Raw genomic sequence first — 72,089 nt, 5'->3', positions numbered from 1 at the left:
AAAGAAGTCACGGTTTTGGGGAGGGTGTTAACTTATATGCTTAGCCATAACATGCAACTCTTTTTAGCACAACTGATGAATGCTTGCTCTTTAACGTGCAACATTTTTATAATTGCAGACAGAACTAACTACTCCCCATCACCACCAGGAGGACTTGAAGTTCCAACGAGGTGAGGGCTCCCGAGTCCCGCACAGTTACTTCTGACTGAGGTATGTGGAAAGTCGAACTGCACCTATCATCAACAATGTCCTATTTCTCTTGTCCATACTTATGTATGTGCAGAATAGTCCTTAAAACACTAGCGGAATGGTATGTGCTACTATCAATTCAAAAAGACAACTACTAGTTTATTCTCGGTGGACAATGACATTTTGTTGTTGGAAATTGTCAAAGCACTAACATTAAGAAAACTGGAATAGACAGCAAGGGAAACCCAGCGGACTGCACTGAGTGCCTCTAGAGTAAGCATGGGCTGAAAATTCGTTCCGCTCATGGAATTTGCGGATTTTCCGCGATTTCGCGATCCGCGAATCTCACGAAATCGCGGTAAAATCCGCAAATCAGGGGGGACGAATTTTCAGCCGAGCACTTACAGGATTACAGCAGCAGGTGCAAAAGTTGAAGCTAATTTTTTGTAACCTTTTACAAAAGGGTTACAAAGAAATTAACTTCAACTTGGGCACCTGCTGCTGTAAGCCTGTAAGTGCTGCCTGGCGCCTCGTTGCCTACTTGAAACTATTCTCTGACCCTGCTCTGATCCTTGAAGCAGGGTCAGAGAATAGTTACAAGTAGGCAATGAGGCGTCTGTCACGAAAATTAAACCTCAACAGGAAGCACTGACAGATATAAAAACAAGCATTTGCAATGCAATAGGTCTCGCATTAGGAAAGTTTGAGCTATTGGTCTTGTAAATGACAATTTTTTTTATTTATGTGTTGGTTTTGAAAATAGCTAAATTAATAGCTTTGTCATTTATAATGCCAATAGTTATAACTTTCGCAAATGTGACACCTATAGCATTTGTAATGCAACATGTTTTGTGTTTACGTGACTTAGCTGTATTGATATTACAAATTACAGTAGCTTTTAATTTTTTTAAATAATTAATACTTAAATAAAAGTAATTTTAATTTATAATGGCAATAGCTTAAACTTCTGTAAATAACTTTCGTGAAGATTATGTTCACTGTATTTTATTGTGACGAAAATCCAAGAACAGAAGTGAAATATTAACATCTTTTTGTGACATTTATAATAAAGTTTGAAGCATTTAGAGAACATATTTGAACCAGTTGTTGTTGAATGGTTGCGCAGATTGATGCTGGAGTGGCGCTGAGTGGTGCTGTGGTGGTGCTGAGTGGTGCTGTGGTGATGCTGAGTGATACTGGGATGGTGCTGAGTGATGCTGGGGTGGTGATGAGTGGTGCTGTGATGGTGCTGAGTGATGCTGTGGTGGTGCTGAGTGGTGCTGTCGTGGTGCTGAGTGATAATGTGGTGGTGCTGAGTGATGCTGTGGTGGTGCTGAGTGATGCTGTGGTGGCGCTGAGTGGTGCTGTGGTGGTGCTGATTGGTGCTGGGGTGGTGTTGAGTGATGCCGTGGTGGTGCTGAGTGATGCTGTGGTGGCGCTGAGTGGTGCTGTGGTGGCGCTGAGTGATGCTGTGGTGGCGCTGAGTGGTGCTTTGGTGGTGCTGAGTGATAATGTGGTGGTGCTGAGTGATAATGTGGTGGTGCTGAGTGATGCTGGGGTAGCGCTGAGTGATGATGTGGTGATGCTGAGGGCAGAAAGGCACAAAAAAAAGTCTAACAAAGGGCAGAAGGGCAGAAAAACAAGGGAAAACAAGTCTAACAGAGGGCAGAAGGGCACAAAAAAACAGTCTAACAGAGTACAGAAGGGCACAAAAAACTAGTCTAACGGGGAAGAAAGACACAAAAGCGAGTCTAACAGAGGGCAGAAGGGCACAAAAAACGAGTCTAACTGAGGGCAGAAGGGCACAAAACAAGGGAATAACAGAGGGCAGAAGAGCACAAAAAACGAGTCTAACAGAGGGCAGAAGGGCACAAAAACAAGGGAAAAATGAGTCTAACAGAGGGCTGAAGGGCACAAAAACGAGTCTAACAGGGGGCAGAAGGGCAGAAAAAAAGGGAAAAACGAGTCTAACAGAAGGCAGAAGGGCAGAAAAGCAAGGGAAAAACGAGCCTAACAGAGGGCAGATGGGCACAAAAAACGAGTCTAACAGGGTGCAGAAGGGCAGAAAAATAAGGGAGAAACGAGTCTAACAGAGGGCAGAAGGACAGAAAAACAAGGGAAAAAAGAGTCTAACAGAGGGCAGAAGGGCACAAAAAACGAGTCTAACAGGAGGCAGAATGAATGCCGCCCTGCGTGTTTGTCCACGAAGATGCCACCTTTTTGTGCAATACCTCTACTCAACTGGAGTACTTTCTACTGTCTTATCAGTAAGTGCTCCCTCGTTGGCTAAATGTATAGGGGCAGATTTAAAATAACTGGCGCATCCCCAGGGATGCACCAGTTATTGTGCGGCACAGCTCCGCCACCCATGGTGCGCCGCATTGTAAATGCTTCGCACCATGTGGCAAAAACGGCACAGATGCGTCACGCATCTGTGCTGTAAAAGTAGCACATTGCTGGAGCTGCTTCGCAAACGCAACGCAGTTCCAGCAATGCTCTGGGGGGCCCTATCTCCCCAATGCTGCATCAAGTCTTGCGCCTGCTTCAAGCAGGCACAGGATTTTGACGCAGCATTGGCCTTAAAGTGACTGAGTGAATTCTTGTAGATTTCACTCAGCCACTTTTAGGAGGCGTTCCTGCGCAGGAACGCCCTCCCCTGTGCCGGAACGCTTCCTGATGGCACAGGGCTTTACAACGTGACGCATTTCTCAGATGCGTCACGTTGTTAATACCCAGCACCATGGCGCATCTTTTGTGTTGCTGCTGCGTCACAAAAGGTCTTGGTAGAGGGTGGCAGTGGTGAACCAGAGGGTGGCAGTGATGAACCAGAGGGTGACAGTGATGAACCAGAGGGTGGCAGGGGTGAACCAGAGGGTGACGGCGCTGAACCAGAGGGTGGCAGTCCTGAACCAAAGGGTGGCAGGGGTCAACCAGAGGGTGGCAGTGATGAGCCAGATGGTGGCAGGGGTGAACTAGAGGGTGGCAGTGGTGAACCAGAGGGTGGCATGGGTGAACCAGAGGGTGGCAGTGGTGAACCAGAGAGTGGCAGTGGTGAACCAGAGGGTGGCAGTGCTAAACCAGAGGGTGACAGTGGTTAACCAAAGGGTGGCAGTGGTGAACCAGAGGTGCTGTGATGAACCAGAGGGTGGCAGTTGAGAACCAGAGGGTGGCAGTGGTGAACCAGAGGGTGACCGTGCTGTACCAGAGGGTGGCAGGGGTGAACCAGAGGGTGCTGTGATGAACCAGAGGGTGGCAGTGGTGAACGAGAGGGTGGCAGGGGTGAACCAGAGGGTGGCAGTGGTGAACCAGAGGGTGGCAGTGCTGAACCAGAGGGTGACAGTGGTTAACCAGAGGGTGGCAGTGGTGAACCAGAGGGTGGCAGGGGTGAACCAGAGAGTGGCAGTGCGGAACTAGAGGGTGGCAGTGGTGAACCAGAGGGTGGCAGGGGTGAACTAGAGGGTGGCAGGGGTGAACCAGAGGGGGTGGCAGTGGTGAACCAGAGGGTGGCAGCGATGAACCAGAGGGTGGCAGTGGTGAACCAGAGGGTGCTGTGCCCATACACGACCGCATGGGTAACTTCGCCATGCAAGCGGCCCGCGAACACGCAAAAAGCCCTGCGAACACGCAAATAAACATAAATCCACAAATTCGCACAAATTCGCGGATTTTGAAATTACAAACTCGCAAATTTGGCACATACTTAACCTAAATGTCTAAAGTCCTCAGACCACGTATATAAAATAATCGTTTTCTAAATGAGCATTTCAGAGAATCCCCATGTGAAGACAAGCAATGGAGGCTTTAGCACCGAAATAACTCCACACTTAGGTTTTAATTAGACAGTGGGCCCAATATATAAAGGGGAGTTTGCCAACTTGAATGCACAATTGCCCATCATTTTGTAATGCCACTGATGCTCTAATTAGTTCCAAGGTTATGTAAATACGGGGGGGTTTTGTCCTACGTTACCAGGCAGGACACGTTAAACTTATGAAATACAAAGTGCCTGGTCCCGAGTTTAGTGCTGTTTTTTTATTTTATCAGCAGCTTGGAGCTTCCAATTGCTAAGATAGCTCCAAGCTGCTGATAAAATGAAAAAACAGCACTAAGCTCGGGACCAGGCACTTTGTATTTCATAAGACTAATTAGTTCCAAAGCAAAATGAATATTCACAGGAGATCACAAAACCTCCAGCCTGAAGAATGTTAATGAGGCAAGAGACATTTTGAGTCAAAATATCTCCTGCCTCATTAACATTCTTCAGGCAAGTAGAAGAAGAGGATGCCACCATTTTGTGCCATACCTCAACTGAACTGGAGTACTGTCTACTGCCCTCATGCCCCCGAATTCCGTATCACTGCGAATCGTGGTTTTGACATTTTCGTGTTCCGCGCAGAATGCAAAAAGGCTGAAATTGCACAAGTTCCGCAAGCAGAAAATAATTTTCTGCCCACCCCTTATGCCAATACAGCGTAGGAGTGTGCAGAATTTGCCCAGGGCTCTGGCGTGGTTCAGTTCTGGACTCGACAAGGTAGTAACTAATATGTGTGTCTGTGTTTTAGTGTCAGCGCCACCTGGCACACAATCAACAATGTTGCAATGTAGCATCCACCCGGGGAGCGGGCTCGCACAAACGGAAAATGAAGGAGCGCAAGACCGCTCGGGGTCTAGGCTCATACATGCCAAGTGTTGTGTGTATCCTTTCTGTATCCTTTCTGCTCCCACACACCGGCCTCTCTGTCCCAAACAGCGCAGGCAATCCAACGCTGGTGGTCCGTTCGAGGAGCAGCTGGGCAGCTCTGCGGCTGGATTATATATATATATATATGTATATATATATATATATATACTAGCAGCCCGCCCCAGCGTTGCCTGGGGCAGAAGGGGGCTGGGGGCAACATTTCAGGCTTGGGTGCACTCCCCGCCCGCCCCGACATTGCCCAGACCACCTCCCGCCTCCCGCCCGCCTCCTGCCTGCCTCCCACCTGCCTCCCGCACGCCTCCCACCTGCCTCCCTCCTCCCGCCTCCCCTTTGCCTTTGCCTTACCCCACCCGTCCCGACATTGCCCAGACCGCCTCCCGCCTCCCTGCCGCCGGCCGCCGGCCCGCCTCACCTTTGCCTTACCTGAGCCGCCGCTCTTCCCCACGCTCCGGACTTCACCGCCACTCCTCGCTGCTCGTCACCGCTCCTCCCCGCCTGTCGTCATCACGCACGTTGCGGACATCGCTAGGTCGCGGCGAGCGCTACGTCGCGGCCGGCGCTACTTTTAGGGGACTACTTTGTCTTTAAAGTTACATTTTTTAATTTACGTTTTTCTTTTTATTTTATGCAGCCTATGTCCATCTACACACCCTGAGGATTACAACAATGTATTGGATGTGTGGATTGGCGCTGTGGTTCCCGAGTTTACCTTGTCAAAAGGTTTCTGTTCTCTCTTTATAATAGTAGTATATATACAGTTGCCAGTAGGTATTTATAGTTAGGACCTAGTTTTCATAGTGAATCCACAACATTCTATTTGGAATAACTTTGGCATGGGTTGACGAATCCTCGTGACATTCTCTAAGAAGATGGCCTGCTCCGCTTCGCTCCTATCCTGAAAGTTTCGGGGTGATTCGTGAAGCAGGGGCCAAGAAAAAAGGGGGTCCCAAAACGTGTTTTCCCCATGCAATTTTCCATATGGTTCTTTAAGTGAGGCTACAGCCCAAACTGCTGAACGGAATTACACCAAATTTGGCAAAAAGGTAGAGTTTGGTTCGCAGAATACGCTTTTTGTTAAATGGTGTAAATCCATTCAGTAGGTCCTGGGGGCCAACCTCAGGATTGAAGAGGAATTAATTTCCCAACCTAAAACGCGCCACAGGGTGTGTTTGCACACATGTCACCTCAGGCCCCGTGCCCTTGATGGAGCGAGGTGGCAGACACAAAATTTTGTGTACCCCTCTCGAAGTTAATGTCCCATAACAATAATGATTACTAATTGCATGTTTTGTGAAAATAATCAACCATAGAGTAGGATGCACACTTTTTTCTTTATTTTTTACACACGGGAATACTAATTTTGCTTGCATGTTGCAATAAACCTAGCTAATGTGTAATGTTATTGTATTGTGAACTAATGTGCTGTTTAGTTATAAACAAAACGCTATTTAAATGTGATTTTTGTACACATATTGTGAAAAGAGAAGGTCGATTATGTAAGTATAAAAAGCATTTGTGTGGCTTATTTGCTAGGTAACAACTAATGGGAAACATTAGTATGGTGGCAGGTAAACAGAATGAGTTTCAATTCAATAACTAACATGAATATGTGTTTGTTTCTATGATAGTTCCAAAAAGTGGCCTCAGAGGCCTAAACAAAATGAACGTGTGGGTAAATTGTGAGCAAGAGCTGAAAAGCGCAGGCGCACTAAAATCTACAAGTCAGAGTGAACTGCTTGTGTCCGAGAAAAGTTTAAGGCTGAATGTGGCCCGGAACTTAGGATGGGTGCCAAGCATGGACGATGTAATGCTCAAGAGCCTGGGAAAGAGCATGGATGTTGCTAGTCGCAGATGCGCCTAGGCCGCAAACTTAACATAACAAAGACCCTTTATTTTTCTGCTGACACATAGAAAAAAGTGTGTTGTAATGGCTCACCCACCCCGAAACTGTCCAATGAGAATTTGAATGAGGACTGAAAAGTTACTTTTAGATAGATTAAGTTAGGAGAATTAAGGTATAAAAAACCCTGGATTTGACTAGAACGGGTCGCTTTTTCAATTTCTATCGGAGATGCTGCCCGTTTGCTGACCGATTCTTGGATGTAAGACTCTGTTCTATTTTACTTTGTTTGCTTTACAGGACTATAAGGATAAGGTGAGGGTGTTAGACAGGGATGTTAGGAGAGAATGAAGTTGGAACTATCTGTTCTTTGCTAAACTTTACTGAAATCTAAACTAAAGCGATTTTTCCTGAGCTCTGAATAAAAATGATCATTATTGAAATAAAGTTTGAGATTTAACTAAATAAAGATTTGACTAATGCATAAATATTAGACATAATAAAGTTTTGCTTTTAAAAAAATTGGGAAATGGAATTTTAAAAGCTGGTCTTGTGATTTTCCTACGCCTAATTTCTTTCTAGCAGATCCATTGCCAATTTGGTGGTGTGTCTGAATATTCCAAAGTTTAATAAATTATGGTAAATTGTTTGTTTTAAACTGCAGGTGTAAATAATAAATAGTTAGGTTTAGACGCTCCACCAAACGTTACAGCATTTCTTCATTACGATTCACCAAAAGCCTTGAAGCCAAGTGTAAGTGAAAAGAGAAAATGCACAGTGTTATGGGCCCCACTGGTGCATGTTTTGTGTGTTTAAAGGTTTTCAGGGAAATGGTGAGTAAAGATTAGAAATAATTTGTGGAGGTGCACTGTAGCACCCTTCATTGAGCACAATATTCCTCTAAAATCAGCGGAACTACGAATTCCGATTTACTCACCTGTTTTCATGAGAGACGTCAGTGCTGCATCTTTGAGCCCAGTACGGACCCTGAAAAGTAAATCTAAGCGTACTTACCAGTAACTTGTATTTCCTTCCATAGGAATCTATTGTGTGGTTTTCACCAGAAAAGTCTCTAAGTGTGTTTTTTGAAACATACAAATATTCCTCTAAAATCAGTTGAACTGCGAATTCCGATTTACTTACCTGTTATCAGGAGAGACCTCAGTGATGCATCTTTCAGCTCACTACTGATCCTGAAAAGTAATTCTAACCATACTTACAGTAACTTAAATTCACTTCCATAGACTAACATTGACTGGTTTCACTTGGAAATTCTCTTAAGTGTGGAGTTTTGGAACTTTAAAAAATTCCTCAAAAAACAGCGGAACTATGAATTCCGATTTACTCACCTGTTATCAGGAGAGACCTCAGTGCTGCATCTTTCAGCCCACTACTGATCCTGAAAACTAATTCTAATCGTAGTTATAGTAACTTGAATTTCCTTCCATAGGCTAACATTGACTGGTTTCACTTGGAAATACTTCAAAGTGTGGAATTTTGGAACTTTAAAAAATTCCTCTAAAATCAGCCGAACTACGAATTTCGATTTACTCACCTGTTATCAGGAGATACATCAGTGCTGCCTCTTTCAGCTCATTACTGATCCTGAAAAGTAATTTTAACTGTACTTACCAGTAAATTGAATTTCCTTCCATAGGATATCATTGCCTGCTATACAAAATATATATAAATTAAAAAAATATAACATTAAAAAAAATTACAATTTCAATATTTTTAAAAACATTTTTTTTCGATTTATATTAAAAATATGTAATGTAATCAAAAAAATAACATATCTAAAAATAAATACTTTAAAACAATGTAGTAAATCAGTATAAAAAACATAACAATTAATACATTTAAAAATTATCATTTACACAACCTTTGAAATTTACTGAATAAACCATAGGTTTCAGCCACGTTATAGTTAGGAATTAGCATTTAAAAAACCTTAGAAATTCACTGAGAAAACCATAGGTTTCACACATGTTATAGTTAGCTGGACATTTCACTCATACAAAACCATTGAAATTCCCCTGTTATAGTTAGTTCAGCTAACTATAACTCGCGCACCCGCAATGCACTGCTGATGACGTCACATATTACATCACTCATGACATGGTCAGTGACATCACTCATGACATCACTGATGACATCTCAAATGACATCACTGATTACATCAATGATGACATCATCCAGTGAATGTGTGTTTCTGAAAAAAATATATTTTTATATTTGTATATCTAAAGGTCGATGGAAGAATAAATGGGTAAATAAGTTTCCTATGTAGTCATGTAAATCCCCAGATATTAACCCTGTAGTCATGCAATCACCAAGGTGATAGCTACTACTTCTTTAATTTACTGGACAGTACCCCTGTTCGCATGCAATCACCAGCACATTAGGTATACAGTGCTTCAATCAGCCAGCCACTATCTTTCCACTCTTTCAATCACACAGGCACTACTCTTGTACTTATGTAATCACTCAGACAGTACTCAGGTAGTCTTAAAATCACCCAAATAATAGCTCTGCACTCCTGTAACCACTCAGGTAGTATCTTAGTAGTTTAGTAATCACCGAGACAGTTCTTATATATCTTTTCGTTTGTAAGTTGCACTATATTTCAGAAATATTGTATACATATTTCTTAGAGACATATGTATGCATGCTTCTAACAATATGGAGAGACTTGTATATCAGTGATGTAACCGTCTGCTGCTATATATAGTATTATTATATTTAATAATATTATTAATATTCTAAAAACAGCCAAGTAGAACCCATGCACTCTTCTAATGATCCAGACAATACATATGCACTGTTGTAATCACTCAGGCATTAGTGCTACATTCGTGCAATCACCCACGCAATACCTAAACACTCATATATTCACAATGGTAATACCCATGAACTCATTTAATCATGTAGCCGCTACTCATGCACTTATATATTCACCCAGCCACTACTGTTGCACTATTTCAATCATGGACGTACTACCCTTGTACTTATGTAATCACACAGCCAGTAGTCATGCTGTTAAGGAATCACTCAGGCACTACCTTTGTACTCCTTTATTCATTCAGGCACTATCTGAGTAGTGCTGCAATCACCCAAGAAGTACCCATGCACTTATAAAGTCACCCAGACACTTCCTATGTGGTCATGTAAATCCTCAGATATTACCCCTGTAGTCATGAAATCACCCAGGCGTTACCTATGTACTTCTTTAATCCCCTAGACGTGACCTCTGTACGCATGCAATCACCAATGCATTTACTATACAATGCTTCATTCAGCCCGCCACTATCTTTCCACTATTTCAATCATGCAGGCACACTCTTGTACTTAATTAATCACTCAGCCAGTACTTGTGCACTTATAAATCACACAGACACTAACTTTGCACTCATGTAATCCCCCAGGTAGTACCTTAGTACTTTTGTAATCACTCAGGTATTACCCATGCACTCTTCCAATCACCCATACATTACCTCTGCACTCATGCAATCACCCAGGCATTAACCAAGAACTTACAAAATCACCTAGGCACTAGCAATGCACATCTCCAATCACCCAGGCACTACTCATCCACTCATGCAATAACCCAGGCACTGCTCATGAACTGCTTCAATCACTTATGCACTACCCATGGACTCCTCTAATTACCCAGAACTACTTATCACACCTTTGATTACCCAGTCAGTAGCCATGCAGTCTTCCTATCAACCAGTCACTACCGTTGCACTTATAAAATCCCCATACACTATCCTTGCACTCCTCCAATCACGAAGGCAGTACCCATAAACTCAAGCAATCACTCAGGCACTACACTTGTACTCATACAATCATCCAGGCATTATCCATGAACTCATGCAATCACTCAGGTAGAACCTATGCACTTACAAAATCATCCAAACAATACCAATCAACTTACAAAATCATGCAGGCACTAATGATGCACTCCTGCAATCACCCTGGCACTACTCATCCACTCATGCAATAACCTAGGCACTAACCATGCACTGCTCCAATCACCTATGCACTGTCCATGCACTCTTTTAATCACCCAGACAATACTTATTTATTCCTTTGATTACCCAGCCAGTAACCATACATTCCTCCAATCACCCAGTCACTACCCATGCCCTTAGAAAATCAGAATGCACTATCCTTGCACTCCTCCAATCACGCAGGCAGTACATATGCACTCATGCAATCATCTAGACACTACCCTTGCACTCATGCAATCTTCCAGGTATTACCCATAAACTCATGCAAAACCAATGCACTTACAAAATCATCCAAACAATACCTATCCACTTACAGAATCACCCAGACACTACCAATGCACTCCTGCAATCACCCTGGCACTACTGATAGACTAATGCATTAACCCAAGCACTACTCATGCACTGCTCCAATCACCTGTTCACTACCCATGCACTGCTCCAATCACCCAGCAAATACCTATGCAATTATCCATTCTCTCCACCAATACCCAAACATCTATTAAAATTACCATGCACTATCCTTGCACTCTTACAATCACCTAGGTACTACTGATGCACTCATGAAATCATCCAGGCATTACCCATACACTACGGTAATCAATAAAGCATTACCCATGCACTCTTCAATCATCCATACATTAACTGTGCACTCATGCAATCACCCAGGTAGTAACCAAGCACTTACAAAATCAGCCAGGCACTACCCATGCACTCCTACAATCACCCAGACACTACCATTGCAGTTATATAATCACTCTGCCATTATGCATTCACTCCTTCAATATGTCACGCACCATAGGTTTCAGAGAAGTTACACTTAGAAATTAGCATTTAAAAAAACCTTAGAAATTCCTTGAAACAACCATAGGTTTCAGGGACGTTATAGTTAGAAATTAGCATTTACAGAACCTTAGAAATTCACTGAAAGAAACACAGGCTTCAGGGACGTTATAGTTAGAAATTAGCATTTAAAAACCTTTGAACTTCACAGAAAAAAACACAGTTTTCAGGGACGTTATAGGTAAAAATTAGCATTTTAAAAAGAGGCAATGCTCTGGGGATGGGGTCCCCAGGGCCATTATTGGCCTCAGGAGGGGGACCATGCAGCTCGCCTCCCCCAAACAAAAAATGCTGGACAGGCCCTGGGGGATGGGGTCCGTGGGGCCAATAGTGCCCCAGAGAAGGGGTGCCACGTGGCCCCTGTCCGATTATTTTTTATACTTCATATTAGAGGTAATGCCCTTTATTATTATTTTTAAAAATTAAATGGTCCAGGGGTTGAACATCGAATACTGGAAGTAGAGCATTTTTATTCTTTCTATTTTGGAGTCCACACCCCAATGCGGCTCTCAGAATGCCCCCCCGTGTAAGGTTGCATTGGATAAATAATTTACTAGTGTACACATTTAGAAGGCAGTGTTGTATTTGTGAAGTTGTTTTAAAGAGATAGTGTGATTGAAGTTAATGATAAAATTATAATTGATAGAGTTAGTAAAAATATATCAAATGAATAGTTAAACCTGTAGAGTGTATTCTGTTGACAATTATACCAGTTTTTACAAAAGGGCCAGAGAGGAGATCGATGGTGTTAAAGACCAATATCATTGATCGATTCTGCAGTCAAAATATTAGACAAAGTGATCCTTGCTAGAGTCAAGGACTTGGTGAATGACAATGATGTTTTATCCAATCTACATGAGGTTTTATCCGTTCTACAATACTGTTTTAAACAAGGTAGAAGCACTATGGATCAGTGCCTTAATCTATATTTAATAATTGGCAAATATACCATAGCCAAAGAAGGTTCATTGCACATGGCTTTTATGGACCTTTCCCTCGCATTCGATCTGCTCAACAGATCGAAGCTGTGGACTATTTTGCTTGATTTGGGCATTGATCACTGCCTAGTTCACTTTTTGGCAGATCTACACCGGGATCTCTCAGCAACAGTCAGGGTCACACAGGATGGTAAATGCCCAAGGCACTGTAAATCAGGTAGAGGCATCCATCAGGGGTGAGGCGCCACTACTTTTTATCCTCTATATTAATGTGCTAGATAAAACCTTAGATCAGGCAAGCTTGGACATTCCGTGTGTAGGAGAAAGATCCATTCCAGTTTTTCTATACGCTGACAGCACTGTGTTATTAGCTCGTACAGCTATAGGCCTCCAGAGGCTTTTGGATGCCTTTGGGGTCTATATGAAGTACCTGGACTTGATAGTGAATATCTCAAAATCACATGTCATGTCAATGGACCAAAGAAACAGAAAAGCAACATCGTTTTTCTATAATGGAGCAGAAGTGTCCAGAGTGACCTCCTTCACATATTTGGGGGTCTTATTTGATGATAGATGTTCCTGGTTCCCCCAACGGAAAGCTACAAAAAACGCTAGATCAACAACAGCTTTAGTAGGGTTTGGACAGCGTTTGGGGACTAGGCATCTTTAAGCCATGCTTAACATATACAGATCCAAATACCTGGCTATTACTATGTATGACTCAGGCATTAGGAGTTATAAATAACTGGAAGGGGTGCAGACAGCAGAAAATAGATTTTTACCTCCTCTTCTGTCCTTACCTCAATCAACCCCAACTTTTGTTATCCATCATGAACTGGGGCTGGGTTATGTGTCTGATCCGTTGAGAGTAGCCCCACTAGTCTGCTGGCTTAAAACCTGGCTTAACCCAGATTTTACTTTGAAACATCAGATCTTGCGGGACTGCGCAACCTTGGATAAAGCCAGTATTATTCCGTGGTTATCCTACGTTGTCTTTTAAAAAAAAACATTATTACGACTGGCAGTATTAAAAAGAGAAACACACAATAAATACATAATTATAAATTTACAAGTGCTTCCATAATCGGGGAATAATATAAAACTATTATATAAATACTTAAATTGCACAAATAAATAATAATTTATTGCTGCACCCGTGTATCTCTCCAGCTTTTCAGGGGTGCCCATATTTTTAACCCCAGCTCCCGTGTTTTTCTGCCCTTGAACCTATATAAGGTGGCCTCTATATTATGTATACCCAAGAGTCTTGTGAACCACATCTGGAAGGACGGGGTGACTGTATCCTTCCATGCAGCTGAAATAAGAACGCGGAGAACTGCCACAGATATAAAGACTAAAGCTCCTGTCTCTACCTTTAGGACCAGCTTGCTTTTGCTTCCAAAGATCATTAAGGTTGGGGATAGGCTGATCTTAATGCCTAGCAACCCCTCCCAGAATGTCTCAATCTCACTTTTGATTATGCTTAACTTATGGCACTGATGGAACATGTGCAGGAGATCGGCCGGGCCTTCCGAGCATCTGGGGCACCTGTTATCTTCACACTTCCCCCTTTCAAACCGTTTAGAGGGTGTGTAGTATAGATTAAAAAGCGTTTTGAAGTGTTGTGCTTTTAAGTTGGAGGAAGGTAAGAACCTTTTATCCAGATGTAGAGCTTTATCCAGATCCACATCTGGACCTTCTAATTTTGTAGCCCAAGAAACTTCGTTTTTTTCAAGATCATCTTGGCTCTCAGACATTAAGGTCTTATAAATGAATTTAATCCTGCGACCTCCTTTTAACAAGTATTCCAGTATACTACAACTTTTACCAGAGTCGATCCAGGGTTTCTTAGATTTAAGTGTCTGGAAGACCTGGGCGTACTTAAAGCCTTGATTTCTGGAAATATTATACCTCTGCTGTAAATCCTCGAGGCTTTTAACCTCTTCCCTCTCCATAATGTCTCCCACTGTCAGAATTCCCTGCCGCTCCCAATATTTCCACATACCATCAATACATAGATTTGGAAAAAGCCCAGAATTCCACAGAGGTGTATGATAGTTGATCTTTGGGATTCCTAATAGGTTTTGAAATAATTTCCATAGCCCCCAGACGCTGTCTATTGTCTTATACCTCATTTTCTTAAAATACCTCCCCTTTGTCCTTCTCAGTATGGGTGTGGGGTCGCTCCCAATTTGCATTTTCACTTCTCAGTAAGACCCCTATCGCCTCGCTCCCTAATATTAATAGATATATTGATGGGGGACTTTGATTCCTGTGTGGAACATATGGTTCATTTACAGCAGGATCAAATATAGTTTCCATTTGAGTTAGCAGGCAGGCCCAGTAATAATACCTTACATTTGGGATTCCCAGATCTCCCATTACCTGCAGAAGAGACATAAATTTTAGCGAGCGTCTAAACTTGCCATACTGTCATATGAAATTCCTGAATATGGCTTCAATTGATTTGATAAGTTTTTCATCTATTAAGAAAGGAATAGCCCGAAACAAACATAGGATTTTAGGAAACATTGTGATTTTCAGGACATTAGATCTCCCTACTAATGATAGATGTAATGTGTCTATTCTTTTGAGTTCTACCTCCATTGATTTTAACACTGGGGTAAAATTATCCCTGATAATAAGTTTGGGTGCCGCATTAATCGTTATACCTAGATATACTGATGAGTTTGCAAATCTCGGGTCTGATTTATTAATATTCTGGGAACAGATCACTTGGGTTTTCCCCTCATTTAACCGATATCCTGAGTACATCCCGAATACCTTGGTGATTCCGACAAGTGCCCGTAAAGCTGCATGTGGTTCCGCAGAAATAACTGCCAAGTCATCAGCGTATGCCGATATTTTAGTCTCAAATCCATTTGTGATGACAGGTTTTATCTCTGCATTACCGAGTATCTGCTTTATCAATGGATCTATATAAAGCGCAAACAGGATGGGTGAACAGGGACATCCCCTCCGTGTTCCCCTTGTTATGTGGATTTTATCTGAGCTTTCACCCTGCAGCTGGACCTTAGCAACTGGATCAGAGTACATGGCTTTGATAGCAGTCTGAATTCTTGGTCCGAACCCCCTTCTTTCCAATACCCTCCACAGGGGATTTCCAATTGACGCGATCTATCGCTTTTTCCGCATCGAGGAGAATCATTGCCATCATCCCCTCCCCAGCAGCATGGAAATCAAACAGGGATATTGCTTGTCTTATATGGTCAGTAGTTCTCGACCTGGAATGAAACCATGCTGCCAAGGAGAGGCGAGACCCCCAATGATCCTCCCCAATCGGTTTACCAGGTAGTTTGCATCAAATATCCCCGGGACCAATTCTTCATATGTTCCACATGTGACATATGTACTGTCTGCTATTAACTTCCTATCAAAGGACCAAGGCCTCTACTTTCTAGCTGGCATTATAGAATCATGGGTCAAAATTAGCAGATTATGGTCTGATAAGATTTTTGGTAACTTTGGAATCTTCACCTTACTTAGCTCTGTGGATGAAATCAGAAAATAATCCAGTTTTGTGTACTTCTGAAATGGGCAGGAGAAGTAAGTAAACCCGGGATTGCTGGGCTCCTTATTCACCCACACGTCTATTAATCAGTGTGATTGCATCACAGAACAAAGAGTGCGGAATAACCCAGGCTTCTGGCCTGATTACACAGTTTCCTTCACAAGTTAAGCTGAGATATTCAGATCCCAACATACCACAATAGGGGTAGGCCATCCAATCAGTTCCTTTTCTAAAAATTCGGAGGCCTCAGGGTGGTCGAATTAGAACCATATATCCCACAGATGGTGATACCTATACTCATTTCAATCAGTGTCCATCTCCCTAATGTATCAGCCCTGACGCGCTTTATACCCCCTAGTCCCACCTTCCCAAGAATAGCTACCCCCTTAATATAGAGGTCTGAGAGGAACAGGACAAAATCTCATAACCTATTAAATTTAGCAGCTGTTTTTTTCCCAGGGCAGATGAGTTTCTTGTAAACACAAGACATCTATCTGTTCTACTTTAACAAACTCGGCCAATCTTCCTTCTTGTTTACCAGCAGAGACTGAGTAACAAAACCATATTCAGCCCGTAATACACAATTCACATCCAAGAATAAAGCTGCATTTGTGTCAAAAATTCTCTTTTTACATTTTCCCCCACCATACCCCCCACTCCCCTTACCCCCCCTTAAACCCCCTACCACCCCCCACCCCTATGCCCTCCTCCCCTCCCTGGCCCCTGCACCCTCCCTCGTGAAGCGCTCAGACCTTGGTCTGTGCATGTGATGCTTGCAACAATAGAGGTGAGGACCTTCTTATCAAATTCCTTTTAACAGGTCGATACCCCTTTTTCCCACACCCTAAAATACCTACATAAGTGGCCAAAGACAAACCATACTTTTCCCCCTTACTTAAGCAAAAAGAACAATCCACTAACTACCTATAGAGTCTAAAAATTATTGCGCCTTCACTTCCGATGAAAAATACTGTGTCCGCCTTTCATTAATTAGCTTGAGTTGCGCCGGATTTATGAGGTATACTTGAATATTTTTGTCCTGAAAAGGTTTGATCAACTGCCTCAACCTCCAGCGCCTCTCCACCGTTGTATGGCAGTAGTCTGGGCGGACAAAAAACGTAAATCCATCGCTGGACCTTTTTGCGTCTGGTCTTGCTTTTTCGGCTATGGCTTGCCGCAGGATAAAGTTCCCCAAGAAGATTAGGATTGCTCTTGGCTTATCCCCTTCCCTTGCATTGTGATGCATTTTGAAAGGGGTTCGATGTGCCCTCTGAATTTCTCCAGACCAGTTTCAGTCTGAGAGCTCAGGGAAGGCAGACTCAAATAACTTTATCATATAGGCTCTAACATCTCCCCCCTCCGCTCCCTCTGGTACCCTAAGCACCCTAAGATTATTTCTTCTGAGCCTGTTTTCCATGTCCTCCAGCTTCCACTGGATATCAACAACCTGGGCACTTTGAGACTCCACTTTAATGATGGCTGCAGCGGCCTCTGATTCGGTTGAGACAATCCTCTCTTCGATATTTGAAACTCTGTCCTGTCCTGTGCCTAGTTTATCTGGCCACCACTTTGGAGTCCAGAAGGTCCAATTGTTTCCAAATAGGATGACCTCATTTTTCCCCGAATTGAGCTTCAGACAGTTTTGTGACATCCACCTCTTGACGGCTTCCATACAGTCATGGAACCATTGGCCTATTCCCAATTACTGTCCGGGCAGCAGAGAAACAAAATTGTGTGTGTCATTTTCATACGAGGTAAGGCGAAAGCCAAAGGCGTTCATCAGGGGGCAAAAGACGATACATACACATTAAAAAGTGTCGGGCTCAGAGTGACCCCTGTGGAATTCCACAGGGCAGGGTGAATGGTTTGGAGTAGAATTCACCCAATGACACAATTTGTAGTCTGTCAGTTAGGAAAGACTTCAAGAGCTTCCACGCTTTGACCTGTCCCCACATGCCATCAAACAATCCATCAACATATCATGGTGGACCATGTCAAAGGCCACGGCTGGGTTCAGCATAATAAGAGTGGCCTTGCCTCCCCAATCCAAGGCTACCCTAATCTCTTCGGTAGATTTTATGAGAGTGAACTCTGTGCTGTGTCCCTCCCTGAAAACACATTGAGTGGGGTCCAGTGCTTGAATTTCGCGTAAAAAGGCAGTGAGTTGCGCATTTATTGTTTTCTCCACATGTTTCGTGGGGAGAGGGAGGCATGAGATTGGTCGAAAATGATTACGATCCTTGGGATCCAAAGTGGGCTTCTTTAGCAATGGCAATATTAAAGGCTATCTTCCAAAGTTTAGGGAAGTGCCCTGCTTCAAACATTGCATTGAATAGGGAGGTGAGTGAGAGGGCAACAGGTCCTGGGGCAAGTTTGACCCCAGAGACTGGACAGAGATCATAGGGAGAGCCTGATCTTTCTGACATGAGGAGCCTCTAAGTATCAGTTATGGATAATTGTGCAAACTTATCAAAAGTATGGAGGAAGCTAAATTCTGTCTTGTTCCTCTTGGTTAGTACAACCATCCCTACTGCACTTGGACAGTTAAATGCCAAGAAGATGTCCTCTACTTTATTCAGATAGAACCTGACGATGTCCTCGCATAATTCCTGGCTCGTTTGAATTTTAGCTGGGCAGGGGGATGCCAAGCTAGATTCAGTTCTGAAGAACTCTTTAGCAGAATGTTTTGCTAAGTTAATTTAATTAGCAAAGAACATTAGCTTTGCATCGAATAAGAGTTGTTTATAGATCACAAGGCTCTGTTTGTATATATATTTCTCTGCTTCCTTGTATTCTTTCCTCCAATTCTGCTCCAAACGTTTGCAGATGAGTTTTTGATTCCAAAGTTCCTCTGTGTACCATGGGGTGGAGGGTTGTGATCTTTTAGGAAACAACCTTTTGAATTGGGGCAATTGTTTTACCGGCTGACTCCACCAAGTCAGTATATTGGGTGGTAGCTTCCTCCACTCCGGTTGTGGTTGTGGTAAGCATTTCTTCTAAATCTGTCCCCTCAATTTTGTCCAGGCTCTAATTTCCTACTGCCTCCTAGGGCCCCCTCCAACTGTGCGATGATCTGAAAATGCCAGCTCAAATTGTACAGCTCGATGGTCAGTCCAGACGAGAGGCAGTAAGCCCGTGAATGAAAGATGTGTGTGGTTAACATAATGTTGACATGGAATAAGGTATATCACTATATTATATACTTTAAATGTTTTTTTTAACTAAATGATAAACAGAACTGAAACAAACCCCAGGCAATACTTACCAGAGGATGCAAAACATTAGATGTTTGTCCTACTCTGAATGATCTGTGCCAAGACCATGGCTGAAATACATGGCTCTACCTCTAATCAAACCCCTGAGTTAATATTGTGAAGAAGACTAAGACAGAAGAGGAAAGATTAAAGGTACCTCCTCCTAATGAATGCTTCACATGTCATTCTGAGGTATCACCATTTTCGGTGATATCGGAAAGTGGGCGGTTTCCTAAATATGTATGCACTGTCTAAATTGTAAATGCAACAATTGTTCTTTGTCGACATCTTTCCCTACCTCACATATTCTAGCACTTTCAGTGAACTAGGGCCTTCCCCATGTGCTAAGGGGACTCAACCTACATATTCACCTGACCTATTTTACCACTGTATACAAGAAAAATGGAGAGGGCCATTTAGAGTCCAAGTCGATTCTTAAACAATTGAGTTTGCACTGCTGCTTGTGGAGCTCTCTCGCAATGGTTTTACTACGCTGATTGCTCTCTGTGCCCAGTACTGTGAACATTCCTTGAGTTAGGCATACTGTGCTACATCATATTTGCAACACAGACCATGCTGCACAAAATCAATTGTACCTTCCTGTGTAGCAATGCTTTACAGAAGATGATTTGAAAAATGTTGTCCAGGACTTAATTTCATTCAGGCTTGGGGAGATCCTTTTTTTAACCCCTTCGCTGCGGGGCATTTTCACCTCCTGTGCTGGGGGTGAGGAGGGGCCGTGTGCAGCGCTCCCGTGCTTGTGACAAGCTCAGCTCGTCACGGTGCACGGCGGCGCTGTGCTCATGACGAGCGGAGATCGGCATGACCACACCCGTTTTCGAACGTTCAGCACAGCGGGAAAATTATCCCCGCGTGCAAACGTTCCAACGGTCTTGACGAGCTCAACCGTAACTCGTGACGAGCTGAGCTCGTCATGAGCACGGAAGGAGTTAATGGAGGTTTATTGAGCATCACTTTCTCTCCTTAAGGCTGTATTTTACTTTGATAGATGGATGGTTGCAGCAAGTGGGTTTCCTCATCAATTGCTCAAAGGCTTGGAGTGCATTGAAATTGGCTGTAAAGTCTACAAATAAATTCATTAACTATATCAGACTTCATGTTATGAATCCAAGTGGACTCAAGGTCCCTCCAAACCAAATCTATTTTAAGCCTTTAGGTGTACAGAGTGTATTGCAATTTGCTAGGTGACTTAATATCTCTTTGTTGTGTTTTTTTAATTTTATTAACCTACATTTTTACTTAGTATTTCCATTCAATTTGAGAAAAATCTCTATTCAGAATAAATGTTCTTTTTTACTATGTATTATGTATTTTTACATATATGTGTGCAATGGTGCACCAATGCCACTATTCTTGCTAAATAAATGTTTCAGATACAACTTAAAAATGGGAGGTATTCAGAAGATACATCATTGGGATCTGCTTCCTTGTTCAGATAAGGATATTAAACATTTGAAGTAAGATTGGAATTTATATTGCTGTAAAAAACTATTGTTTATCGAACTACCAGAGGTTACAGAAGAGCAGTTAATTGAATACGAGGGATGTGTGAAATGTGTGTACTTTGTTTTCAAGTAACTGTAGATATTATGATAATTGCAAATCTGGCTTTTAGCAATATATTTTAGGGTGAAACGCCTCCTTGCATGTATTTTGAACATGACGATTAATTTTCTGTGAAAAAAATAGAATAAAATCCCAAGTACGTGTAACATACATTTCCCAAACGTATGCAATGTACGTCAGGATCAAATCCAATACGGCTGTATATTGTGAATGTTGTGTGAATCCTTACGGGCCCTTCGCCAATAAGTCGCAGCCCGGCACTGCCCACAGTCAGGGGAACTGTGTCAGTCCCATTTTGGGAAGCAGGGAATTGCACTAATCCATTTCTGTTGGTCTCCAAGGGTCATATTATCAAGAAAGGGCGATACATTATCGCCGCTTTTATCGGCAGGAATCTGCCGCTAAAGCCGCAATCATGGGCTTGATAATATGCCCTTGTGAATTCTCATGGAAGCCCATGTTCTGGTGTTAACCTGGGCTTCTATGAGAATTCAAGAGGGCATATTATCAAGCCCATTATTGCCGCTTTAGTGGCCTTTTCCTGTGATAAAAGTGGCGATAATGTATCGCCCTTTCTTGATAATATAACCCTGAGTTCGCAAGTGCACAACATTCACGACCATCAGCTGTTCTGGATTTGATCCTGGAAATTGTTTGGTATACAACTTTGAGACTGGGCATTTGGGAATAAATAGAGATGACCACCAGAAACCTTATGGAGGATGAATTTACAGTACATGGACGCAATTTGTATTTAACTATTGTTTGGGATGGATTTATCACAAAAGATAAGCATCACAAATAAAGATCGAGCCTTGAAGAAGTTGCTGGATAGAGTGCACACCATGTGATGAAACACGTGTTGACTATGTATTCAACACAATGAAAAAAAAAAGAAATTAAGAAAAGACAAACCAAAGAAGATTGATTGATTGTTTACTTGGGTTTTAACATATATCTGGGCTATAAATATAGCGTGTTCAGGGGACCGTGATTTTGTCATTTATATCTCACCCAGGCCTCGGGGTGCCAATTGCATCTCTGAGTGACAGGTGACCTTCTCTATCTTAATCAACAATCTAGTTGTCCCTATCATTTATTGTCCATTAAGGTGATATCTTTAGAAGGAGATATTAACATTGTGAAGAAACTAATGGAGATAGATCTCTAGAGTAGACTTTTTTTGAAATAATACATTGATAAAGACCTTTCCATTCTGGGGTCATATTTAGTAAGGATTTTACTTTTAATGACTTGGATTCCTGAAGTAATATGGGTACTAATACATTTTAAAATTTAAAAAAATCAAAATAATTTACTGCAGTGTTCTCTATTTCTAGATAAGAATATCATACGTTGATGTTAAAGAGAACTACTGAGATCAATATACAAAGACACAGGTCAGGGATATACTCAGCTCACTGCAAGGGTCTGCTTTCAAAGATTAGTTGAATGGGGCAATCAATATCTGCTACATGCAATGGAAAGGAAGGCATATTTATAAGGGAAATAAACCTAAACAACGTATTCTCTGTTTATGAGATATCTTTCAGAGCTGATAAATATTCATCTTTTTCAAACTGCTTTACGACTTTGCCTTAATGAAGACATGTGGAAGTTGGAAAACAAGCAGAAACATGTCAACATTCTTCCTACTTATGGCTGGGTAAGTTAGTATCTTGATGGTGATTATCACAGTCAGTGGTTAGAAGATGAAATGGGAAGTCTGAGACTGTATGACATTCGAACTGAAAATAGAGTTGTGTGATGTATGTGTTCATACATTTTCACAATAGTTTCATAAAATGAAAATTAAGAGTAAAATTTAGCTAGCAACAGTTCTTTTTTTAGCTGTATAACACAGAAAAGCCTGGAGAGACATGCTTGTGCCCTAGGCCTGGTATTTGTAAAATTTTTAGGAGGGGTTCTCGAGGGTGATTATGCAGCTGTTGCACATGGAAGTGCCTCATTTTACCTCCATACATCCAATCTAATCTTCTGGTGAGACTAGGCCATCTGTCTTTTCCTCTCCCTCACTGACCTATCCAGTGAAAATCAGTGGGGTGGCATTGGGTGCTACATGTGCCACACAGTCACAGAAGAAACACTTAGGAAATGCAGTGTGGTATGTGATGGAGCCTGGAGAGGAGGAAGAACAAATCAAAAAAAAAAGGTGGAAAGCCACTCACATTAGAAGTAGGCATTTATTGATTAAATCAACTATACTTAATGCAGAAAGAAATGTCATTTTCCTGTTCCATGATAAATATACACATCAAGAGTAACAACCATCAAATCAATTCAACTAATACAATAACTTTACAAATGTTAGTTGACTGAAAAGACACAAAGTGCAGGTTGAGGGAATCAGTTTGGAAATCATGTTATATGATTTTACACAAGAAGGATGAGCCATCAAGAGCATGTGCAAAGGGAGGTGCTGAGCGGTGCCTCTGTTCCAAGGAGTCCTTGACTTCTTCTTGGCCTCTGATTGAAAGCTTCAATAGCAAGAATAAAAGCTAAACCTGCATCATCCTGAGTGCTGTTGTAGGTTCTCAATAGGTCCTCTCAGGAGAGAGTGGAGGCAATGAAAGAGATGCTCTTTTTCCAACTGATGAGAGAAGAATGTCCATGAAATATAATGGGTGAGTTGTCAAAGTAATGAATAGCGATCCAGGACGCATTTCTATTGCAAGTGGAAGTAGGATTCTGTCATAAGAGAAGGTAATGAGGTAGATCCTTGTATCACAGTCCTAGCAGAGAATCAGCAGAATAAAACTCCCATCAAGTCCATATCCAAAGAGAGCAGGAGGTCTGAAGGCATGATATGAGGTATGTGAGGAATTAGCAAGACACAGGACTCCTGTCCTACTGTCAGCAGGACTGTTGGAGGTGGAATAACCCTTCCAATGGTAGGAACAAGGAAATTGATTGGACAATAGTGGAAAAATCACTGGTATTCCTCATGTTGTAGGTGTTGTCCTCGCCTGCTAACCCTCTTGTTAAAATGTCCTGTTGCAGTCAGACCTACCCCTGTTTATTGCTAGATTTGTCCTATGTCTCTCTTGCACTGTTAAACAGCCGCTACCTCCTCCGGGGATGCGCGCCTGGTTCTTGTTTTCACATTTGTGTTTGAATAGTAACTAGCAGGATCATAATCAGAATATTTGTATCCAAAGTGTGCTGCTTGTCTCACATAGTCCTTGATCAATACTGGAGGTATGGAGGGCACAATGAAATCATTTTGGCCGTGCCCATATATTTTGTTCTTCGGGTACATTTCACTGGTGGCGTTGTACTTCACGCACCAGCGTTCGAATATTCTGCAGAGAGAGAAGAGGAAGTTGTTAATAGGACAAGAAACATTCAATCATTGGAAGACATACCATTGAAATGAAGGAGGGGAGTTCCAGGTTAATGACTCTGACTGGGGGTAATTAATATCTTAGAACATGTGACGTGCAGGTGAGAGAGGAAGTATTTGATAGAGGTGGATGTGGTAATAGTCCAGTTTCCGCTGCTCGGATACCTGAGATGAGTAAACAGGGGAACATGCTGTGGCGATGATTTGGAAATGAGGCTAGCTCTGGCGGGTAGAATTGACCAAATATCAGGGAAAGTGAATGTGGTGTGGAGAGATGGGACATCTGGCTAGCCCCAGTTGAACACATTGAGGGGCACATTTATCAGGGTTTTGAATTAACCTTGTGCCACGCAAAGATGACACAAAACCTAAATGTATTAATCGAGCCACGGCCACAGTGACTTGATAAATCTAGAGTAAAGCAAGGCAGCACAAACTGCTCCCTTGTGTTACACTGCATCAGGAAGGCGTACCGGGGGGCGTTTCAAGAATGAAGCATGGGCGTACCCATGCATCCACCCATAGATTCTGACACAATACCTGATTTACCTACATTGGTAGACCGGGAAATGCATCCGAATTGTACACCTCTCAACCAGAGATGCATTGACGGGAAACATCTTTATTTATCTTTTTTCCCTCACTCTGTAGCACACTCATAAAGAGGAAAATACCACTGAGTGTTGAAACAATCCTGCCTTTGATGATGGTGCCCCTGAAATAATGCAAGGGTACCTGCATTGACGCTAGAAAGGCAAAAGTGCCAGTGCCAGGAACGGAAAGGAGTGCGCCATCTAATCGTAAATACAACCTATTCCTGCCTTTTCTCCCATAAGCAGCACAGTAACCCACCTTGCTGCGCAAAAGGGAAAGGGCAGGAATGTGCCCTATTTACCAATATATGGCACGCTTCTGTCATTTCCGAGTGATGGCGTGCCTTTGTCTGCCGATGCAAATACCCTTGGTCATGCGCAAGGGTGCCTGTGTTGTAGCCAGGATTGTTTTGTGCAGGAAGGGTATAGTCAGAGGCAGAAGGACTATAAGACTTTTAGAACATTCCACCCACTAAGGGTTGAATATTCTAAATTAAAAAGAAGGATCACAATGAAAAACATTGCTGGAGCTACTCCATTATCTTCAATGGAGCTCTCAACATTCCAACTTTCTAATGGCCAGTGTAGCTTGCTATGGTGGGCGTGGTGCTTCTTAAAACATTGTACCTTATGTGGTCAGAATTTCCTAATGCTGTTGGCTGTTGAACCTTCTTAACGATAGCTGTGAAAGGAAGCAGAAGCAGCCCCCCAGCTCTCCCTAGGCTTGGATAAACCGACTTCTTAGTACAGCCGATCCAGGGAGACCCAGAATCTGAGCATAATTTCCACCACAATCAATCAATCCATCAGGGATTTGTGAAGCGCACTACTCACCCACGAGGGTCTCAAGAGCTGAACTCCAATGATACTGTAAGACAGGGGAGAGGGGGAAAGTTCCTGTCTTTCCTTCTGCTCATGCTTTGCCTTTTACTTTCCCTGCCCAAACTATATATGTTGGGGAGGAAGAGGCTGTGTATTAGGACATTGTAGTGTTGAGAGCAGCGGCCCTATACTATTTCATATAGGCCGATGCTGCTCCATTGCCTTAAATAGAGCACTCAAAATTCCAATGTTCTAATATATAACATAGACTTTGAGTTACATGCGTCAGCAGTCAATGGGATCTTTTGCTATCTCTAGCTGACAGAATGTGCAACACACTCCAGTAGACGTGATGGGGTGTCAGTGAATTAGACATGCACAGGCCAGCTGTCAGAATGCATACCTTGCATCTTGAGGGTGATAAACTGGACTTTTCACAATCAATATTTATTAGAATGTATGACATAAACTTGGAGGATGAAAATAGAGGTAAGGGACTGGATTTGTTGCTAAGACTATATCTTAGAATATATAAAATACCTTTTGAGAGGGTATGAGCCAGCAGTCGAGTGGCCATGATGGCTGTTTATGTGTGGATGCGATTACTGAGTCGACACTGAACCCTGGGAACTCGCTATACCTGGGTCTCTCAGAATACCCAATGAGAAGACTCAAGGGGGCTTGCCTGCTTGAATTTAACCAACCTTATGCATTTCGTGGTGTTGGCTATTGGGCACCATGAAGCTCCCATTCCTGGACATTTCCACTGTCCACAATCCCCAGTACTATGTCAGTTATCAGTTTCTGAAATCTAAGGATATACCCTAAAGGTCTGTGTGTACACTGTGGACAGAAGCACATTATCTTTATAAATCTTCTTGCTTTACAAGCTAGAGACGGGTGGTTGAACTGTGTCCATGTGGTCCCTACACTTTGATGACTCTCTCTCTCTCTCCTAATTGTCTGAGGTTTTTAATGTAGTAGCTGTCACATCTGTTTTTTCTTATAGATCATTCAGACATTTTTCAACCACAGATTGAACCTTACTTGTCAATGAACGCATGGTGCAAAAGGAAGATGGGGTCATTGCCGGAGAGAGAGACCAGGCTCATTGTTCCGCCCATGTACATGTGGAACAAGTTGTGCAGACTCCGCCTCATTATCTGGCCATTGGATGGATCAACGAAGCCTGTGAATGGAAAATTTGATGGACTTTTTAGTATGAGATGTTGAGGAACATATTAGAACACACTGACTCATGAGGAGAAAGAAGGAGCAAAAAAAACACTAACATTTTTAACTAATTTGCTATTCCATAGAGGCTCAGCAAAAGCATTCCACTTAATTGAGATGTATTCATTTATACCACGTATAAAGGCTGCCGGTGAAGAATCTTGCCTCTGCTGAACACAGTTTTTCAATGCAAGATTTGGTAAGTGCATGGTATGGTTACTTGGGAGTGGCTGGTAGAGTGGGGCCAATAGTGTGGGTCATCAGTCGAGATCTTTGTCAGTCCTTGCAATTGATTGTTTACTTGTGCTTCAAATTATTGTACAAGTTGGAGTATAAGATATATTTTATAGCAGAAGGCCTGATATAATCGCTATTTCTAACATGGGTGATTGAGTTCAAGGACAAAAATCTAGGTCTTGTTTATTATTTCTGCATCCTGAATCCCAACTCAGTACTAAATCAGGGATTGTCCCCTCAACTTCTCATCTATTGCTTCAGTAGTAGCCTTTAGGTAGAGCAGTGAAGCATGGCTTCAATCTCTACAGCCAATCATGCTCCAGAGTGTGCTCTGGTGCAGCAAGAATTATGTCATGCTGGTTGTAGCACTGGAAATAGGGGCGTGTGATACTCACGTAATTTGACTCTGCAGAAATATGCAGACTTACATATCACCTCCGTGAGGTTCTGTGGAGTCCCGCCAATGACCAGAAATAGGCACCTTGTGCTGCCAGAGCTATGATTTAGTGCCGGGAATGCATTCTATGTTACACACAATAGAGCCACCCAATAATCCCAAAGGGACTGGGTATCGTAAATAACAAAAGCATAAATTTCCCCCCAAGGAATCATTTGAGAATAATTACAATTTAAAAGATGCCACATTAGTGATCATAAATCCATGGATGCAGAGTAATAATTTGCACAAATGCCACAGAAATATTTAATTACACTTCTCTGCGATTTTCTTATTATCGCAGCATGGCAACATCTATACTACCAAGGTTTTAAACACAGTTGGTAGTAGTATATAAAACACCTTTTGCTTCAGGTATGGATTAGTGAAGTACCATACAAAACATAATCTTCACATTACAAATTATTAGATTCAGAATCACATAAAATAAGCAAAACTATGTTGGGCGTCGACGTTTTGGTCCCCCGTTGGTCTATTAGATCCTCAGGACCATCATCAGGACGAAAAAGTTGTACATATATATCTAATAAAAAGAAATATATATATCTAATTTAAAAAGTAAATATCCTTAATGTGTGAATGCATTCTATGCTGAAAAATCAGCACAAACAGCACCAGTGGTGCACCAGAGGGGAAGGCTACTTGAGAAGATTTTGGTGCCGCTCCGAGTAGATTTTCTTCTTGAGCAGTGGCCTTCTGGCCATGAACCACAAATAGTGGGGACTTACTGCATTAGAAAAAACTCGCAGGACCAGAAATCCCAGTAGGGACACAAAATCTTGCTCTACAATTTACCATTCTGGAGCTCTGCATGAGAAAAAATTCTGCCATCCGGTGATTGCCAGAATTTGTCCGGAACTCAGCATTGCAAGAGTAATATGGAGTCACCAAAATTCCACCAATTTCATCGGCGAAACAGAATATTTTGCCCATCCCAACCTGGGAATTGTCTCCCAATTTATAGGTTCCAGTGTCAGCTGTTGACTGACACCATGAGATCTGATGCACTTTTCATCCTTTCACTGTATTCACTCTGTAGAAATCAGTAAATACTTAAACATGCAGCTTCAAGTCACCTCCTCCATCCGTCCATCCTTTGATGAGGTATGTGAAAGAAGAAGAGAGAATTCACACACAACCAAGATATTCGTGAAAGACTGAATTGCACCTACCTTCCAGAGAGTTGCGGAAGCTGCGCTTGGAAGTGAAGTTGTATGGAGGCGTATCATAGTCCTTCCACTGTAGCACGTCCTCCACTTGCCGAGCGGAGGGCAGCTGCCTGTTGTTGGGGTCTGCACCAGGGTTCCTAAAAATTGGCTCCAATCTGCACTTATCTTCTGCGACTGTGCAATATTTATCAGGGTAGTTAAACCCGCTGCATATACTCTGGAAATGGTATGGAAGGAAGAGAAGTTAGAAGCTGGAAAGTCAGAAGAAGAGAGAGCTGTATTATGTGAGGCAGTACATGTTAGAATAGTTTTTTTTTCTCTACTTCATACATCATAGACACCTCCTCCACCAAAAGACTGATCCCTGTAGATCTCCTGGTAATCTTATGGAAAGCAGGGCCACAAAGTCTATAATTTCCTAATCAATGGTCCTCATGGGCCTATTAAAATCATTGAGCAAGGACATGTGCTTGCATGATCTTTGAATGAACTTTAGTTGTGGTGTCAGTAGTGCCCCTAAGATAGCCTCAGTTGCATAGCAGAGGTCTGTTGCTACTCTTTGGGCCCTATTACAGCTACAGGGCTCATTCCATTTCCAATGCAAACTCCCTTGTGTCCTCCAAAGAAGAAGTCAGAGTTGGTGATATTTGTCCTGTGGTAATCCCACATGTGCTATGCCCAGGTATAACTTTTGTATCCCAAGCCAACCTTGTAAAATAAGGTGAGAAATAAGTTTGCAAATATCCTGAGTCTGTGGTAGCCTGGCCGAGCATTTAAAAACGAGCTCATCAAATATGGTTGGAACATTTAGAAGAGATATTTTTTACCATTGCAATAAAGATAGAAAAGTTGGTATTTATATGAAACAACAATTACATTACGCATAAAAAAATTAAACATGCACAGTAAAATCATCAACCAACCAAGATAAATCACACCTTTCAAACAAAGCAGCAAAATAACACACATGTAATATAGTGGCAACACTGTGGACCTGTGTGATATTCAGTTCATGAAGTTCCTAGCTACTAATCTATCCTAAATGGTATACTGTTTGTAAATTAAACAAGAAAATGGGGCATATTATCAACAACTAGCGATATTTATCGCTAAATAAGCTTAGCGAAATTTTTTCTATCACCATGCATCACCGCATTTTATCACAGAGATAACGTGCTATTAGCAACGTTTATCTCAAATGCGATAAAATATCCGGCAATAGCGGCGAAGTGCGTGAATATTTCTGGAAATCCAGCGATATTCAGGCCTTAACGCCAATAGTGCTTAACCTGAATATCCACCTCCCATTGGATATACAGGTTAAGAAGTGGTCAGAGCAGGCATTAGGTTTTGGCGATATTCGCGCTTAGCGCAAATTTTTTTATCGCTAAGCCTGCATTGATAATAGGCGATAGCGATGTTAGCGACTGCTTTCAGTCGCTAACAGGTTGGGTACTCCCACTTTGCATGTCATTAGCGATAAATATCGCTGACATGCAAAGCGGGCCTCAAACCGCTGGCTACAGCCTACAAGCTCTCGCTCACTGATGTTATCATATCGCCCACCTTGATAATATGCCCCCTTAGAATTGCAATCCATAAGGCAAGACTGGAGTGTTCCCATAAACTGTCAGAGCTCCTGTCGCACCAAACTCATGGGTCCTTCATCCCATTCAAAGAAGGGGGGACTGTAGAACTGGTGACAGTAGAGCGTCAGCTGACTGGGCTGCCACACCCTGGGTTGGATAGCCAGTTAGGCCCTGGGCCACCAGTGACTTAGGGCAGGGCGACCATTGCTTGTATTTACTGCCAGGGCCCGTCTTGTGAGGCATGGTGGCCCAGGCCGGGACAGTTTATAATGCCTTGGTGTTCAGGAACACTGTCTTTTCAAGGCAGGTCATGTTTTTTTTGTTTGGATAAAAGAACTCCTGCTTTCACTAAAACAAACAAGCACTGGCGTAGCTAATAGGTCTCGCCTTTTGAATCTTAAAATTGTTTAGCTATGCAGCACATTATCTTGGAACAAATACAGTACAACGTCAATGTTGGTATAAAAAATAATATACATATATGCAACCTTCTAAGATCTTTCACGTCACCTCTATGAAGTTTAATCCATCTGATTCCCAGTTCCCTCCTTAGCATTAATATCAGCAATCCCAAATACACTTGACTAGTCCTGGGCATGTAAGCAAACCAATGAAGTTAAGCTTTGCCTGAAAAGCTATTTTCCCAAAATATAAGGAAAAAACAATAATGAGCGTGACACACTATTCGAAACCAAAAGGTTGTCCTTTAGGCAAATCTCCACTATCTTCTAAACAAAACGAGGTAAAAACCTTAAGCCTACAGTGCATTAAACAGGACTAATAAAACGTATGCATTCAGTGCCCAAAACAAATAACAACAGCATGATTTTGAGCAAAATTGGAATTTTAAAATGAAAGCGTTAAGAGTAGGGGCAGAGAAACAAAAAACTCTACATTTTTCTGAACGTTGACTTATCGGATAACTTGACGTCCTTCATTATGTTTGCTGATGTGTTACTAAGACACATATCTGTACTGTACACATTTCTGTGCACACAGACACAACCCAGAGCACATTTCAGATAACGGCACATTTCACTCTCCAGGGAGTGAGGCCATTGGAGGCCATCTAGGCATGCAGGTAAAGAGTTTAACATGCCAAACCTTTTGCTCTGAAATGACCGAAATGAACTACTCTAGATATGCATATGTTTGGTAAAGGAATGTCAAACACTGACATCAGCTAGAGGAGAGCAACAACCATGCAAAGTGGTCACACTGCAAAGTATAAAACATGCATTTCCAGCAGAGGTTTGTGTACGAGTTTCAAGTTCTGGCATTCTTAGGTGCACCCACTGCAATGTTGGTACCCATAAGCTAGTGTGCAAGACTGTCACATGCTACATTTGTTTACATTCAGATGAGAGACATGATTGCAATGCTGTAAGGTGATATTAAGTTGCAAGTTGTGACCAACCAAAGTATACAATTGAGTTGTGCTGATTAATTTTCTGAGATAAAGTCCCGGTTGGACCATTACAAGTCACTACAATAAGGCACCAAACACACGCTTTCACATGCACAGTGAAAGAGGAAGAGCAACAGCACAAACGATGCAGAGGAACAACTAATGCAGCACATACAGAAAGAATAAACAAGCACAGTGAAAGAGGATGAAGGACCTGAGTAAGGACTAACGCAGCATGCACAGAAAGAATAAACACGCACACTAACTCTAAAAACAGAGAAAGAATAAATAAGTGAATAAGCTCGAAAAGCAGAAAAGATAATAAAAGAGTTCAGACATGATTTACACGGCCGTTGGATCTCTGAGCTCAAAACAATGGAAACAAGAATTAAAGCCCCGTTTGTAGAAATGGAAATTGAAGGTCAGTGCTCTGGGACATAGGAAAAAGTAGTCCCTTTTGCAGTTGCTAAAATGGGGCAAGTGGACACTTAAAAGTAATCATTTTTAAAGGCCACTGAATTAGAGAAATGAAAAGAAAAGGGTGGGCTTTAAGGCCACAAAGTACTTACAACAGGTCTTAAAAGGACAGCACAAGCAATGTCTCAACTCAACTTGTAGGTAAGCCAGGTGGGATCAAGAAATGTTGGAACTGCTCTGCACACTGCTCCATCTTCTTTGCCTCTGCCGGTGCAGCAGATGCAATGAAGGCAGAGAGATCCCCACCAGGCAATAATAGATTGTCCTCTTGTAGGGGCGTGGAAGTCAGGGACTTTTCTGACTGGGTTGGTGGGACACCTGCTAATGTTTAAATAATCCCATCACTTCTAAAACTCTCGTCCTTGGAAAATGATGTCAAACATAAAACATACATGGTCTTCTGCCACCCAGGATGGGAGGGGCACTGGGAAAGGAAAGACCCACAAAGAACTATCCCCCCCTTGGCAGAAGCAGACAATTTGCTTACCAGACTGTTAACACTCATCTCATCTATACTTGTAGAAGGATGGTTTTGGGTAGTGCTTCAGTTCGTCCTTGGTGTATGGCGGCAACTTGGCACTCTATGCCTGTGTACTGGCGCTACATGGGCTGGATGGGGGCTTCCATGCAGGCAAGGTCTTCAGTACACCAGGCCGGCAGAGTTTCAGTAGACCTTCATGTTTAATTCAGGCTTGCAGGAAAGAGTATGAAGCTCCATCGTCAAGGAGCAGTTCAGCAGGGGCAGCACGTACGATTGGATATAAATATTTCACATGCAGGGTGAGGCTCAGATTGCATTCACAGTCCATGCCAGGTGGAAAGTACCACAGCAACAATTGTTACCATCCCATTCAAACTGTTTAAATTGTAGCCATTCAGATTGGAACAGACTTTTCCAACCAGAGACAACACAAAATGGAGCAAGCCTTGTCCTGCTTGCGAAATGAACTATGGGGAGACCTTGTGTTTAGAGGCCCATCAACATTGGCCAACCAGACAATAATGCACAGTCTCTTCAGTGTCAAACACAGAAATGGTATGGCAGGTCCCCCGACAGTAAAGGCCTTTTATGTTTGCAGCGTGAACTCACCCCCCCTCCCAAGACCTCCATGTTCTCCTTGATCTCTTGGTGCAGTAGAGAGCTGACAAACACTTTTTTCCAGGATTGATTCTATCAGATCACAGGTCAGCCCTCCACCTGTAGTCCATTATTTATAATGGGCTTGCCCTGTGCCCCTCAAAACCTGGGTATATAATATTATGGAGCTACTGATGGAAGACACAGTTCCTTTGGTTAATTAATACACCTATGTATGGACCAACAAAGAGTTTACAATTCTGGGCTGGTGTCAATCAACATTGGGCATGCTCAGAATATGTTAGTGAATTAGACACAACACACCAAAGACTGTGATCCAAGCTGTACACATATTCTCATAAAAAATATACAAAAGTACATAAAAACATGATTTAGTGACAAAGTGACACAATGCAAACACATCAGTCTAACAACAACAAATCATAAATCACATAAAAGATGTGCAAAACAAAAAACTAATTCAGTGGACGAATGTCTGTTTTCCAATTGTAAAAAGCTCAGCTTGTTGCCTGTGAATATGGTTCATCAATGTTATCGCCGACGTTTCGACCCTGTGGGTATGTGTTAATTGTTCGGTATCACAGCAGGTCTTCCTCAGGCGTACATGAACATGAACAACACATATAGAAAGAGGCTTGTAATTGGTCGTAGGGGAAAGCAAAACTCCTCCAGACCTGGATGGAGTCCAAACATGGATCAAAACGTATCCCCAAGATGCAAGTTGTATATCCTAATATAAAGGTGTTTAGGTAACAGCCTGTCTCTTTCTCCTGCTCAAGTTAATGGGTGGCTTCAAACCTTTGTTTGCTAAAGGGCAAGTGAGATATACTGGACCGTATTTACAGGGAGACCTATAAAAATGTATCAGGCAATGAGAGAGAATAAGGAAATAAAATTTGTTCTGGCGGACACCGTTCTATGGTATGCTTACATATGACACTTTTTCATCTTCTAGCCGGTGGGTGATGTGGGCCAAGAATATCATGGATATTTGGTTTGTAAATTAATAAATATGTTGGATACATTTCCTCCAAGTAATGTAGGTCCATATGTAGGTAATTTGTGTTTTGCGATTCTCAAACTGCGATTTTTTGGCAATCGCAATTAGAGAATCGCAAAACGAAATGTAGGTAGAATTAAAAAAAAAATTTGCGAATCCCAATTATTCCTTATTTGCAAATTGCAAATTGAGATTCACAAATAAGGAATATCTTCTCATTCAATGCATTGGAAGACATTCTCAATTTGTGATTCTCAATTAGAGAATCGCAAATTGAGAATGCAATTTCAGGGTTCTAAGGGTGTCAATAGGACACCCTTTTGCACCCCTTAAATTAACATGTGTGCACATGTGGTCCACATACATGCCCTAAGGGCACGTATGTGACCCACTTGGCACTTTGAAAAATGCCAAAAAGTGCAATTTTCATAGAAATCACAAATTACCCCCTACCTGAAGTTGGTGGTATTTTGAGATTCATAAAGCCAAAATTTGCACAACTTGGGTGCTTCTTACATTGCATTTAAGGAATCGCAATTTGCGATTCCTTAAATGCAATTGCAAAATAAGGAATCACAAATTTTGCGATTCCTCATTTTGAATGTGGGTTTTTGGGTGCTACATAGCGCACTGTCCTAATTGCGATGATCGCAAATGCTAAGTTCTGTGAATTTCAGCATTTGCAAGTGCAAATAGGCTTCTGCCCTCCAGATTAAAGGGGCTGCCTATCAATTGTAGAACACAGCAATGGTAAGTGGTGAAGTTATACGGGCACATAATTAACTTATTTTATAATACAATTTCAGTTTAAAGAGATTCTTATGAGCTAAATTATGATTAATTGTGTGGAGGAGCATTGGGCTGATTACCTCACATGAACAACAGTGAAGGAAACCATCCAATTGTTGGTACTTATTGTTTTACTTACTTTGTGCCCCCTTCTACTATACAGGACTTAACTGCTTTTCAGACCAGTGCACACATTCATGGACACACACATACATCATGGCAAGTTTCTAAACAAACAGGTAGAGCTGTGTATTTACCTTCCAGTTGCCGAAGTACGAGGTAGAAGTCAGCAACCCCTGGGAATCGCTCTTGCCCATCATGTCGTCCGTGCAGATGCTGCACGTCTTGCCGTCCATGCTCCAGTCGTAGTACGGAATGGCAAAATCATAGTCATGGGTCAGAATCTGAATTTCTCTCTCCAAAAAGAGGAGGTACCACCGATGCCACGGAAGGAAGCTGGGGCCTTCATGCGCAAGGTTTATGGTTGCATCAAACATATTATTATCTAGGAATGGTGCAAAGGAATAAAAGTGCATCCAGGCAAAGACATCATACACAGTGGCTTCTGCGAAGCGGAAGGTGTTTCTGTCATACCTGTTGCCAGTAACGAGAATTTTATATCTTGCACTTGTTTTCAACTTTGCAAGGCTCAGATAACTGAAAAATGTCAATCTCTCTTGACGAGAGAGCTCACGGATGTCCCTCCTGAAGATGGGTTTCTTCTTCTCAGTGCACTTGTCGCCATATAAGCCAAACTTACATCTTCCACAGTCAAAATCACCGTAGTTCCCATTGCAGACACAAACACTGTCATAGAACTCATGCGGCCAGTCCAAGCGGTCATCGTTGGCCTGAGTAAAGCTCCTCTTCTCTGAATAGGTCTGATGCATGAACCTGCAGCGTCCTCTTCCTGAGTCTACCCCACACATGCTGCCGTCCTTCCACTTAGGGCAGCAGCGCCTGTCCTTCAGGGCCTGGTCAGTAGTGCAGGCAGTAGGGAACTGCCCCAGGACCTCACTAAGGAACACAGGGAGCAGCACAAGAGAGAACAGCATGGTTTCCACAGATATTTGATGATCTAGGGTCTGCCTGCGGAGGAAAATAAACATAATGAATTCCATGTTATCCTGCTTTGAAAGATATGAGTTCAAATAAGGAATATGGGTATGACAGAGGACATTAGTGCAACAGCAGCATCAGCCTTATAAATTGAACTATTGTGCCAACGGTGGGAACCAGCCTCGTAGGAGCCTGGTTCTCCTGCTTTAGCCTGCTTTGACCCGAGTTATTCCTCACAATTGCTTGGTGGCATTAATTACCCATGTCTTTTGATCAGACACCATCTAGTCTTTGTGAATGTACATGGACTTGTGTGCTGAGAAATAAAAACTAGCCGAAGGAAATAGAACAGTGACGTTTGAGGAGTATAAAATGAGTCAAGATTCTGGATGGAGCATCAGGAAGACATCTGAGATAAGAAGACCCTGATGGGAACAAGAAGGAACACCACAGCTTCACCGCATGGAGCCCAGAAGTCGGAAGGATTATGAAGGAAAGTGAGAATCTCTAAATCTACCATCTTCTTCCTATAAGCTTTACAATGACTTCCACTCTTGATCATATTCCATATATTTGCATCTGTTCCCTTGTGTAGACTCCTATATTCTGATTACACCCTCAGTTCTGGAGTCTTCACTCAGAACAGGAATTGGATTCTACAATCTGTTTCTTCAGTATTCGCAGATTGTTGTTCTATGAGGTTTTAATGTTCCAAACTCAGTTCAAACTGTCAAACTCTGTATACTCTGGGTCCCACCCTCAGGCTAATCTCTTTGTTCATATCAGCGGTCACCACATGCTTGAGGCTGTGAGATACCCTCTCCAGTTTGTACCCTCCAATCACCCCTCTGGTATCCCACTCTAAGGCGCATGTGCTGGTCCACAATGAAGATCCACAGTTCTCTATTACTCTGAGACCCTCTGTGGTCTACACTCTCCCTTCCCCCAACACACTGGTAAGTGAAGTTCACCCCTAAGGCTTGTCTCCTACACTCCGTCAGAGATCTCCAACTTCTCCAGAGTTCTGATCATCTTTTCTCAGTCTAATCACTGTCTCCGTAAGTTTCTCTAAATGGTGATGAGACAGAACATCGGGCAAAAAAATTCGAACTACATTAATATTTAGTGAAAAATATTGTGGAATGGAAATATCGAGTGCAAGAATATCGTTGTCAAGAATATCGATTTGAAGGTATGTAATATTGATTTAAAAAATATAGAAGTCATTAATATCTTTGGCAAAAATATAGGGGCTGATTTCGACGGAGGTGATCCCACCACCGACAGGCTATTGGTGGCTGGTTCGCCACCATCATGTGGCCATTTTCCACCCGCCATGTTATAATGGCAGGTGGTACCATCACTCGTACCGGTGCTATGGAGGACCACATATTACCATAAATTGCGGCGGTGAGTACCAGGCATTGTGGGATCACAATGGTCTATCTCTGCCATCCTTACGATGGCGGTTCACCCGCCATGGTAAGGCTGGCAGGAAAGGACTTTGGGGGCACCTGGTGGGCCCCCCTTTCACCGCGGCACTTTGGTTTTGGTGTTGAGGGGCATCAATGGTGCAAGCAGCACCCACGGCAATGTTAAGTGTGGCGCTTGCGGCCTCCTTGGTGGCTGCATCGTAAATCCTGTGGGACAGCTGCCTTGTTGTTTTGCGGCCCCACTCCCTGAGACGATGGCGTACAGACTGAAGTCCTTCCGCCATCTTAATCACTCCCATAGTTGTTTAACCCCTTGCATGCGGGGTTAATTCCCCCCGCTGTGCTAGGGGGCGGGGGGAGCACACAGTGCCCCCATGCTCATGACAAGCTCAGCTCGTCGTGAGGCACAGTGCTTAGGTGCTCATGACGAGCTGAGCTCATTACGGCCACACCCATTCCCATGGAACGCTCAGCACAGCAGGGGAATTATCCCTGTGTGTGAGCGTTCCACGGGCAATGACGAACTCAGCTCGTCATGAGCACCTGAGCACGGTGCCTCATGATGAGCTGAGCTCGTCATGAGCATAGAACGGGTTACAATTTTGTTTTTTGATTGTTATGTTTTTGAGTATATATTTTAAATGTATACATTATTTTTGTGTTTAATTTTTGTTTATGTTTCTTACAATATTAGTTACATTTTTAGTAGTTATGACATTTTATTTTATTTTATGTTTTTAGTACTGTAGTGGGTTGTGGGTTTATAGGGGTTTAAGGTGGGAAGTAATTTATTTTAAATGTATTAATAATTAGTTGCTAATTAATAATAATGAATCAATTGATAATAAATGTTGATGATTGTGTAGTATTTGTGTAATATTTTTGTTTAGCTGTGGGTTGTGGAGTAATGGGGTATTTTTATGTTTCTTACAATATTAGTTACATTTTGTGTGGCGGCAATGGGGGGAACATGGCGGCAGCTAGTTGAGCGGCCGCTGCACTCCGGCTCCGGCTCACGTATTGACGCCTTGCTCCCTGATACGATGCCGAGATTTGCTTTTTTTTGTGATTTCTGAAAATGTTGGCGGTATGGTCTACCTTTAAGGCGGTTTAGTTTGAGAGCTTCTCTTTGCTGTTTGCTGCTCTCGTTGCATGCTGCAGGCTTGCCTTACTCCTGTTTGTTGCTCGGAGCCTGTGAGCAGTGTTTCTTTCATTGCTCTGTGGTGACCACTTTGTGGACTGCTGAGGCTGGGGGCTGGGTGTGTTTTTCCCTTCTGATGTGTCTGTGGGCCGCCGCCTCCCCGTTACCTTGTCTGTCGCGGTGGAGTGCGGCAGCGCTGGAGCTCCGGTGGGGTCGCAGAGTTCGGAGTCTCCTCCTCCGGAGCACTTGAGGCAGCGGCAGCACTTGCGTTTCCGTGGTCTCTGAAGGTGGAGGCGCTCCTGGCGAGGTGAAGGAGGACTGTGCTGGCATTCGTTGGGGCAACGAGGACACAGTGGAGTCGACGCAGTCTCAACTTCAATTAAGGAGAGAGTCTCCTGGGGACATTTCGGCCCAGGTGCTGCCACAAGAGAGACCAGCTGTTTTAGGCTCCCTAGCCTTAAAGAAGGGTAAGAAGCACAATGGGAAGACGCGAACCCCCAAGGGGGATATCAAGTGGGGCAGTTTGCCCCCCGCCTGAGACCAGTAAGGCTTTGAAGAGCCAGGGCCCCTCCACCAGTATCAGTCGAAGCAATAGCTCTACTTTTTTGTATGGTGAAGTTAGGGCAAAACGGGGAAAAAAACGTGATTCTACAAAGGTTGCCTTAGCCCTCAGCACGAAAGTAACGCCCTCATTATAATCATATTTCAAAGTTTTGCCACAGGTTTTGGATTTGGCAAAAGAGGTAAAAAAAGGGGCCTCTTGCAGGTTAGTACCTGGGTGGGTCTCCCCCCTCCCAGACCCCCAGAAATGGAAGAGCTGGCAGAGTCTTCATTAGCAGTTGATTATCTTTATCCCAATAGTGGAGGCTTAGATACCGCCTTTGGTGAAATGAGTCGCATAGTGGTGACTGCTGAGGTGGCACCCGGACTAGATCAGTTACCAGATCAGTTACCAGAGGCAATAGCAGCGCCTCAGGAGGTCACAACTCCAGTGATAGGTAACCTTCAGGGCGAGGTAGGCCCCTCAGTAGCCTCCTTGGAATCCATGCTTACAGCCCTGTTTATGGATATTAAAAGGGGGTTTGAAGTCTCCACAACTAACCAAACGGAAATAAGAAGCTTCTGCAAGTCATTGGAGAGTAAAATTGACGTGTTAAATGCTAGAACAGTGTCCTTGGGGGAAACTGTGGCGGGTCTTTCTGTCAATCTTGGTAAAGTCTAATCAGATATTATCAAACTTAAAAAAGATCTTGTCCTCTCTGAGAAGTGTTGGAGAACAATTCACGGCGTAATAATCTCCGTATTCTCAATGTTCCCGAGGGGAGCGAGGGAACCAACATCAAACAGTACGTGATAACCCTTTTAACACCTTCACTGCAGCGGCTATTCCTCCGCAGTGCTAAGGGGGCCGTGCGGTGGGTCCAGTCTGGTGACAGAACCGCTCCGTCACCAGCCGCGGTTGCGCTGTGCTCATGATGGAGCGGTTCTGTCACGGCCCGCCCGCTCAATGGAACGCTCAGCGCAGGTGCGGAATCCGTGCCGCGCAGGCGGGCTGTGACGGAACCGCTCCGTCATCAGCACAGCGCGACCGCGGCTGATGATGGAGTGGTTCCGTAACCAGCAGGGGAGGGGTTAAAGGAAGCCCTGGTACTTGACCAGTCTACCGAAGACCTGGGGACAGATATTCAAACAATACATAGAGACCCCTTCAGGAGGAATCCACAGAGGTCCAAACCCAGGAAGATCCTGGTTAATTTTCATACCTTCTCTCTGAAATAACAGATTCTTAACCAAGCATTAAAACAGAAGACCCTGAGTGCTAAAGGCTTCCCATTCCAAAGAAGATCAGACCTGTCCAGGGCAACCCTGGACAGGCAGTGGTAGTTGGGTAGAAGGTTGAAGGCCTTCAGGAAACTTGGGGCGGTCACACAAATTAAGTTTTTGGCTGCTTTAAAAATAATGCATAACAATAAAATGTATAATGTTAGATCTGTGCAGGCAGCCGACGAGTTATTGCTAGACTTGGGCAGCCAGGAAGATCTGCTGGGATAGATTCAGGCTTAGTTCCTAGCAACCTTACAGCCTTATTACCTTATTACTTTTCCTCCCAGGTAAACCCTGCTTTGGACTATTCAGTTTTCATGCTTTTTATGCTTAGCTTGGATGCAATTGACACTTAGTATAGGGGTATAGCCCTAATGTTTTTAATGGCTATCTCCCTTTTCTTACTTAACACTAACTTTGAATATTCAAGAGTAGATTTTGGATTGGTATTGAGCAAATTTTAGTGCTACAAGACTTTTATATATAACGCAAGTCGTCATTTTTCTTTTCTCTTCTCTTTTTCTCTTTCTTTTCAGGGTGCGAGGGTCAGTGGGAGCCCGCGGGGTGCAACTCTCTGGACTTCGTCCGGATAGTTAGGGCATGGGTTCCCCAGGACGGTGGGGGTTGGGTAGGTTTGGTCACAGGGTACAGGGGTGGGTGTTGCAGGGTAAAAAATTTAAAAAATCTCCTCATTCTCTCCTTAACAACTCTTTCTATGAATTAACCTATGTTGTAAATATGGCTAGATTAAATAGGTTTAGGGGGATCTAGCATCAAAAATGGGCACGGTGTAGAGGGGTTTACTTTATCTATGAATAGTTTACAGATTCTCTCCTGGAACGTCAATGGCCTGTGCACTAGACCTAGCAGGGACAAGATTTTGCAATATCTTCGGGACTCTAGTGCGCGGGTTATTGTGCTCCAGGAGACACATCTAATAGAATCAGAGATGCTCCTACTTGCTCAGAAAAATAAATGGATAGATTTTTAAGTTTCTACAACCCAGACTATGAATATCAGGGGGGTCTCGATACTTTTTAAGAGATCAGCAAAGGCTCGCCTTATTTCAAAATTAGTGGACCCAGGTGGCAGATGCGTCATTGTGACTGTTAATATTTTGGGGACCCAGATTTCTATCGTAGGATATTATGGCCCGAATCAATATGACCCTTCTGTTCTCAAATCTATCTTTTCTCACCTATTATTGTTTCCAGAGCCAATCATTTTGGCGGGCGACTTTAATATTGTTTTGGACCCGCATCTTGATAAATCACCTAATAGTCGTGCCTCAGTCCCCTCTAAAACTAGGACTTTCTTACTTGACGCCATAAAACAATATTCCTATTCTGATATTTGGAGGTTAAAGTCAGGGCAATATTTAGATTTTTCGTTCTGTAACTATAAACATCGCCATCAGTCTAGGATTGATTTTTTCTTGGTTAGTCAGGCATTGAAAGGTAGAGTTAAGAACATCGCATATCTTACTTCTCACTTATCTGACCACTCTGCAGTCTGGCTGGAATTGGAGGGCTTAGTCCCTGACTTTTCTGGATCGTGGTCTTTTGATTGCTCATCATTGGAAGATGAGGAGATTTCATCTTTGATTATGGAGACAGAGTGGTTTATGAAAACCAACATAGATTTGGCCTCAAGAGGGTGTGTATGGGATGCTTATAAGGCCTTTCTAAGGGGCCAAATTACTAGTAGAGCTGCATATAGAAAAAAAAACATATAGAGAGGAGGTCGGCACTATTGAGGCCGAAATTAAAAAGTTGCAATCTGAATTAGATCAATCCATTTGCACCTCTGTCGAAACATCTCAGGAATTACAAAACAAACTGACAAGATTAAAAGGGCAGTTGGAAGCGGTCTTAAATACACGTTTACTTTGTAGGTGGGAGGCGAGTAAAATCTCTCATTTTTAATATGGCAAAGGTGCAGGCAGGCTCCTCGCCTGGAAAGCTAAGACTGACCAAGTTCGAAATAATATCGGGTCAATTACTCAAGGCAACTTAACGTTTGCATCTGATAAATATATTAGGAGGGTTTTCCATGCGTTTTTCCAAGATATCTACACAGAGGATAAGTGTATTGACCCTTCTTGTATTGAGGCTTGGCTGAACAAGGTCTCGTTGCCTTCTTTAACTATAGAACAACAGGGCCACCTCGATCAAGTGATCACACAGGAAGAGGTTAATGCAGCCACCTTAAGCCATAAAAAGGGGAAGGCAGCAGGTCCCGATGGCCTCCCCTTTGGAAATTTATAGGGTCTTGGGTAAGGAAATTGTTTCTATTTTGACTATCCTCTTTAATCAGATCCTCCAGGAGGGGGCACCCCCTACAGCCGCATGTGATAATGCTTCTATTACCCTGATTTTAAAACCTAGCAAAGTTGCATCCAGTTGTGCGTCTTATAGGCCAATATCTATTCTTAATGCCAAATATAAAATCTTTATCTCTGTTATGGCCAAAAGACTGGGGCTGGTTGTAGGCAATATCTTGCATCAGGACCAGTGGGGCTTTGTTAAGGGTCGACAGCTCTCTGACTTGTCGTATGACTTGATTGGCGCTATCGACATTGCTTCTACAGAATCTCTCCCCCTGGCTGTGTTGACTCTCGACTCTACTAAGGCCTTCGACAGGGTTCATTGGTCATACCTGTCAGGGGTCTTAGGTAAGTTTAATATCGGCAAGTTTTGTCAAGCCGTGAGGTTGTTATATAAGAACCCCTCCGCAAGTGTTTTGGTGAATGGAACTCTTTCAGATCCTTTTAAAATCACAAGATGCACACGGCAGGGCTGCCCCCTCTCCCCTCTTCTTTTTGATCTATATATAGAACCTTTTGCCCAACTGATGAGGGATGACCTTAACATCAAGCCTTTCAGGTACGGGGAGTGGGAAAGGAAGGTAGCCCTGTATGCAGACAACATTTTGATTTTTTCTTCTGAGTTGCATACAGCGCTTCCCTTGGTTGTCAAACTAGCCCCGGACTTTGGAAAAGTCTCTGGGTATGAGATTAACGCTTCTAAAACATAAATTATGGCCTGGAAAATGGAGGAGGTCCAGTTAGGGCAGCAGCTTAGCTCTAAAATGAGGTACCTTTGAATCAGCATCCTTCAGGATTTCTCCAAAATAGTGGAAACTAATCTTTCAGATGTGGCAAAGGAGTGTTGGAAACTTATGCAGGCATGGTCCTTATTACCCCAGCCTGTCTTGGGAAGGGTAAACCTAATAAAAAGTCAATTCTGCCTAGAATTACGTTTCTTTTTAATACTTTTCCCCTTCATTTTGAGACTGTTTCTCTACTTAAGTTGCAGAGCAACATTAATTCATTTATTTGGGCTTACCATACGCCCAGGATCGGCTTGAATAAAACTAAGATAGCGGAGAGAAAAGGGAGGCTTAGCCGCTCCTGATCATCAGTTGTATGCATGGGGTTTTCAACTCTCACAATCTCGTATGTTATTGAAAATGCCTACTAACACTGGGGCGGGCTGCATGTTCCGGGCCATGCTTAGAGGGACTACGCTACCATGTGAGGGCTTTTTGTTTAAATTTGGTGATCCCAAATTAAAAAATATATAAAGCTAAAGGTTTTACAGGGCCTAGCTAAAACATGGGCTAAGGTGAGAAGCTCAGTAACGCTACGATATTTTTCCAGCTTGGCTCCTTTGTGGGATACACCGGGGGGCCCGGGATGGCCTAAAGATAGATTGGTTTTACCTTTGAGAGAAGCTGGTGTGGAGGTGTGGAGAGATCTGTTTGTGGAAGGGACCCTTGTCTCGTGGGAATCTCTTAGGGATAGGGTTGGCTCTGGCCTCTCTAGGTTTAAATACTTGCAGATGGCCTGTTGGGCCCTGTCGCAGACAGCCACCCAGAGCAAATACCCAGTTGGAGGGGGTAACCATCTAGAGTTCCAACTTGTTAACAAAGCCCCAGGAAGGAAGTCTCTTTCTGGTACCACGCAATATTATAGATGGTCAATTTCAACTGGCTAATAAGCTTTGGGGCAGCTCTCTTTCGGGCCACAACAGTGAACATCTGTGGTTAAGACACTGTGGGAGGTAGTCAAACCAGCATGGCTCCGAAGGAATCATCTTTTCACTCTGCACAGGGCTGATTATTCACCTCAGAGACTTTCAAAATTTTCAAAGGGCCCCCCTGTACCCATGTATAGAGTGCAGGACAGTAGCTGCTTCCGACATTCATGTGTTTTTTGATTGTCCAGTCCTGTCCTCCTTTTGGGATTCCATAGGAAAACACTGACAACATCTTTAGGCTGCCCCATTAAAATCAATCTTTCGTTGGTTATATTCGGCTTGTTGGAGGGTGTGACGGGCTCCGCCAAACAACTTCTCTTGTATGCTATCCTGCTGGCCAGAAGAGAAATCTGCAAAAATGGAAGGATTCTTCCTCTCCCTCTTTTCTGGATTTGCAGGCATATGTATTACGGGTTTCCAGACCGGAGCTCATGAGATCCTGCAATCAAAATAAGCAGGTGTCGTATCCTCAGGTTGTAAATATGTTCATTTACTCCTCTGCATCTAGCTGATCAGCCAGTGTGAGTGTTCAGGTTGGTTACAGCATAGAAGTATAGAAGTAATTAGCCCCACCAGGAGCAGCCATCAAGGCGCTAAGCCCTTCTCCAACTGTCTGCTTCATACACCAACATTCTAAGTGACATCAACTCTAGAGTGTTCTACAGATGGAGGAGTGGAAAGCATGTTAAACATAATAACCAGGATATTACAGCGAGCCTTTTAGCATCTTTTGAAATGGGGGTAGTATTGAGACAATGGACAGGGTTTTTCTTTTTTTTCTATCCTATAATTACGCTGCCCTGCTACTTTATAGATACATCTGTAGAAATCAGTTTGCGCCCTGATATGGCTGTGTTGGTGATGCCCGGTAAGACGGCTCCCCATAGGTCTCCATATAAGCCTTTGAGTATCCGTTAACACTGGTAGACGAGGTTCGTAACCTCCAGATGCCTACATATCCAGTATGCTGAGGCAGTGTGTGGATATCTCTAGGGTAGATTGGAGTTAGTTGGGTGTAGAATGAGGACATAAAATATATATTAGTTACATTTTTAGTAGTTCTAAAATGTAATTTAATTTTGTTGTGTTTTTTAGTACTGTAGCAGGTTGTGGTTTGATAGGGGTATTGTGTGGGACATAATCTAGTTTTAATTTATTAATAATTAGTTGTTAGTTAATTATAACAAATGTATTAATTGATCATTAATTATGTTAATTGTGTAATTAACTTTTTTAGGTGTGGGTTGTGGGTTTTTTAGAGGTAAAGTGAGGGAAGTCATTTATTTTTTAATATTTAATAATAAAATATGAAATATTATTAATTACATGTTTGATCATTTTGTTAATTGTTTTGTTAAATGGTTTTAGGTTTGAGTTGTGGGGATTATAGGGGTAAAGGGTGGAGAGTAAACGCTTTTATTTTAATTGTTTATTATTTGTGAAACTATTAATTATTTTCTTGTAAATGCATTAATTTAATTTTGTTATTACCAGTTTTTTTGTTTAATTTTGGATTGGGGTTGTGGAGTTTATATGGGTAAAGGGTATCAAGATAATCAATTTTAATGATTTTAGATTTAGATTTTCATATATAACATTTGTTTAATTGATAAATAATTATGTGAATTGTGCAAGGAAATTTTTTAAAATTTAGATGTGAGCTGTGGGTTTTGTATGGGTGTGGAGTGGGAAGTAAATTAATTCTACATTTTTAATATTAAATATATTTCTATTTTGTATTCAACATAATTTTTGATGTTTTTACAGTTTTTAAATTATTTTCATTTTTTAGATATTTAACTTTTTTATTATGTTGCACTGACTGGGGTGAGGGTAGTAAGTTTCACCCCCTGCAATCCAACACTTTCCCTACTAATGCGCAGACTGGAGTGAAAGGAGAAAATAATACCTCTCCTCAATCCCACACATTCCCTACTGTTGCACTGACTACAGTAGGAATAGTACATTTTACCTCTCCACAATCCAACACTTTCCCTACTATTGCACTGACTGGAGTGGGAATAGTAAATTGTACATCTCCGCAATCTAACAATTTCCCTGCAATTTCCCTACAGTTTCACTGACTGGGGTAAATTTTACCCCTCCGCAATCCAACATTTTTACTACTGTTGCTCTGTATTGGGAATAGTAAATTGTAGTATTTTCCAATCTTATAATTTTACACATTTTATATTTATTGTAGTTAGAGTAGTACATTTTAGTTTTGTGTAGTGTAAGTACTTTTTGATGTAGTGGGAAATGTATATATATATTAATTTTAATATTTTATAATATTTTGTATGTTGTTGGAATTTAGATAATTATGTGTTTGATTCATTATAATAATTTTTAAAAATGTCAATATTTTTTGTTTGTAAATTATGTATAGTTCAAGTTTTTAAAAATATGTTTACTTTCTATTTTTAAATAAATGTGTTTTCTTTTATAATATTTTATGATTTTGGTATATTTAAATATGTATATATATATATTTTTTTTTTTGCTAATATATAATTTACAATTTTTTTATTATATTATTATTAAAATATTAGTTCATATATATATATATATATATATATACATAGGATGGAAAAATGTACAAAAAATCGGCATAGAAAAGTGAAGTTTAGCAAGAAAATGGCTATACTGAAATAGTGGAATCGGGACTCCTGCTCCTGGCCGTTTGCTTACTGAAAAACGAACGCCACAAGGGATTGAATTGCAGAGGTCCACCCGAGGTCTTGTCAGATGCCGCCCCATGATTAAGATGCTTGTCAGCATCGAAACACGTCGGGATACAAAAGAGACTCAGGTGATACCATGCCGCTTTTGAAATAAAGGTTTTGTTGAACTCACCTCGTGGAGTGCTGCCTCAAGCTTTGGGGGTTTGTGAATGATATTATACGCGGCATCTCCTGCCGTAGGAGGCGAGCACCGCTTGTGAAACTGGACTTATTTCTGAAGGGCTGGGAAACGAACTGCAGCCCTTACAGCATGAGGGTGACAGAAAATAAAGCAGATGATATGCACAGAGGCCCACTGGAGGGATGGAAAAATGTACAAAAAATCGGCATAGAAAAGTGAAGTTTGGCAAGAAAATGGCTATACTGAAATAGTGGAATCGGGACTCCTGCTCCTGGCGGTTTGCTTACTGAAAAACGAACGCCACAAGGGATTGAATTGCAGAGGTCCACCCCAGGTCTTGTCAGATGCCGCCCCATGATTAAGATGCTTGTCAGCATCGAAACGCGTCGGGATACAAAAGAGACTCAGGTGATACCATGCCGCTTTTGAAATAAAGGTTTTGTTGAACTCACCTCGTGGAGTGCTGCCTCAAGCTTTGGGGGTTTGTGAATGATATATACATATATATATATATATATATATATATATATATATATATATATATATATATATATATATATATATATATATATATATATATATATATATATATATGAACATACACACATATATATTTGTTTACATTTTAACAGTAAGTTTATTTGTTGTATTTGTTAAAATATAAATTTAAATATATTGCATTTTATTATAAATTAATGTTAGAATTTAAGATATGTTTATTTTATTATTTTAAATTATATATATTTAAAAATCTATATTTAATACAACTATATTTTTGTACTTACCTTTTTAAGTATACGCAGTCGATATTTTTGTACTCTATATTTTTTACCAAATAATTTTTTTCCCTCGATATTCTTTTGGTGACCCTCTCTAAAGTACTGAATATTAGTGAACAAGCTATTGCCCAGGACATTCTGAATGTATTACTGAGTATGTGTATCGGTACAGTAAACAAAACACAGACTCAGCCCTGCTATAGAGTTTCCAAGTCTGTGCAAATAAAGACAATTTGGCACATGCTGGGTGATTTGTGTTCCCTTGGATCAGAGATTGTTGCCATTGGAAGATTGGGACTGCATCTCACCCCTCCTAGTTCCACACTCAGAATTAACAGACAAGATCACCCCTCAATGCAGGTCGGGCCCCTGCCGCTGGCAAAATATTGGTAACCCCATTTACTTTTCAAGACAACTGTTCTTATTCAGCTCAACTGTGCTCCAAATACACAATTTGATAGATTTTTACGTTTCCAGACTGACATGGAATCCTGGCTTGGGGCCCGATTCACAGAACTAACTTAAGACAAAATCCTAAACTTACTACCATTGTGGTATTCACAGAAGGCACTTGCTCATATTCGTATTCACAGAAGGCACTTACTCATTTCGGTATTCACAGAAGTTAAGAGTCCTAACTTTAGGACTCCTAAATGCCTTCTGTGAATAGTGACAGTCTTAAAATTGGGATTTTTCTCAGTTTAGTACTAGTAAAGTTAGGACTCCTAACCTAACTTTAGGACTCCTAAATGCCTTCCGGGAATACCAAAAGTCTTAACATTTGGATTTTTCTCAGTTTATTAGTAGTAAAGTTAACTTTACTACTACTAAAGTGAGAAAAATCCTAATCTTAAGACTTTCGGTATTCACAGACGGCATTTAGGAGTCCTAAATTAATTTTACAACTACTAAACTGAGAAAAATCCTAATTTTAAGACTTTTGCTATTCACAGAAGGCATTTAGGAGTCCTAATGTTAGGGGTCCTAACTTTACTACTTTTAAACTGGGAACAATCCCAATTTTAAGACTTCTGCTATTCACAGAAGTCATTTAGGAGTCCTAAAGTTAGGAGTCATAACTTTACTACTACTAAATTGAGAAAAGTCCCAATTTTAAGAATTCTGCTATTCACAGAAGGCATTTAGGAGTCCTAAAGTTAGGAATCCTAACTTTACTACTACTAAACTGAGAATAATCCCAATTTTAAGACTTTTGGTATTCACAGAAGGCATTTAGGAGTCCTAAAGTTAGGAGTTCTAACTTTACTCCTACTAAACTGAGAAAAATCCCAATTTTAAGACTTTCGGTATTCCCAGAAAGCATTTAGGAGTCCTAAAGTTAGGACTTCTAACTTCTGTGAATACCAAAATCGTAGTAAGTTTAGGATTTTATCTTAAGTTAGTACTGTGAATCGGGCCCTTGGAGTGTATGCGCTTCCAGAGTTACCACTTAAAAGGGGCGTCTCCGTCTTCAGGGCCTTCTCCTGGGTGGAAACGAAGGGGACTCCTCCATGTGTGGAAGCAGAGGTGAATGGCATGCTTCAGTGTATGTGGGGTGCAGCCATGTGGTGCGATGAGGAGACATGAGCATCTCTGCCTTCCACTGTCTCCAGTGAGCACCTGTAAGGGTGGCTTTTCCCTACGCTATTCTGGGAGGGGTGTAAGATGGTAGGGCTATAATTATAACAATGTACACAGCATTACATCACAACACCAAAGGCACAAGAGCAACACATTCATTATGGGTTAATCATAATTTCAGGTTTTAATTTTCTGAGTCAGGGATGAAATCTTTTGCTGGAATACAGGCTGCTAGATTACTGCTGTACACCAACTTCTGTATCTCACTGAGTAACCTTCCCTCAAGCCGTCTATGCAGCTCCTAAGCTAACACCAGACATTACACAGATGTAGCATGATGTGACAGGCACAAACCAAGGAAGAAAAACACAGAGGGACAGCCACACACCAAGGAAGAGACGCTATGAACGACAGACACACACCAAGGAGGAGAGGCACAGAGGGATGGACACACACAACTGAAGAGAAGCACTGAGGGACAGACACACACCAAGGAAGAGAGGCACACACTAAGGAAGAGACGCTCTGAGTGACAGCCACACACCAAGGAAGAGAAGCACTGAGGGACAGCCACACACCAAGGAGAGGCACAGAGAGGTACTGAGGGATGGCCACACACCAAGGAGAGGCACAGAGTGACAGCCACACACCAGAGAGGGTCAGAGGGACAGCCACTCACCAAGGAAGAGAGACAAGGAGGGACAGACACACACCAAGGAATAGAGGCACACACCAAGGAAGAGAGGCACAGAGGGAGAGCCACATACCAAGGAAGAGAGACACAGAGTGACAGCCAAAACAAGGAGAGGCACAGGGTGACAGCCACACACCAGAGAAGGACAGAGGGACAGCCACATACCAAGGAATAGAGGCACAGAGGGACAGCCACACACCAAAGAGGATAGGCACAGAGTGACAGCTACACATGAAGGATGAGAGGCACAGAGTGACAGCCACATATCAGGAGAGGCACACACCAACGAAGTGAAGCACAGAGTGACAGCCAAACACCAAGAAGGAGAGGCACAGAGTGACAGCCACACACAAGAGAGGTACAGAGTGACAGCCACACACCAGAGAAGCACACACACCAAGTAAATGAGGCACAGAGTGAAAGCACACACCAAGGAAGAGAAGCACAGAGTGACAGCCACACACCAAAAAGAGGCACAGAGTGACAGCCACACACCAAGGGTGAGAGGCACAAAGTGACAGCCACACACCAAGAGAGGCACACCCCAAGGAAGAGAAGCACAGAGTGACAGCCACACACCAAGGAGAGGCACAGAGTGACAGCCACACATCAAGGATGAGAGGCACAGAGTGACAGCCACATACCAAGAGATACAAAAGGGGGTGGTGATGGACGGAGCATCTGAACCAATCAAACACTCACACCCGGTCAACATATCTGGGTTTAATCCATCACCGTTCTTAAGCCCACTCTGCCACCCCAGTTCAGACATGGCCATATGCAAATCAGTCTGACCCTGTGCCTCATGGGAACAGTCCAGCCCGAACTGCCAATCCATTACTTCCCTTGACCGGATTCAAGCTTCCTAGGGCCAGTTTCTAGCATTACAGCTGTCTTCAGCCAGGCTTGCTTGAATCCAGTGGCAAAGTGAGCAAGGGACTCACGTCTGAGCATACCCTGCCAACTTATGGCGAACAAAGCGGTACAAAAGTGGGTGGTGATGGCAGGAGCATCTGAACCAATCAAACACTCACACCCAGTCAACAGATCTGAGTTTAATCAATCACCGTTCTTTAGCCCACTCTGCCACCCCAGTTCAGACATGGCCATATGCAAATCAGTCTGACCCTGTGTCTCATGGGAACAGTCCAGCCCGAACTGCCAAGCCATGCCTTCCCTTGACCGGATTCAAGCTTCCTAGGACTGGTTTCTGGCATTACAGCCGTATTCAGCCAGGCTTGCTTGAATCCAGTGGCAAAGTGAGCAAGGGACTCACGTCTGAGCATACCCTGCCAACTTATGGCGAACAAAGTGGTACAAAAGGGGGTGGTGATGGACGGAGCATCTGAACCAATCAAACACTCACACCCAGTCAACAGATCTGGGTTTAATCCATCACCGTTCTTTAGCCCACTCTGCCCCCCCAGTTCAGACATGGCCATATGCAAATCAGTCTGATCCTGTGCCTCATGGAACAGTCCAGCCCGAACTGCCAATCCATCGCTTCCCTTGACCGGATTCAAGCTTCCTAGGACGGGTTTCTAGCATTACAGCAATCTTCAGCCAGGCTTGCTTGAATCCAGTGGCAAAGTGAGCAAGGGACTCACGTCTGAACGGTGATGGATTAAGCCCAGACCTCTTGACTGGGTGTGAGTGTTTGATTAGTTCAGATGCTCCGTCCATCACCACCCCCTTTTGTACTGCTTTGTTCGCCATAAGTTGGCAGGGTATGCTCAGACGTGAGTCCCTTGCTCACTTTGCCACTGGATTCAAGCAAGCCGGGCTGAAGACGGCTGAAATGCCAGAAACCGGTCCTTCGAAGCTTCTTTCCGGTCTAGGGAAGGCATGGCTTGGCAGTTCGGGCTGGACTGTTCCCATGAAGCATAGGGTCAGACTGATTTGCATATGGCCATGTCTGATCTGGGGTAGCAGAGTAGGCTAAAGAACGGTGATGGATTAGGCCCAGACCTCTTGACTGGGTGTGAGTGTTTGATTGGTTCAGATGGTCCGTCCATCACCACCCTCTTTTGTACCGCTTTGTTCGCCATAAGTTGGCAGGGTATGCTCAGACGTGAGCCCCTTGCTCACATTGCCAATGGATTCAAACAAGCCGGGCTGAAGACGGCTGAAATGCCAGAAACCGGTCCTCGGAAGCTTCTTTCCGGTCTAGGGAAGGCATGGCTTGGCAGTTCGGGCAGGACTGTTCCCATGAGGCACAGGGTCAGACTGATTTGCATATGGCCATGTCTGAACTGGGGTGGCAGAGTGGGCTAAAGAACGGTGATGGATTAGGCCCAGACCTCTTGACTGGGTGTGAGTGTTTGATTGGCTCAGATGGTCCGTCCATCACCACCCTCTTTTGTACTGCTTTGTTCGCCATAAGTTGGCAGGGTATGCTCAGACGTGAGCCCCTTGCTCACTTTGCCAATGGATTCAAGCAAGCCGGGCTGAAGACGGCTGAAATGCCAGAAACCGGTCCTCGGAAGCTTGCTTCTGGTCCAGGGAAGTCATGGCTTGGCAGTTCGGGCTGGAGTGTTCCCATGAGGCACAGGGTCAGACTGATTTGTATATGGCCATGTCTGAACTGGGGTGGCAGAGTGGGCTAAGGAACGGTGATGGATTAAGCCCAGACCTCTAGACTGGGTGTGAGTGTTTGATTAGTTCAGATGCTCCGTCCATCACCACCCCCTTTTGTACCGCTTTGTTCGCCATAAGTTGGCAGGGTATGCTCAGACGTGAGTCCCTTGCTCACTTTGCCACTGGATTCAAGCAAGCCTGGCTGAAGACGGCTGTACTGCTAGAAACCAGCCCTAGGAAGCTTGAATCCGGTCAAGGGAAGGCATGGCTTGGCAGTTCGGGCTGGACTGTTCCCATGAGGCACAGGGTCAGACTGATTTGCATATGGCCGTGTCTGATCTGGGGTGGCAGAGTGGGCTAAAGAACGGTGATGGATTAGGCCCAGACCTCTTGACTGGGTGTGAGTGTTTGATTGGTTCAGATGGTCCATCCATCACCACCCTCTTTTGTACCGCTTTGTTCGCCATAAGTTGGCAGGGTATGCTCAGACGTGAGCCCCTTGCTCACTTTGCCAATGGATTCAAACAAGCCGGGCTGAAGACGGCTGAAATGCCAAAAACCGGTCCTCGGAAGCTTCTTTCCGGTCTAGGGAAGGCATGGCTTGGCAGTTCGGGCTGGACTGTTCCCATGAGGCACAGGGTCAGACTGATTTGCATATGGCCATGTCTGAACTGGGGTGGCAGAGTGGGCTAAAGAATGGTGATGGATTAGGCCCTGACCTCTTGACTGGGTGTGAGTGTTTGATTGGCTCAGATGGTCCGTCCATCACCACCCTCTTTTGTACCGCTTTGTTCGCCATAAGTTGGCAGGGTATGCTCAGACGTGAGCCCCTTGCTCACTTTGCCAATGGATTCAAGCAAGCCAGGCTGAAGACGGCTGAAATGCCAGAAACCGGTCCTCGGAAGCTTGCTTCTGGTCCAGGGAAGTCATGGCTTGGCAGTTCGGGCTGGACTGTTCCCATGAGGCACAGGGTCAGACTGATTTGTATATGGCCATGTCTGAACTGGGGTGGCAGAGTGGGCTAAGGAACGGTGATGGATTAAGCCCAGACCTCTAGACTGGGTGTGAGTGTTTGATTGGTTCAGATGTTCCGTCCATCACCACCCCCTTTTGTACCGCTTTGTTCACCATAAGTTGGCAGGGTATGCTCAGACGTGAGTCCCTTGCTCACTTTGCCACTGGATTTAAGCCAGCCGGGCTGAAGACGGCTGAAATGCCCGAAACCGGTTCTTGGAAGCTTGTTTCCGGTCCAGGGAAGTCATGGCTTGGCAGTTCGGGCTGGACTGTTCCCATGAGGCACAGGGTCAGACTGATTTGCATATGGCCATGTCTGAACTGGGGTGGCAGAGTGGGCTAAAGAACGGTGATGGATTAAGCCCAGACCTCTTGACTGGGTGTGAGTGTTTCATTGGTTCAGATGCTCCGTCCATCACCACCCCTTTTTGTGCCACACACCAAGGAGAGGTACAGAGTCACAGCCACACACCAAGGAAGAGAGACAAAGAGTGCCAGCCACACACCAGAGAAGCACAGAGTGACAGCCACATGCCAAGTAAATGAGGCACAGAGTGAAAGTCACTAGCCAAGGAGGAGAGGCACAGAGTGACAGCAACACACTATAGAAGAGAGGCACACAGCAAGAAAGAGAGGCACAAACTGACAGCCACAGACCAAGGAAGAGAGGCACACACCTGGGAAGAGAGGCACAGAGTGACAGCCACTTAACAAGGAGGTGAGGAACAGAGTGACAGCAACACACCAAGGAAAAAAGGCACAGAGAGACAGTCACACACCAAGGACGAGAGACATTGAGGGACAGTCACACACCAAGGAAGAGAGGCACAGAGAGACAGCCACACACCAAGAAAGAGAAGTACAGAGTGACAGCCACACACCAAGAAAGAGAGGCACAGGGTGACAGCCACACACCAAGAAAGAGAGGCACAAACAAAGGAAGAGAGCCACAGAGAGACGGCCACACACCAAGGAAGAGAGGCACAAACCAAGGAAGAGGGCCACAGCGAGACAGCCACTCGCCAAGGAAGAGGGGCACTGAGTGACAGCCACACACCAAGGAGAGGCACAGAGTGAAATCCAAGCACCACGGAAGAGAGGCACAGAGTGACAGACACTCAACAAGGAGAGGCACAGAGTGACAGCCACACATCAGAGAGGGACAGCCACACACCGGAGAGTGACAGAGGGACAGCCACACACACACCAAGGAATGGAGGCACAGAGGGAGAGCCACACACCAGAGAGGGGCAGAGGGACAGCCACACACCAAGGAATAGAGGCACAGAGGGAGAGCCACACACCAAGGAAGAGAGGCACAGAGGAACAGCCACACACCAGAGAGGAAAGGCATACACCAAGAATGAGACACTCTGAGTGACAGCCACACACCAAGTAGAGGCACAGAGTGACAGTTACAAACCAGAGAGGCACAGAGTGACAGCCACACACCAAGAAACAGAGGCACAGAGTGACACCCACACACCAAGGAACAGAGGCACAGAGGGAGAGCCACACACCAAGGAAGAGAGACACAGAGGGAGAGACACAAACCAAGTAGAGGCACAGAGTGACAGCCACACACCAAGGAGAGGCACAAAGTGACAGCCACACACCAGAGAAGGACATCCACATACCAAGGAATAGAGGCACACAGGGACAGCCACACACCAAAGAAAAGAGGCACACACCGAGGATGAGACGCTCTGAGTGACAGTCACACACCAAGGAAGAGAGGCACAGAGGGAGAGCCACACACAAGAGAGGTACAGAGTGACAGCCTCACACCAGTGAAGCACGGAGTGACAGCCACACACCAAAGAGGAGAGGCACAGAGTGACAGCCACACACAAGAGATGTACAGAGTGACAGACACAAACCAGAGAAGCACAGAGTGAAAGCCACACACCAAGAGAGGCACACACCAAGGAAGAGAAGCACAGAGTGACAGCCACACACCAATGAGAGGCACAGAGTGACAGCCACACCCCAAGGATGAGAGGCACAGAGTGACAGCCACCCACCAAGAGAGGCACACACCAAGGAAGAGAAGAACAGAGTGACAGCCACACACCAAGGAGAGACACAGAGTTACAGCCACACACCAAGGATAGGATGAGAGGCACAGAGTGACAGCCACATACCAAGAGAGGCACACACCAAGGAAGAGAAGCACAGAGTGAAAACCACACACCAAGGAGAGGCACAGAGTGACAGCCACACATAAGAGAGGTACAGAGTGACAGCCACACACCATGGAAGAGAGGCAAAGAGTGACAGCCACACACCAGAGAAGCACAGAGTGAAAGCCACACACCAAGAGAGGCACACACCAAGGAAAAGAAGCACAGAGTGACAGCCACACGCCAAGGAGAAGCACAGAGTGACAGCCACACACCAAGAGAGGCACACACCAAGGAAGAGAAGCACAGAGTGACAGCCACACACCAAAGAGAGGCACTGAGTTACGGCCACACACCAAGGATGAGAGGCACAGAGTGACAGCCACATACCAAGAGAGGCACACACCAAGGAAGAGAAGCACAGAGTGACAACCACACACCAAGGAGAGGCACAGAGTGACAGCCACACATAAGAGAGGTACAGAGTGACAGCCACACACCAAGGAAGAGAGGCAAAGAGTGACAGCCACACACCAGAGAAGCACAGAGTGACAGTCACATACCAAGTAAATGAGGCACAGAGTGAAAGCCACTAGCCAAGGAGGAGAGGCACAGAGTGACAGAACACACTCAAGAAGACAGCCACAGACCAAGCAAGAGAAGCACAATGTGAAAGCCACACACCAATAAAGAGAGGCACTGAGTGCCAGACAGAAACACACAGGAGAGGCACAGAGTGACAGCCACATACCAAGAGAGGCACACACCAAGGAGAGGCACAGAGTGACAGCCACATATCAAGAGAAGCACACACCAAGGAAAGGCACAGAGTGACAGTCACATACCAAGAGAGGCACACACCAAGGAGAGGCACAGAGTGACAGACAGATGCTGAGAGAGGCACACACCAAGGAGAGGCACAGAGTGACAGTCACACACAAGAGAGGGACAGAGTGACAGCCACACGCCAAGGAGAGGCACAGAGTGACAGCCACACACAAGAGAGGTACAGAGTGACAGCCACACACCAAGAAAGAAAGGCACAGGGTGACAGCCACACACCAAGAAAGAGATGCACAAACCAAGGAAGAGAGCAACAGAGAGACAGCCACTCGCCAAGGAAGAGGGGCACTGAGTGACAGACACTCAACAAGGAGAAACACAGAGTGAAATCCAGGCACCACGGAAGAGAGGCACAGAGTGACAGACACTCAACAAGGATGAGAGGCACAGAGTGACAGACACTCAACAAGGAAGAGAGGCACAGAGTGACAGACACTCAACAAGGAAGAGAGGCACAGAGTGACAGACACTCAACAAGGAAGAGAGGAACACACCAAGGAAGAGCGGCACAGAGTGACAGCCACACACCCTGGACGAGCGACACAGAGTGACAGCCACACACCAAGGAAGAAAAGCACAGAATGACAGTCAGGGAAGAGAGGCACGGAGTCACATACATTCATTAAAGATGAGAGGAACACACCAAGAAAGAGAGGCACAGAGTAAAAGCCATTCACCAAGGAAAAGAAGAAATCACCAAGGAAGAGAGCCACAGAGTGACAGGCACACACCACAAAAGTGAGACACAGAGTGAATTTTACACACCGTGAAACAGAGGCACAGAGGGACAGCCACCCACAAAGTAAGAAAGGTACAGAGTGACAGCCACATACCGTGAAAGAAAGGCCCAGAGTGACAGCCACACACCAGAGAAGAGAGGCACAGATTGACAGTTACACACCAAGGAAGAGGATCACATAGTGAAAGCTACAAAGCAGAAGAGAGCCAGAGAGTGACAACCACACACCACAAAGTAGAGACACTGAGTGACAGCCACAGAGCCGGAAAGAAAGGCACAGATTGCAAGCCACACTCCAAGAAAGAAAAGCACTGAGTGACAGCCTCAAACAACAAAATATAGGCACAGACTGACAGCCACATACCACAAAAGAGAGATACAGATTGGCTGCCACTCATCATGAAAGAGAGGCACAAAGGGACATCCATACACCATGAAAGAGAGGCACAGCATGACAGCCACACACCATGAAAGATAGGCACTGCATGGCAGCCATGCACCATGAAAGAGAGGCACAGCATGACAGCCACACACCATGGATGAAAGGCACAGCATGGCAGCCACACACCATGAAAGAGAGGCACAGCATGACAGCCACACGCCATGGAAGAGAGGCACAGCATGACAGCCATGCACCATGAAAGAGAGGCACATAGTGACAGCCACACACCATGGAAGAGAGGCACAGCATGGCAGCCACACACCATGAAAGAGAGGCACAGCATGACAGCCACACACCATGGAAGAGAGGCACAGCATGACAGCCATGCACCATGAAAGAGAGCCACAGAGTGACAGCCGCACACCACGGAAGAGAGGCGCAAAGTCTATGGGGCAGATTCACAGACCTAATCTGAAACAAAATCCTAAACTTACTACTTTTGGTATTTACAGAAGGCATTTAGTAGTAGTAAATTTAGTATTTTGTATTAAGTTAGTATTTTGTCTTAAGTTAGGAATTACACTACAGACAAAATACTTACTTAAGACAAAATACTAACTTAAGAAAAAATACAAATTTAAGACAAAATCCTAACTTAAGACAAAAATACAAACTTAGGACATAATACTAACTTCACTACTACTAAATGCCATCTGTGAATACCAAAAGTAGTAAGTTTAGAATTTTGTCTCAGATTAGTCATGTGAATCAGCCCCTAAGTGTCCAAGACACTGGTGAACATTGTCTCTGGAAGGAGGCGGTGAGAAACAACTGTGCAGAGAACCCAGTGGCTGCTGAGAAGGGACCCTTCCACATCAGAAAGTCCCTATACCTTTCACAGGTAGGTGCATGCATGCAGAGATAAGGCTATAGCCGATAAGGCACAGCATAAGGTATGCCCAAACACACAGGAGGACTGCCAAGACAAACGTATCCAGCTTTGGGTGCCCTCCCCTTATTACCTTCTCCCCACTCTTACTCTTCACTTTCTTACTTGCCCCCTCACTAAATTTTTCTCTGCTCTCCTCCAGCTCCTCCTGCTCCAACCTGTTCACTCTTAGATCCTCCTAGTTATTATATCCTTCCTCAAATGTGGTAAATTGCATCACTTCAATATTTAAAAGTGCTAAATATTTACTGTAACTCTGTTATTACCAAATGTTGTAAAGCGCTCTGATACTCCCGGGTCCAGTCAGCGCTATATAAAACCCTTTAAATATATAAATAAATAAAATAAACAAATAAATAATGCCACCGGGGCTGTGCCTTAATTACATGAAAAACACAGGTCGGAAATCTTGCTCAACGCACATCTGTGCACATGGGTTTGTTACATCCACCACGTTTGAGACAGAGTATCCCATCCGCCAAGCTCTAAGTAAAGCTCTGTGTCTCTGACACTTAGAAAGCACGAGGCCTCTGTGTCTTCATAGGTGAGACATGAAAAGACTCCATTAATAGAAGGAGAACCCCACTCCAAGGCAATCTGGACACCTCCAAAGACTTGAGAATGTGTTAATCTTCCTTGGACTAACACAAGACAATATGCACAAGTACATGGCATGCCACCCACAGACTCTTTGTGGAGGTGGCTCCAAGCCCACGGAGTCCACAGGTGTGAGTCTCCTATGGGAGAAGGAGGGCCCTGGGCAGAGTGGAGGCATCAGACTCTGGGTGTTTGAAAGCTGTGAGGGCGAGGGAGGAACAGCTCTGACATTGAGAACCTGAGGCTTCCCTACCTCTACCACTGCCTAGCAACAACCTATGACTCCAAGAGGGGGCATTCCTCCCTGTTTGAAGTGAAGTGCCCCCTCCATACCCTGGTTCTGGAGGAACTGGCTACAGAGGCAACAATAGTTGCTCAATTGGACCATAATACCCTAGCTGCAGGAAATGGTTCAAGAAAAATAAAATTGTAATCACATAAGTTGATGAAGCAGGTGAAAGGGGTAATAAAGAGAGGGAAGGCGGAGACTGGCACTGCTGGTTCAAGCAGGCTCACCAGTAGACCGGTATGTTAATAGCTGGTCAGGACAGGTAGGTCTGTAAAGGATGTTTGGGAAAAGGGAGAAGTGAACACCAAAAGGGCTGCAAGTTTTCAAGTTTAAGAGTTTATTTATTTATGATTTGGAAGGGCTGCATTGAATGTTAACAGGTTGAGGGATGGTTTGCTTGATTCAATGTACTTTGTATGAGAGAGCACTCCTATTGTGCCTGGCATTGGGTGAGGATGTGGCGCTTCAGGAATAAACTAAAGCCCTGTCTGTGTGCTCTGTCTTCTTCCTTGGAGAATCAGGAAACATGGCTGCCATCCAAGCTATGCCAGGCATGCAGGACACGTGCCACCTCTGAGGGCTATAATTTAAAGTGAGTCACTCCCAGGTACCTTGGTACTGATGGTACTCCATGCAGTGAGTCTGCACAGAAGGCTTGTATGCCACATACTACCCTTCCTCAGGGGAAGAAGCAGCTGAGGATGATAGAAACTGCCAGGACAGAGGCCTGACACATGCCTCTTACTTGTCACGGTGAGGTATGGTGCAGACTCTCAGCTAAAAGATAGAAGCAGGCAGCGGCATGCCCAGCACAGGAGATGCACAAAGGCGGCATTGTGTGCCCGCGTCCTATGGCAGAGACAGGAGGAGCACCTGAGGCGACCATTGCCATCAAGCAACTTCTGCGAAGCAGTCTAGGGTGTCACCAGGGGAGCAGGCAGCTCTCTGGGAATATAAAAAAGGAAGGAGTAGAAACACTGCTTACAGCAACAGCCCCACTGAGAACAGAACAGTTTCCACTGTGAGGAGCACTACAGAAACTCTGGAGCACACACAGCCAACCAGAGACCTGTGAGAACCACAGAAGACAAAGGGCACATGTCCCCTCACCAGACTTACACAGAGATGCACAGAGAGCTCTAGAGCAGATCATGGACCCACTGGACTATCTTTGCTAATTGAATGTGCAATGTTGCTTTCAAAGGGGGCCCACAGGATAGTGTTAACTCAAAGAATTGACTGTAAAGATTCAGCTGTGAAACTCCCAGACAGAGATTCACTCCCATGTGGAGGTTACTGTGCTTTCAGAGACGAGAGGGAGGGGTATATGTTAGCAAGAGGTAGGTGTAAGGTTGAGATAAGCAGACAGTTCAATATAAACTAAGCAAACCCTGGACTGTGTGTGATGGAAACAACAAGCAAGCAGATGAGACCATCTTAGGATAAGCAGGTACCTCATCTTCAGAGATGGATCCCCCAAAAGCACCTGTAGATGTACAGTTGACATATCTTCATAGTGGTCTCAGCTCTAGTAGGTCAGAGCCTGCATCCATGCCTCTGTGGCCTTGAGCTCAAAGTCAAGAAAGGGCTGCACACGTGACCTTCCTGTACACACAACAGACACCACTGCAATGCAGGCCCTAGCATCCTGGTCCCTGGGAGAACAGAACCCTGCCCGGTACTGTACCTCTGTGCTCAGGCTGAGCTATCCACAGCCGATGAAGGTCCACCTCTTCGCTCTCCAACCTTCTTCGGCAAGTGCTTGGAGTCTGCGGATGGACACACATTTATAGGGCATAGATACAGCATGGGAAACTGGTGTTTAAGACAGGGGTGGAGCCATCTTTCTAGCAGGAAGTTGTGTCAGAGCTGCAGGTGTGTGAGCAGCCTGCAGGCCCTGTGACTGTAGCGAGCAGCAGATTTAATAAGGGTTGGGTAAGGCACTGCAAGCACAGTTGTCTCACCCTCTGGTTAATTTGGGAACAGCCCTGGCGTGACATCCTATCTTCAATATTTAGCTCATGTAAGCTACTTATGGAAAGTAAACGTGCACATTCCAACTGACACCAACGGCACTTTCACATCACACATGAAATATTCCACACACAGCACATTCCTCAGAGTCCTGACTGATAATGTAGATTAAAATCCACATTCATGATTTGGAATTGCGGTGTTGAGAACAGTCACCAGGAAGGACAGGTAAGACAGTCCCATTCCCAAAGTGGACTTTCCAGCAGTAGGAGGCAGTAAAGAGCCTGTCAGTGTTGTGCCTAGAGGTGCTCCAGACACCTTGAATGGAGGTAGGTTGTGGGGCTCACCACCTCTAGAGATGGGGGGAAGTTGGCCTATGTACCCTAGTACTCCAGGTAAATAGGCAAGGTAAACTAGTACTCTAGGTAGGTAGTGAAGGCACACTAGTACTCTAAGCAGGTAGTCAAGGTACACTAGTACTCTTGATAGGTAGTCAAGGTACACTAGTACTCTAGGTAGGTAATAAAGATGCACTAATACTCTAGGTTGGTAGTCAATATGCACTAGTACTCTAGGTATGTAGTAAAGGCACAATCGTACTCTAGGTAGGTAGTGAAGGCAAACTAGTACTCTAGGTAGGTAGCCAAGGCAAGTACATTAGTTCTGCAGGTAGGTAGTAATGGCACACTAGTACTCTAGGTAGGTAGTAAAGGCACACTAGTACTCTAGGCAGGTAGTCAAGGTACACTAGGACTATTGATAGGTTGTCCAGGTACACTAGTACACTAGGTAGGTAATAAAGATGCACTACTACTCTAGGTTGGTAGTTAAGATGCACTAGTACTCTAGGTAGGTAGTAAAGGGACACTCGTACTCTAGGTAGGTAGTCAAGGCACACTAGTACTCTAGATAGGTAGCCAAGGTAAGCACATTAGTTCTGCACGTAGGTAGTAAAGGCATACTAGTACTCTAGGTAGGTAGTCAGGGTACACTAGTACTCTAGCCAAGGTCCATTCGGACTGTAGGTAGGTAGTCAGGGAACGCCAGTAATTTAGGTAGGTAGGAAAGGCACACTTGAACCCTATGTAGGTAGTCAAGGTACATTAGTACACTAGATAGAAAGACGAGGTACATTACTACTGTAGGTAGGTAGTCAAGGTACCGTCATATTCTAGGTAGATAGTCACGTTACACAAGTAGTCTAGGCAGTTGGTCAAGGTGCACTGATACTCTAGGTAGTTAGTCAATGAACACTAGTGCTTTAGGTAGGTGGCCAAGGTACACTAACCCACAGAGCAGAGAATATAGGGAGATGTCACAACAACCCTCTCCCACAGCCAAAAAGAAAAAGATCTTTAACTGTTCTGTAACTAGTCCTGCCAGTGATAGTTGAGTCCTCCTCACCACTGGCCCAGAACCAGCACAAAGAAGATATCTGGACAGATATTTTAGAGGGTTTTATTATAAGCAAACCTGGTATATATTATATGTAGACAATTATAGGCCAATATGACACTTGTATTGGCAATAACAAAAATAAAGAACAAGTGCATTAAGAATAAAAATGTATATGACATTAGGTGGCCTTCTTTCTCTAAATGTGCAAATACCAATCCTTAGTAAGTAGAGGGTTTGCCATTCTAACAGGTAGGATAGAGAAGCTATAATTCTGACCCCATGGGAAGATGCCCCGTGCCCATGAAGAACACACTCTGTTGTTTGAAGTCCAAGGGGAGATGTTCCTTCCTGGCACGAATGTGTTTGTGATCAGTGGCGGCTCCTCAGCTAAGGTGGAGAAGTGTCGCCCAACTGCTTTTAAGCAGTGTAACAAGGAACAATAAAATTATAATAACATGATGTAATTATCATTTTGGTGTTTACATCTGCTTTGCAGGCTCTGGGCGGGCAGGGCTGCTTTGCTCTCAGAGGAGGGCAGGGTGGAATGGTTTCCCAACTCCTAAGTGCGCAATGACGCTTTGACCGGCCCTCTCGAGCCGGCCAAACCCCAATGTGCACTTTGCATGTTCTCCATGCAGGCTGCAATACAACCTGTGTGGAGAACATGTCTAAGCTCCCAGCTCCTGTCTGAGCACCATGTCACGGTGCTCAGACCAATCACATTGCATTTGGATTGGTCAGGGGAGCCTGGCAGTGCTTCCTGGTTCATCCAAGTCTGACGTAGGTGAGACAGGTGAAGCAGCGATGTGGTAAGTGGATTTTTTTTTTCATCTCCCTCTACCCCTCCTGATCCCTGCCCGCGGCTACTGCTCTGAGCAGTCAAGCGCCATTGTGGTAGATCCCTTTAAGCACTGTGGGTTATCTAAGCAAACTCTATGGAAGACGCCTATGCTGTCCTGGGTCTGGAAAGGCCCCCTACATCGCCTGAGAAGGATCACCCTCTTCCCCGTTGTCGCCGCCACTCATCGGAGTGGCAACGAGTCGGGAAGTCGTCGCCTAGCTCCAAACCGGATACCTCGGATAGTCAGCGCGAGAGAGATGCAGCCCTTGCGTCAGTGTCACAGGTCACCGACAGCTCTGACGCTCCGTGATGTGCACAACTCTGGCATCTTGCTGGACTCAATCAATGGCGCTAGTGGGAGGGAGGAGTTCGACAGTGACTAGTGACTTTGTTCTCTGTTAACAAGAACTTGTTAGGTCCGATATGGTTCGGTTTGAATATGGTCCTCGCCCCCTTGAACATTTGGTCATTGAGACGAACTCTGGTCATATCTTTCAACTTTCTATGTTTGCTGATTTGTTTCACTGTTTTTGCCCGCAACTGGGATGGGATTTTTGTGGTTTTTGTCGGAGCTTGGCATCAGTTCATGGGTATGACAGGCAATGGGTTAGTTTAGATGAGTCGACCTTCTTTGCTCGTTCCCCTATGGAGATTGGGCCAGCACCCAGCCTTTCCTTGCCTGTAGATCGTCCTGGGTAGAGAGCTTAAAATTGTGAGCCTGACTGTCCGAGGGTTAAATAATAGAGTTAAGCGGTCTGCCATTCTTTCCCTCTTAGAAAATGCAGAGAGCGATATATGTTTGCTTCAAGAAACCCATCTTTTAGCCAGGGACACCAAAAGGATGAGAGACAGGCACTTCCCACTGCAGCAGTGGTCCTCCGGGGCATCCAAGAAGAACGGGGTAGCCATATTCTTCAGCGCACGGTCGCAATGCAAAGTACTCTCCACTGTGGCGGACCTCAAGGGCATGTTTTTGGCGGTATGAGTGCTGATGGGTGACACTCAACTGACGATAGGGTCGTTATATGCCCCAAATGAGTGGCAGGAACCCTTTCTATGCCTAGCGCTGTCTGACGTCCTTGCCTAGCCCGATGCAGCACTCCTGGTGGGAGGAAATTTCAATGTGGTGATGGATCCAGAGATAGGTCAGTTCAGAGGTCTACCGACATGGGCACATTGACACAGGGGGGGGGAAACAGTGGTTGGGTGACTGTGGCCTGAGTGATGTATGGCGAGTCCAACACCCTAGCGAGTGCGACTACACCTACTTACCAGCAGCACACAAAACATATGCACTTCTGTACCACTTTTTGGCCTCTTCCTCTCTCCTCCCTTATCTACACTCGGCAGACATCACCCTACGCTCAATTTCCGACCATGCACTCATCTCTGTCTTACTCACACCAAGGGTTCCACATCCGACACCATCCAGATGGTGCCTCCGCGAATCACTTCTGCACTCGGAGGACGTCACCAACCGAATTAGAGATACTACAGTACATTATCTTTTGGAGATCGATCAAGAGTGTACTTCTCTTTCAGTGATCTGTGATGCTCTAAAGATTGTGGTGCGAGGCAATTTTATTGCAATTGCGGCATCCTATGCATGGTTGCGCAAAGAGAAACATGCGGAACTAGAGTGGGAGGTGGGTTAACTGGAAGCAGTCCATAAATGAACCCCGGCTCCCTGAGAATCTGGAGAGAATTAGAGACGAGGCTGCGCATCCTAAAACATTTTAATCTAGATAGAGCGGCGCATGCTCTCCTAAGATTACGACACAAATTCTATCTCAGTGGGGATAAATGTGGAAGGATGCTCGCACATTGGCTTTGGGTGCAGGCTCAGAGTTCGGCCATCAAATCTATCCGGGATCTTCATTCAGTAGAGCACACCATGGATGCTCTTGTTGCTGACGTCATTTGTCAATTTTATCAATGCCTCTATGCGAAAGAAGATACACATTTACGCAACTAGGGGGAATATTTAAAGTCCTGTGGTATCACTCCCTTGTTTAAGTCCTCAGTGGATGATTTGGACTCAGCAATACGCATCGAGGAGGTCATATCGGCGATATCGCGATTAAAGGTAGCCAAGTCGCCAGGCCCGGATGGCTTTCCAGCGCTGTTTTATAAGTCATTCTGCGTGGAGCTGGCTCCCCTTTTAACAAAACTTTTTAACTCCTTCCTTGATACTGGAGCAGTGATGCGGTCAATGTCTGAGGCGGTTATCTCGGTAATCCCTAAACCAGAGAAAGACCCTACAGAATGTGGGTCATACCGCCCAATCTCACTCCTTAAGAAAGATGCAAAGTTATTTGCAAGTATCTTAGCTGCAAGGCTTAGCCCGCTTATGGATAGCTTTATAGACCCGGATTAATCAGGTTTTATTCCTACGGGCCAGGGAGGTGACAATACTAATACTAAGAGACTCCTTCACCTTATTGACTTGACCCATCAATCTCGCACCCAAGCCTTCTTTCTCTCAATTGACTTAATTTAGACTTAATTTAGGTTTGCGCCAGCTAGCTCAGAGGTCACTGGAAACTTTCTTGACTGAATAGGAAGTTATCAGCTTCCCTGGCTCAGACAAGAAGGGATTCAGCTTCCGACAACCGCATAAACATGACAACGTTGCTCCTCAGAATAAGAGTCAATCTCTAGAGTCGTGTGAAACAATAGACAGCTATTTCACTCAGTCAGTTGTGCAGATTTACTTTCACCAGGGTGCAGAGAATGGAGAGACGGGCGTTTTCAATAAAAGATATTATTTATTGAGCAGTCTTCCTTCTCATGCAGAGAGAAATGAATTGCCACAATTGCAAGACTTGTTATAATGAAAAGTGCGTACAATAAAAGGAGTATTACGAAATAATACTGTAAAAGCATTGATATGGTTTCTTAGCCATAAGATAGTTAGAATGAATAAAATATATACATTCATATATACATTGGCTAATGACCTCAACTGGTGCTTCTAACTACGCCTACCCCGGTGTACCTGACCTAAGCTTAATACATGGGAGGGAGTAAGTAAGTAGCAGTTTAAGTTAAGTTGGTTTTGCCAAGAGTTTGATTCAAGAATTCTCTCTAAGGGTTTAGTCAGCACCGTACCTCTGGAATAGAATGTAGGAGGTCTGGTATCTCCTTCTTAGGACCCGATATCCCAGTCACCCGCAAGGGTAGGCTGGAAACGCAGGAGCTGGATTTTCTCAGCAGGAGAAAAGACAGCGTCTTTCTCAGCGCGTCAAGGAGGAGGGGCAGCGTCCGTGGGCTTCTCGCATCTGCTGGGCTCTCTGCAAGGGGACAGCTGTTCTGCTCCAGTATTCACCACCACAGTGTGTTTTCTTAAGGCAACGTTGGTATATTTATACCTGGAAGGTGCCGAGTTTGACGTAAGTTTTTGGACATAAGACGTCAATAAAGATGTCACTAAGAACTGATTGTTCTTACAGTGTTTGCAGGAGTTCTATTACTAATCAAAACAAAGCGGGGCTTTCCCAGGTTGATGGGGGTTTGGGATGTCGAAAGAACTCGTTGTGCTATCTAGGAATCTAAGGAAGGGGCTTCTGCTGTGTCATGGACTGTCATGGACTGCAGAGGCGAGTTACTGAAATATGGCTCTGATTGTTATGCCATTTATAGGGATATGTATTGATTATAGCCGTATAGGGGCATGAGGTCACAATATTGATTGGGGTCCTAGTTAAAACACATCAATTACATATTTAGGCATCCGGCTGACCCAGTCCCTCTCTAAGACAGTCACCCTCAATTATGCACTGTTAATGGAGCAAACCACCAAGGCGCTCTCCGCCTGGACACGTCTTTCATTGGCGTGGTACGGGAGATTGGCAGTTGTAAAGATGACTGTGCTCCCACGTATCCTTTATCTTTTTCAGATCCTCTCTGCTAGCCCTCCACCAGGCGTCCTCCGGAAGTTACAAGGGATCCTGAATAAGTTCCTGTGGGATAATAAAAAGCCCCGTCTTGCGTCAGCTCTGGTCACCACCTCGAAGGAGAAGGGAGGGCTTGGCTTCCCGCTAGTAGATGCTTATCACCAAGCGGCATGTCTCCGCTACATCGTCGAATGGAATAGGCCCCTGTCCAGAAAGCACTGGAATTTTATGGATCAGACAGTAGCTGGTTGCAACATTTGGCGTGAATTGTGGCTCTACCGCAAACATAGGGCATGGGGGTTTTATTCTTCTCCAGTCACCTCTCCGACCTTCAAAGCATGGGATCAACTTGCGCGGCAGAAGGGGTGGACCTCATTTCCCTCTTCACTGTCCCCTATTGTAGACAACCCTGACTTCCAACCCGGCTGCCCATCCCCGACATTTCATCGGTGGAGGGAGGAAGGTTGTAAACGGGTAGGTTCCCTCTTTGATCTTGACGGGTTGATCCCTTTCCTCAGCTATGCACAGATTATCATTTGCCGGCTTCCAATGCCTTCCATTACTCACAGCTCGCTCATTGAGTCACACGTCCGGAAAATTTAAGTCACATGTGCCGCCCCATGACGACCTTTTAGAAATGGCTGATTTATAAAAACGATGATTGTAAACTCATATCAGAATTATATGCTATGATCACTGCACACCCTAAGAAACATCGTACAAAGGCACAAGTTAGATGGGAGACTGAGTTGGGGAGACCTCTTACACATAAGGAGTGGGAGCACATTTTTTATTGCACACACCACACTTCTTCCAATACAGCGGGCGTGGAATCGTCCTATAAAATGGTCCATTACTGGTATTATACACCAGAGCTTATTAAGTCTTCGGACAAGTCCAAATCAGACTTCTGCTGGCCGGGGTGTGGCCTCACTGGTACCCTAGTGCACTTGCTGTGCCACTGTCAGAAATTGGTGCGTTACTGGGCAGCAATTCTCAATGCCATCGATGCAGCATTTCAGATTACACCTCCACGAGCGCCTGAGCATACCCTCCTGGGCCTGCCCCATCCTGGGTCCTTTTCACTGGAGTCATTGAGGGGCAAGCTGATAGCCCTGGCACTGCTGGCGGTAGGGCAAGTACTCCTAGGGCAATGGGGATCTCCGTTAGTCCCTGGCCCGCGAGACTGGATAGAGGGACTTTGGCATATACTAGCAAAGGAACGTCTTTCTATTAGTGTGGAGGGACGCGGCAAAGAATATACAAAACTTTGGTCCCCATTTTTACAGCTCCTTTCGAAAGACATGAGGGAAGTACCATGTCCGAAATACCTGCAGATCTTACAGCTTATACCCTTAGACCCACTTGGTACAGAAACTGATTGCCTTGATAAGTAACACTCAGTAATTAACATTGCGGGTTGGTGGAGGAGAGGTCTTGAACTGATGCGGACGGAGGGTGGGGGTGGGGAGGGGGGAGAGGAGGGTTCTTTTTATGTTGTATATTGTGTTTTTGAAAGTGGTGTCTTGGCCACAGTGCCTTGAGGTTCCAATGAGATTTGCATTGCCGCAAGGTCGTCCCTAGGGATGTAGACCTTACACGCTGTGTATTGCTCACTAATTTTCACTCTGCTGATGCTTTGATGTATACAATTAGGCTGTTTATTGTGCACTTAACCCCACACAATAAAAATTATGGATTCTAAAGCACCTTCTCTGTACATTTATTTGTTGAGAGAATAAAACCTCTCAAAGAGGAAGTTTGTGTTCTCAATACAAAGAACAAATAGCCTGATGTTCTTGGAATCCTCTGCATGCACATCAAGACCATCCTACATTTTCCTTGCCTGTGTCTGTCATGTCTTCAAAGGTAGGCACTGGCAAAAAATTAATTGACAATGACCACCTGCCTTAAACAGTGCAGTGTTACTATCACTATGCCTCAGTGGTCTGGTAGAAGACGAATTACCAGGTTAAACACCACCCGGAATCTCAGAAACAGTTCACACGACTACTAATCAACTGCTGCTCAGCAGTGAAACAGGCGTCAGACATCGCTGATCTTATCCTCCTTTGTCAGGAGATCGACGTTGCGATCCTAACCGAAACATGGCTCAATGAATCTTCCTCGCCATGTTGGATCTATTGGTGCCCCTCAACTATTTCATTGTGAGGCAAGACAGGCAAAAAAGAATAGGAAGGGGTATTGCAGTCATTCACCACTCAGAGCTCTTAGTTTCTCCACTGCCGGTCGACCCACTCAGCTCTTGTGAATACCTTATTAATGCCGAGAAACAGCGATGCAAGATCCACGCATTCTATCACCCACCAGGCAAGAATTAACCTTTTATCAACCACTTAATGGAGATCATCACAGCAAACGCCTCCACACACTCCAATGATATATTCCTAGGGGACTTCAACTTACACTGGAACAATCCTAATGACTGCCAGGTAAACATCATTAAAGACTTCCTAGCAGATCAAAACCTAGTATAAGCTGCACGCTTCCAACGCACGTGAAAAGCCACACGCTAGACTGGATCATATCCAAAGATAACGCTGTGATTTTAACCTCAATCATGCCTTGTGACTGGTCAGACCATCACATAATAACCTTCCAAATTCCTAGAGTATTAAAGAAGAAACCTACTCAACCAATCAAACCGAGACATTGGGTAAGGACCACAAAGTACATGGACAATGAGAAGCTTGCCTCGTTGTGCAGCAGGGATCTGCCCTCTCCCAGAAATTTGACAAACGCCAGCGAACTCACAGAGCACTACAATGCGAAGATGTCCGAGATAATGGACAATATAGCACCGTTAAAACTAAAACAAATGTCGGACAAAGATAAAAAACCCTGGTTCAGCAGAACACTAAATGAAAAAAGACGTCAATTGAGACTAGCAGAACTTAAATGGAGACAACTACCATCATCCCCGCAACTAAAACTGCTAAGAAAAAACAGAAACACATACAATAAAAATATTCTAAAGTCCAAAAAAGAATTCTTCAGAATAGAATTGGAGAACGCGATAAACAGACCTCGGAAACTCTTTGAATTGGTTAAACAGCAGTCAAACAAAACTTTCAAATCAGCACTGGAATCAACAAAATCTCAAATTAGCTGTGAAGAATTTGCAAACTACTTTACATCCAAGGCCACATATTTGGAATGGGAGCTTAATACAGCAGCATCTTCTGGGGAGGCTTCACAGCCGAGTGTTTCATCAATGCCTAATCATTCTATGTCCAAAAATGAAGCTCAATGGTCCACTTTTATTCTATATGACCAGAACAACATCCTTAAAACCTTATCGGCCATTAAGCCTAACAATCACTACAACGATCCACTCCCGGCAAAACGTGTGCCGCTCACTGACCAGGAAATCATCCCCAGCTGGACATCGATAGTCAATGCTTCTCTGTCTAAAGGAATTTTCCATGTCTGTCTAAAAACTGGACAGGTCATTCCCTTCATGAATGATTCAAGTACTATTAGAGGAACAGATCACAAAGATTTCTAGTGAACAATAACCTGTCAACATCCTCCCCTATTAGGATAGGGGTCCCACATGGATCAACCCTCTCCCCTTCACTTTTCAACTTATACGTGGAACCACTGACGGATATACTCCACTGTGCCAACATCCTTTTCCACATGTACACTGATGACACTCAGATGACACTCAGATGTACATTAAGATTTCCTCTTTGGAGGAGATTAGAATAATGAACAAGACTTTAAGGGCAACAATGCAGTGGTTAACAAGCAATCAGCTTAAACTAAACGCAAAAAAAGCTGAATTTCTCCTAATTTCCCCCGCAAAAAGCCAGGCCACAGCATGAGAGCAGCGTCTGGATTGGTTAGGGGAGTTGGCTTCCTGTGGCTTTTTGCCACAGACTGCAGGGCCTGA

The 72,089-nt window shown here is 44.1% G+C and overlaps 1 protein-coding gene across 1 annotated transcript; it reads right to left on the bottom strand.

Annotated features, from left to right (window-relative positions):
* Window positions 1-23,080: 23,080 nt before the first annotated feature.
* Window positions 23,081-61,847, bottom strand: LOC147693230 (tyrosinase-like). The gene is made up of 5 exons (XM_086933638.1): window positions 61,749-61,847; window positions 35,390-36,221; window positions 28,774-28,987; window positions 26,722-26,863; window positions 23,081-24,218 (listed from the first exon to the last, which is right to left on the bottom strand). Exons 2-5 carry the CDS (start codon window positions 36,185-36,187, stop codon window positions 23,969-23,971), a joined length of 1,404 nt encoding a protein of 467 aa, XP_086789764.1. The 5' UTR covers window positions 36,188-36,221; window positions 61,749-61,847; the 3' UTR covers window positions 23,081-23,968.
* Between the last annotated feature and the right edge of the window lie 10,242 nt (window positions 61,848-72,089).

Source organism: Lissotriton vulgaris, chromosome 8 (assembly GCF_964263255.1).
Source record: "Lissotriton vulgaris chromosome 8, aLisVul1.2, whole genome shotgun sequence".
In the NCBI taxonomy this organism is placed as follows: Eukaryota; Metazoa; Chordata; class Amphibia; order Caudata; family Salamandridae; genus Lissotriton; species Lissotriton vulgaris.
The sequence above is the reverse complement of the archived record's forward strand: the minus strand, read 5'-3'. Positions and strand labels throughout refer to the sequence as shown.

Bases quoted from the DNA above. Each gene is read 5' to 3' on its own strand.
- LOC147693230 (XM_086933638.1), bottom strand. From the start codon at position 36,187: ATGCTGTTCTCTCTTGTGCTGCTCCCTGTGTTCCTTAGTGAGGTCCTG. The intron at 26,864-28,773 runs GTAGGTGCAATT...TTCCATTCACAG, and splicing joins CTTCCGCAACTCTCTGGAAG to GCTTCGTTGATCCATCCAAT. The intron at 24,219-26,721 runs GTAAGGTTCAAT...CTCTCTCTGCAG, and splicing joins CACCATGCGTTCATTGACAA to AATATTCGAACGCTGGTGCG.